This window comes from Chenopodium album, chromosome 16 (genome assembly GCF_948465745.1).
Source record: "Chenopodium album chromosome 16, dcCheAlbu1.1, whole genome shotgun sequence".
Lineage (NCBI taxonomy): Eukaryota > Viridiplantae > Streptophyta > Magnoliopsida > Caryophyllales > Amaranthaceae > Chenopodium > Chenopodium album.
Genome location: NC_137849.1, coordinates 11,606,491 through 11,678,579, shown reverse-complemented (window position 1 = coordinate 11,678,579; position 72,089 = coordinate 11,606,491). Strand labels below are relative to the sequence as shown.

The 72,089-nt window shown below is 37.5% G+C and overlaps 2 protein-coding genes, 1 long non-coding RNA gene and 1 other non-coding gene across 14 annotated transcripts; 2 read left to right on the top strand and 2 right to left on the bottom strand.

Moving 5' to 3' along the window:
• Window positions 1-2,469: 2,469 nt before the first annotated feature.
• On the bottom strand, window positions 2,470-12,603 carry LOC145584904 (protein PTST, chloroplastic-like). Of its 2 annotated transcripts, none has more exons than XM_081641685.1 (9): window positions 12,488-12,578; window positions 12,321-12,355; window positions 10,062-10,371; window positions 8,930-9,019; window positions 7,190-7,258; window positions 6,576-6,681; window positions 6,050-6,138; window positions 2,991-3,103; window positions 2,470-2,850 (listed from the first exon to the last, which is right to left on the bottom strand). In XM_081641685.1, exons 2-9 carry the CDS (start codon window positions 12,347-12,349, stop codon window positions 2,748-2,750), a joined length of 909 nt encoding a protein of 302 aa, XP_081497811.1. In that variant the 5' UTR covers window positions 12,350-12,355; window positions 12,488-12,578; the 3' UTR covers window positions 2,470-2,747. The 2 variants fall into 2 exon arrangements, with proteins under 2 accessions (XP_081497811.1, XP_081497812.1); XM_081641686.1 differs by having other exon boundaries at window positions 2,473-2,850; window positions 10,062-10,368; window positions 12,488-12,603.
• A 21,998-nt stretch (window positions 12,604-34,601) lies between these two features.
• LOC145586238 (uncharacterized) lies at window positions 34,602-40,125 on the top strand. Of its 10 annotated transcripts, none has more exons than XR_014100844.1 (8): window positions 34,602-34,974; window positions 35,106-35,278; window positions 35,834-35,948; window positions 36,225-36,399; window positions 36,519-36,589; window positions 37,058-37,228; window positions 37,519-38,768; window positions 39,177-40,125. It is a non-coding gene; the product is annotated as an uncharacterized LOC145586238 (long non-coding RNA). The 10 variants fall into 10 exon arrangements; XR_014100841.1 differs by having other exon boundaries at window positions 39,096-40,125; XR_014100843.1 differs by having other exon boundaries at window positions 37,519-38,781.
• An 8,545-nt stretch (window positions 40,126-48,670) lies between these two features.
• On the bottom strand, window positions 48,671-48,777 carry LOC145587116 (small nucleolar RNA R71). The gene has a single exon (XR_014101148.1). It is a non-coding gene; the product is annotated as a small nucleolar RNA R71 (small nucleolar RNA).
• Window positions 48,778-64,856: 16,079 nt separating this feature from the next.
• LOC145584903 (protein C2-DOMAIN ABA-RELATED 4-like) lies at window positions 64,857-68,882 on the top strand. Its single transcript, XM_081641684.1, has 3 exons — window positions 64,857-65,208; window positions 67,454-67,549; window positions 68,357-68,882. Exons 1-3 carry the CDS (start codon window positions 65,074-65,076, stop codon window positions 68,630-68,632), a joined length of 507 nt encoding a protein of 168 aa, XP_081497810.1. The 5' UTR covers window positions 64,857-65,073; the 3' UTR covers window positions 68,633-68,882.
• Window positions 68,883-72,089: the final 3,207 nt, after the last annotated feature.

Sequence of the window (72,089 nt, the reverse complement as noted above, 5' to 3'; positions counted from 1 at the left end):
GGACAGTGAATAAAGCTCTCCGCCTCTATTAACGCCTTTTGGAGAGTGAAAACCCTCTTTCGAACGAGGTCAAACTTAAAGGTTGACCCATCCTTCAGACCCTTAAAGAAGTCTATGTAGGCTACCTCTTCAGACAGCCCTTGAATCTGGATGCTCACCAGATTGAATCGTCTGACATAGGAGCGAAGTCCTTCTCTCTCTCCCTACCTAATGGTGCTCAAGTCGAGACTTGTTTTCTTGGCAGGGATATTCATCGAGAAGTTGAAGGTAAACAGGAAGGCAAGCCTCCTAAAACTATCAATGCACCCGGCTGGCAGGTTGCCGAACCATTGCTGGGCTATGCCCTTCAAGGTAGCCGGGAAACATCGGCACCACATACCATCCTCCAACCCCTGCATGTGCATAAGGTTGGAGTAGGCCATGAGGTGGTCCTCTGGAGGTACCATCATAAGCACCAACCAACACATTCTTAACCTTGGCCGGATGTGCCGCCTCGGTTATCTCCTTGGTGAACGCAGAAGTTTGTTCACCAAGTTTGAACAAACGGAACTGCTAGTCCAAATGTTGGACGTTATATGCCGTCTGTCCACCAAAGAGGGCCAGCTGCATGAAGTGAGGGGTGTATGGCCCGTATGCCATCTGAGGCACATACGGGGCATTCCTAATCATTTGAGGGCCAGAATGGACGAACTTGCCGCCTGTATGGCTCTCATGCAAGGATTGAGTATTCCTTGCAGATGTATTCTTGAAGCTGTCTGGAAAGCTTGACGTAGAAGCTGACTCAGACAGCTGCTGATTCCGATTTTGCTCGATGATATGTTGAGCATCGGTGAAGGTCTTCTTGGTGCCATCCGGCTGAACTGCACGGATGACCTTTCTTGTGCCCATCTGGGGCAGAAGGATTTTAGTCCAGTCAAGGGCAGGCGTAGTTTCTCCTTTGGATGTGGAGTAGGTTGCCTGTCTCTAACTGACTTCTTCCTCGCAGCTCGAGGAGATTTTTTGGCCGACTAACCCTTGCTAGAACCAACCGTCCTTTTTTCGATCAGGTCCTTGATCTCACCCTTAAAACTTGTCATGAATTTCATGAGCTCGTCTCGGGTTACTGGGGTCTGACCTCCTGCCGCGTGGGTATTACCAGGCGGTGCGGTGGTCCAGCAGACTTGCCGGTACCATACTCATTATTTACTCCCTCCAGCTTATCCCTGTAACGGATGTGTTTAGCAATGAGTGACCCGTCAGAGGCCACATACGTTTCGACGTCCACATCGTGGTCGTCTTCATGGTCTATAAAGACCTCCCCATCAACCGTAGGACGGCTAGGGTCTGGCGGTGGTACAGACTCTTGAACCATCTTTGAGATACTCTCCCCACAGACGGTGCCAAATGTTTTGGGTGTTTTTGTCCCTCTGGAGAGTTACAGCTCAAAGATTGGTCTGGTGACGCCTGTACCTGCAAAATAACGGAGACTCCGGGTGGTTGGAGCTCAACCTCCGACGATCAAGTTAGAACGTGTTAGAGAATGTAAAAGGTGCGGAAAGTAAAGTAGGATCTTCTCGGATTGCGAGATCAGGTGCTTTCACTGATGTGAGATAATGTAGGGTAGGTGTAATAAATGATTGAATATGTCCTGAAAATGGGAGATATCTCCCTATTCATAGGGTCGTTGGAAAATGTGTCCTTTCTTAGGTCACTCTGACCTAGATTTGGTGGGCTGCGCCGTTTTGCAGCTTTCTCGGGAATTAGGCCTTGAAGGTCGCAATTCAAGCTGATATCTGAGGCTAACACGTGTCAGCTGGTGAGTGGCCCATGTGGGCCTGTCCAGGCTTGACACGTGTCCGTCTCTGATTTGACCATGTGTCTAGGATATTTTTACCCTAAACAAATATGGATTTGCATTTGACCCAAATTCGAGCTACTAAGACATTTAGGTTCAAAACCATACAATTTGATATCCGATCTCAAATGAAGCCATTTCAAATCCAAAACAATGCTCATTTTTCCTGGCCGACCTTCAGCTGCTAGTTGCAGAAATGGAATAGTCATTTTCCTTGACTCTTGTGTACTTAATGCTAAGTGCTATAACATAACAGTCCTAGGCTCCTAGCAGTAAAACACACAATTCTCAAACGCAAATGAAATCATAATCGAGATAAACAAGAATCAAAATAAAAACCACAAACAACAATATAATTGGCAATGTATTAATGAACATAAGAAAAGAGATTTCGTCGCAGCCCACATACAACATTCAAAATTGGCTGTCCCATTCAAGAAATTACAATCGTGTACGTAGTATTACTAGCATATTGCAACTTGCAAGCCTCATCTCTAATGATTGATGAAATAGTCACCTGTACAGAATTGATCAGTTCGATTAATTTGTCATGTCCATTGTCCATAGATATAAATTGAAGACTTTTTGACAACATGGGTACGCAATTGAAGTATAATAATGAGATTCACACCTCTATAAACAAGATTTATATTTAATTACAGTATATTTTCCGATTAGTTGTGTCTTAGAACCTTGTTACATTATAGAGGAGTAGAGGACTAACAGCACATAAGTCTGTAATTACATGAAGTCGGTAACTAAGATCACTTTTGAGAGGCAGTAGCCAGTGCCGTTTTCATACATTGTTATATTTATTGAGATATACTAATCTTAATAAAGATCCTTCAGAGATGGGGGTTGGGATCAATAACTCTATAACCCTAAAAAAATCAATCATTGATGACTTGAAAATTTACTCTACAACTAACAGATTATTTTCCTGCAACCCTTCGCCAATAGTTGGGAACTCTGATGATATCTTCCACTCCCCATCGACTAAGAACTTGATCTCATACCTATTCACCATGTAAAAGAATTAGCATTATCAAGAATTTGTATCCTCTTTACTTGCCAGACTAGAATTTGGAATAACAGAACTTCATAGTCGAGATAACAGATGGGTATGAAACAACGGTAAAACAAAAAAGAACCATACCGCCCAGGTCGGAGCAACAGGTTCGTGGAAAACTTTGTATATGAGCCTGTGTACTCTGGAGATAGGTGTTCTCCTTGACTCCATCCATCAAAACTACCCATGATTTGCACACTCTGTAAACAGGGTATAGTTATAAACGCACTAGCACTCCACTATATTGGCTAGCTGAATTTTAGATAGATAAGTCGAAGCAATTGTGATTAAGATGTGACTCATGTGATTCTAATTTGCAATTGACAACAATGAACAACAAAGCAAGAACAGCAAGCAACCAACACTGATAAAAATAAACAAATAGGAAGACAAAGTCACCGTGGGAAGCCTGAGAACCAAGAGAAAAACCCACCCTTACACTATGGAATTATATTGATGATGAACAATAGATTGTCATTCGGCTCGGTCAGGTCACTCCAGGTTACGGGTCATTTCAGTCGGGTCACGGGTCGAGAAATGCTCATCCCTAACCCAAAGTTTTGGATTCGGGTCAACCCAACGGGTTTAAAACAATTTTTATTTAATTTTTTTTTTTTTTTTGGCTTTTTTTTAAAATTTCTGATTTTTAAAGCTTACTTTGCTTTTTTTTTTTCCAATTTTTTAATCGAACATTTTTACAATATTAGTTTTAGTCATTACATACTACATAATTTAAATCGTCACCATTTCACCAAAGCTCATTAATTCCTAACTAATAAAAAATGATAATAAACTTAAAAAAAAAAAACTTTTAAACATCCCAAAATTTAAGGAAGAGACAACATAATTATGTGTGGAGTATAATATCTCTTGACATAATATCAGTAGACATGTCGATCGGTGGTATGACGGTGTGGGATATACGGGTGCAATTAGTGTGGATCGATAATTGGTGTAAGAGGTGATTGGTGTGGATTTGAACAAGAGTTTTGTGAGATAGATAAATGAGAAAGAGACAAAATGAATGTCCGATAGTAGACAAACAATCAAGCTTACTCAATAAACTAATATAAATTTTCAAATAAATGTATTTATTTAAAAAAACCCCATAAAATCGGGTCGTAGGGTCAAGTTTGACCCATAAAGGCACAATTTTACGGATTAAACAGGTTTGGGTTATATCGGGTTACGAGTAAAAAAAACTTTGTTCAAGACCCAAGAAAACGGGGAAAACGGGTCGGGTTTGCGGGCTGGGTCGAAATGAACAATATATAAGGTTTACGAGCATTCAATGCTCTCTCCCGCTCGCTTAAAACCTCTCTTCAACCCTAAGAGTGTTAAATAAAGTGGATATGACATATGAGCATGTCACACAAAGTAGCTGTAAGGCACTATTTATGTTAGCGGACCAAGCTGATGGTTGAGGCTCAATACTATGTTTTATACTTTATCACGCCCCCTCACACGAGAGCCCGTTTGGGCTAGAAGTGTAGATGCAGCATGGGTCCTTCTCATACCCAGCGCTTAATATTCCACTTGAAAGTGAGGGGTGGATGAGATTTAAACCCGTGACCTTTGTGTCACGTTGGCTTTGATATCATGTTAGTGGACCATCTCAACCAAAAGTTTAAGCAGATAGTTGAGGCCCAAATATAAAACATATTCTTGAGCCGTGGCACCCGATTTCATGATGGTGTGAACAAGGTCTTTGGAGATAGTTCCATAAATCCATTGCTTCACAATAGCATCCAACCTCTTTTAGGTTGCATCATCAATCTCCGTCGGACAAGAGACGGTAGTATCAATATGAGCTAAGACATTAAAAGCACAAGCTTGAATCTGAAATAGTTCAACCCACGTTACATATTGTGCCTCTTCATGATCGAGTGTAACAAACATAAGATTTTTTATGTTTGGAACGGCAAAGGCCGGGTGGAAGGTGTTGTTTGAGGGAGGAGGGGGGGAGTGTCATCACCTGCCATGGAGGAAAGGAAGGAGAGTGATCTGCGGTAGTGGTGGTTTCACGGCAAGGCCAAGGATCGGCTAGAGTTTGAGAGATGAAAAAAAAAAAAAAAAAAAAAAAAGAGGAGGGAAACCCTAATTGGAATCTGATACCATGTAGAATATAAAACATATTCTTGGACCTCAACCAAATGGTTGAGGCCCAAGAATATGTTTTATACTCTATCAATTTATATTAAGGGTTTAATGAAGCATTAATAAAAACGGAGATTTCTTGTCACATGTTTGAAAATGGACCAACATGGATGTGTTAGGCAACACACGAGCAACAAGAAGCTAAACTCGAATTAGGAATGCTAAACCCACGTATCACTACTGACATAGATATATTGCCCCTGACATGGACATGCCATCTGAGGCATGGACGTGTCATCCTGGCTCCAGCATCCACTAGCTTTTGATCTCCCCAGGACAACCCAACATGGACATGCTACTTCAAGGCATGAATACATCCCCTCCTTTAGCCTTTTCAAGCTCACATACTTACATGCATAGCCTTCGTATGGCTCCATACACACCTTGAACCATCTCCACACACTCCCAAACCTAAAAGTGGTAACCGATGCAATGAACTATCTTAAAAATTTAGAGCTTCAACCACATTACAAAGAAAGGTTACAATGAAGCAATTAGAAAAGACCTCCTGCATTGAGTATTGTGTCCAACATAAGTGGAGATAAAAAAAAAAATGCATGGAATTGAGGAAGCATGATGATGATAGAAGAAAGGTGATGGCATAACAATGGCAGGTGGTGTTGTGGCACGAATCATGACACATTTTGCTAATTTAGTCTTGCCAAAATTACCAATTGGGATTTAAACAATAAAATAAAATAAAAAAATTACTGATTTTTATTTATAAATAGGGGGACAATTATCCCCTCCTTGTCCGCTTCTCCCTCCGCCCCTGAGCACAATACATTGTGCTCAGATACTAACTTTAGTATCAACAGATAAAAACCACAGTTACAAAAAAAAAAAATGAAAAATAAAAACGTGAATGTAAATTCTGGATGAGCACTATGATCTCAAACCTTTCAAAGTACGAACATATATTAGTCCCATCTTAAATAGACACTAAAAACGAAAAACAGCTGAGTGCAACATAACTTTTCCATTCTTACCTCAGCCATACCAATCCAAAATACTGGCACCTCCTTGGACTGTGCAGCAGCTACATCCTTTATCTGGTCCTGAAACTTCTGTTGAACAGCTGGAAAGGGGGACAATAATATTATGAATTTCTGATGTTCCAATTCTTAGTACTAGAGATGGAGAAAGTATCAAGATGTTAAAAATAACGACTTTTTGAGGTTGAAACATTTGTATTCCAGATTGCGTCTCATGATCCCCTCCAACACGACAGATAAAAATTAAGCGAATGTTACATACGGAGTGTACTAACCAAAGACTTATCTAATACCTCCCATACAAGTATGATGGTTCCATTTTACAACAATATATTACAGGCTTACAGCATAATGAGCGAAATCCTTAAAAATGAACTCAAAAAAAAAAAAAAAAAAAAAAAAAAAAAAAAAAAAACTCTCTGTACGACCAAATTGTACCAATGACATCTCACCTTCTGAGTATAGGTAGGGAGATGATAGACAGTGGATCATACCTAAAGAGAATAAAAAGTAAGTGTACCTTCTAACCGTGCAACTAGATGGGAGTGGATGTATCTTCCGTTAATCTTCCTTGAACCTTCTGGAATGCCAGCTTTTGCTATTTCATCTGCCAGAGTAACAAGTGCCTGTATATTACATATACAAATTTTTATGGTCACAAAAGCAAATTTATAAAAATAATTCATGAAAGCAACTACTCCGTGTTTTAAAACATCATTTTGTAGAGACAAATAAGAAAATCAAAATTAGCACCTATGAAATTAATTCATGAAAACAACAAGTGCTTGTTTGTTAGTGTTTATTGTTTTCAATTTCCAATTTTTTAGCAAACTAAAACAAATATATGGAAACCAAAAGTAATTTCCAATTTTATGTTGTCAGTTTTATAAAAATTAATATGATTAGTAGAAGTATGACTAAGTTAAGTTCAAAATACAACTTATATAATATCACCTTCAAAATCTAAAACTGGAAACTGGTAATGACACCGAATGAGCCTGCTAAAGAAATATAATTTTAAGATTTACTCCATCAATTAAATCTGAATAGATAATTTTATAAAGTAAAGAGAAAAAGAGAAAAAGGCATTTGCATATCCTCTTCCCAATAAGAAAGCAATTTTCAAATTGATACCTGAATTTCTAGTTCCAGGACAGCAAGTTCACTCTTGAAATTAACCAAAGCGTCTTCTCTCTCCTGTACCTATAAATCAAAACAGAATCAGCATGAACCCTAAAAAGAATTCAACTAAGCAACAGCAACACTCGCCACATTCTGAGGGAAAGACCTCCACACATTCAGATGGCTAGCTATAGTACTCCTAGAAATAATGCAAAGATCCAGGACGAGTCATATATGCTCACAAAGAATTTGGTGCAATGTTCCTCGTGATTCAACAAAGAGTAACATAGAATTCATAAATCGCTTAACACATTGCTCTGAAAGGCTAGATGATGACAAATATTCCAGAATTCAAGTTACTAAGCTCAAAGCTATAATCCTCTTAATTTTTACTCCGGAACAATTAATATAAATTCCAAGTCAGTCTTCCATCTGGAATAATGTTGTTATCCATTGTACAGGATTTTAAGAAAAGACACCCAACTTATTCTATTCAATTGATCCATTGATGTGGGTACAACAAATTTATTCATATCTATCAAAAATTTTAGAGACCTTATATAAGAGGTTATGAAAGGGTGCACCTTAATAAAGAAAATTGCTTGTTGACGTCCTGGCTTTTGTTTGCAAAATTTTAGAAACAACAGAATCAGTTGTGTTGAATCAAATGCTCATCACTTATTAGATTGTGAAGCTGTTCATAAAAGAATCCATTTTCTTATAATACAAGCTTTTGCATTTAAAAGCATTCAGTTCCCACCCTAATTTACTTCACACATTGGTTTGTAAATGAGAGAGTAATCTTCCTAGATTGAAATTAAATTTACCAAGGGTGGAAAAGATTGTCTCTGTTTGGCAAAGGAATTGCATATCTTCCATGATTTTACTAATCTACTCCATTGCTTAATAAACCACTTCTCTTCTCCCCTAAATGTCAACATAGGTAATATCTGTACACAGTGAAATCCTGTATAATCAAATTTCCTGCGAACCAAATCCAGCCTATTGTAAACCTAACTCCACCTATACATCTCATCAACCATACATTAAAGAGGTAGCAGTACACCCTAGACTCCTAGAGCATACAACTTTCCTCCAATCCATATACTACATCAAACACTCTCAGATCAATAACTACCTCACAGGCTCACAGCAGTCTATACTCTAAGTCACTCCTAAATATACAAGATTAGTATCTATTACAACTTTACTAATTCCCCAATAATCTAGTTTCCAAATATGCATTACAGCTAGGGTGGCTATATTGATGTTAAAAAAAGGGGCTTGACAAAAATAATACTCACAGAAAAATCTATTTTGATAAAATCGTGAAGCACTTTGGAACCTATTTGAGAATCCAACATTATAACCTCTGAATTCACATCATTCGTATTTCATAGTCTGCACATCTGAAGTTATACACTTTAAGTCCCCTAGATACGTGCTTTATTCGTATTGCATAGTCTGCACATCTGAAGTTATACACTTTAAGTCCCCTAGATACGTGCTTTTAGTTTTAAGAATAAATTTTCTACAACTAATAGTTGACTTTACTTCATTTATTATTCTCTACAACTAATTAATAGTTGACTTTACTTCATTTACTAGCGCTTTCAAATAATTAATCATTTGGAACATATAGAAATTTAATCACCATAATGAAGTCTATGAAACAACAAGAACTATATTGCTACAACATAATTTTGGAAATAGTAATTAAAGGAGTGAAGATAAATCAATCGAAGTGAAAACCTGCCGTTTCAGAAAGCGGTTATGTTGATTGGCTTCACTCAACTTTTTAACCAGTTTTGATCTCTCAGAATCCGCAAGCAATGACTTCAACTGCAAAAATACATAAAAAAATATGAATATAATATATTATATGCAATCTTTTGTAGAAACTTCAATGCTCCCATAGGTTTTTAACAACTTAATCTAGATAACCAGTATAAACTTAATAGATCTCATTTGCCTTTTGCATATGTTTTTAGGAAGGAGAATAAAAAATAAAAGTCGGGATCAATTGATCAAAAGTTAATAAGGTTGGTTGATTAAAGGTGAATAAAAGAATAGATAAAAGTGAAGTGAGACTTTTATTTAGGAACAAGGTTTTGGCTAAAAATGAGGCATTTATTTGGAGGTAAAGAGTGTACTTGATGTTCTTTTGGGTCTGTATTCCTTATGTGCATCATCATTCCCAACACCCACCCACCCTCCCAGCCCAGGAAGTAAAGGGAATTGAATTGAAGCATTGGATCATGTTACTTTTTTTAGAAAGCAACATACATGAATAACATATAAAATTTACTTGAGGAGAATTCCCAAACTTGAAGGTACACAAGAAAAGCTTTATTGATCATCTACCAATTTGTTCAAAACAAATTAATAAAAAAAAATAAAAAATAAAAAAAATAATCATCTACCAATGCACTCTTTGACTTTCTAATATGCAAATATTCTCCATTATACTCCCTCCATCCCACAAAACCTTACTCGTCATTTTTTGGGCACATAGATCTGTAAATGATGGGACTTTGTTGAGAAAAAGTACAGATTCTAAATTACATTAGTGGGTATTCTTAGTAATATTATAAATCGTGGGTAAGTAAAACAATAGCCAATCCACATAAGAAATTGGGTAAGGTAATTGTTACAAACAAAGGTTTGTGGGACGAAAGAAGTACATTATATAGTTACTTTATAATGGTCTAACTTTTGTGTCAGCAAAGATTGTGAGCTTTATCAATGTAGTCCAGCCGACATAATCTTACATATATAATCAACTTAACAAATGAAAAAAAATACGAGTAGTATTAAATTTTGTTATCTCTAGTGACAATGTTTTTTCCCTTTTTCTATGCACCCTGACAATATTCAAGCTTACCTCATTGCTACTAGGTGGCTTAGCAAGTCTCTCTTTGGCAGGATCTGCAGAAACTGTTTCATCATCATGGAATCCTGAAGTTCCTGATGAGGACTGCTCTTCCAAGCCAACTGGTGTAGAATAAGTCCGCCACATGCTTTGAAGGGGTGAATATTTCTCACTTATAATTTGATGAACGCCGGTTAAGTTGTGAAAACGAGCTCCTAAAGTTTTTGATGCCACATTACAGCGAACGCGATGAAAATTGTTAAAATTTGATTTAACTTTATTCCGGGATAGGCACAGCAGTGGCTCATCTGGGCAATACCTATTTTGCATGTGTGAGTAGAAAATTACAAACTTTTTGATTGTGAACAGAAACAGAAATGATTTAAGAGACTTCAGCATCACCAATCATCAACATTTCAAAATTATCAAAGTTTTCCCTTTTCCTAACACCATTTCTTCTTTCTGCCAAAGCTAAAAATTTTAATTCTGAAATCTAAACAGGAATTTTGAACAAATAACAGATGCACTTCCTAGATAGATATATTTTTTTAGTTGAATCAATAGGTTTCAAGGATCACACCAAATATTTCTGATCAGCCCCATTTTCAACCACAGGGTGAAGTATATTGATAATACATAGATCAAAGGGGAAAGCTACCACTCCAAGCTAAAAAAGATCATGCTACTATATATATATATCAACGTCACTTGCAATTGTCCAATTCAAGATAAGGTTCCATGGTGTATGTTGTTTGCGGATGATATCATCTTGGTGGATGAAACTAAAGATGGGGTTAATGCCAAATTGGAGCAAGCAAAAGGTTGGAATCTAGAGGGTTTAAGCTAAGTCGGAGTATGACTGAATACTTGGTATGTCGCTTTGGTACTCAAAGGGGGACAAGCGATGATGTGGTGAGTTTGGATGGAAAGGACTTGACCATGAGTGAATATTTTAAATATCTTGGGTCCATCATATAGAAAAATGGTGAGATTGATCAAGACGTGACCCATAGGATTAAGTCGAGGTGGCTTAATTAAGTGGAGAGCGGCCACAGGAATGTTATGTGACCGAAGACCAGTATTGCTTCTATGGTACAGAATGTTAAGCTTCTAAGAAGAAGCACATTAAAAACATGGAGGTTACGAAAATGTGCATATTAAGGTGGACGTGCGAGAACATTCTAAGAGATAAAATAAAAAATGAGGTTATTCGCAAGAAAGTAGGGATAGCAGGCATTGTAGACAACCAACCTAAGGGAAAATCGTCTGCTTTGGTTCAGAAATGTAAGACGGAGACCCGAGGATGCACCGGTACGAAGAGTGGAAGAGTGAGACCATGGAGGGGTTAAACGAGGGAGAGGGAGACCGAAAATGACTTGGTTGGAAGGAGTTAGGAAAGATATGAAGCATATGGATTTGCATGAGGATGAGGCATTGGATCGTTAGGGATGGAAGAGGAAGGTTTTTATTGATGATTACATGAAATAATCACTTTTAGTTCATGTAGCGACCCACTTATGGGATTAAGGATTTGATTGATTGATTTGTAAAGCATGGCTCAACATCCCCACACTTCTTAGTTAGTCAAGCACTTAATTGTGAGCCTAAAACCCCAAACTCCAACACTAGTTGGGGCCAAAGCCTAGACCTTAACCGAAACATATGGGAATCCTGAGCTAGGTCCAAACTCATATATCTATTTTCTCCTTCTAGGAGTATCTCAACATAAGCAAGGCAATGCCTACCGATTACCTACTTAAAGTCACACATCACTTCAAACTATAACAAACCTTACTAACTACTTTACATTACATAGATACTGAATAATTATACCCTACAATCCAGCCACCGAAATTCATGTTCGAGCATTTGTTTATCAATAAATCAAACTATGGCCAAAAGAAATGGCACATACGCGAGCGCACACACTATGATCCAAATTTCACTCTACTGTCCTCAAATTCACTAGACAGACACCTATTAGTCCAAACATTAGCAAATTTGATTGATTAATTTGCTTCTTTTCACATAATATAAGCTCCATGCATTAAAGAACAGATCAATAAGTATAAATTTCTACAAGCAATTACCAAGCTAAATGACTAACATGGTCGGATTATAATTTATTACAAAATTAAGCATAGACAAATACAATACTAGTGCCAAAACAATTGTAGCATCAATTTGATTATAAATATAACTAGTTCTTCAAAATATATAAGAAAATTATCCCAAAAAAACAAAAATCCTTCCAAATAAATTTATGTTTACCTCACAATTCCAATGGTGTGGCACCCCATGAAGTCCTGAAAACAGATTAATCAAAATTGAGGAAAAAAAACAATATCAGACTATTAGTTGCCAAATTAGTTGGAATAATTAGTTAATAATGCAATTAGAAACTAAAATTGTGAGTAGCTTGAGCAAGAGAAATACACCTGAAAATTACAGAGCGGAAATAGAGAGAAAAAAGTGTAAAGAAGAAATTGAATCAGATATTACGATGAGTGTGAGAATGAGAGTGTGAGAGTGAGAGATGACGAAGCAAGAGCCGTGAATTAAAAACGTGAAACACCCTCTACCAATGGGTCCCGCGCGTTGCCGGTTTTTTTTAGGAAATATTTGTTACGGAGTAATTACCACTAGAGGTGTCAAAACCGAACCGATTCGAAAAAAACTATCTGTTTCAAACTATTACCAATCCGATTTGATTCGAGAATTTCAACACTCGATCCGAACTTGACCCGATTTGAACTTAACCCAGCACCGATTTGATCCGATCTGAACTCAACCCGAATTCGATTTGACCCGACCTAAACTTAAACCGAACAGATTTGATCCGACCCGAGCTCAACCCAATCTGAAATTGACCCGGCAAAGAATTGATCTAATCCAATCTATTTTGACCCGAACTGATATTAACCCGACCCGATTTTAACTCGATTTGATTTTTACCCGATCCGAATTTAACCCGACCATAATTAATTATTGACCTTTTTATTCAAGTTCTTACACTACTCCCTCCGTTCCACAATGTTGTTCCTGTTTGGAATCTTTGACTTTTTAAAGATAACAGAGAATCTTCTAAATTTCTCTCAATCTATAAGAACAAATATAGTCATGTGCGATCTAGTTTGATTCGTCTTGATGAGCATATTATTAATATCTAACTGTTATAATGTTTACTAATGTGATACTAAGATATTTGCGCAGATATGTTAAAATTTGCATCGATTTACGTTAATAGGGACATCATTATGAAACGGATGGATTGCTATATTTACTACTCCTTCCTTCCCTTTATTAGAGTCCCCTTTCTAACATTCATTACTCACATAATAAAACGAAAGGGGATTCTAATAAAGAGACAGAGGGAGTAATTATTAATAAGTTAACGTTTTTTACTACAAAGAAATAATCTGGAGTAACAAGTTTACTTCGTGCATATACCAATTATATAAAATTACTTTCTAAGCTTTATATTCGTCTCATATAAAATTTGCTACAAATAATTTGTAATACTTGAATATTAAAACCTCTTCTTTCAACTCAATAAAAAATATGATACATGACTTGATATTGACCCAATAATAAGGTAAAAACTCAATAATAACTCAAGTTCCCTCTAGGTTTTCCTTGGGAGGGTTTGTTCTAGTTCTCGACTAGGGTTTTCCTTTTTTAAGGATTTTTCTTGAATTTTTCGAGTTTTCTTCTTGATTTAATTTTGTTTTCTTCAATTCTGGTGTGTTTTTGCGATGACGAAAACTGAAAAATTAATTCCATTATCATTATCATCTGTGGAGAAGAGTAGTAATGATGAAGAGCCAAAGGAGGAAAACCTTGACGAGGCAATCGAATGGGATGATAATGGAGAGGAAGATGAGGATGCTAGGCTTGAATTGGCTCTTGTAGGGAAAATATGGACGAACAGGAATGTTAACAGCAATGCTTTTATCACGACAATGCAAGGAGTTTGGCAACCGAGGCATGGTGTAGAAATTACAAACATTGGAAAGAACATGTTCATGTTCCAATTTCAACATTGGAAGGATAAATATAGGGTTACCGAGGAACAACCGTGGCATTTTGATAGACATGTTGTGCTTCTTGGGGATATAACTGACTCGATTAAACCCTCTGACACTCAACTTCATCACCTTCCAATGTGGATTAGGGTTTATAACCTTCCTCTCAAGGGAAGATTGAACCTAGGTAATGTAGAAAAAATTGGTAACAAGCTGGGAATTTTTGTAAAGATGGACAATGCTGCACAAGTAGGGATTGATAAATCAATTCGACTCCGTGTTCTAATTGATGTGCGAAGACCTCTTGTGAGGTCAGTCAAGCTGAAGATGCGTGGAGGTGTGGAGGAAAACTTTGAAGTAAAGTATGAGAAACCCCCTGTTTTTTGCTTCTTCTGCGGTAAGATTGGACATGGAGTAAAAGATTGTGAAGATTGTAGAGATATGGAGGATCCTGCAGTGCCTTATGGGAATTGGATGAAGGCGTCCCCGTGGAAATACAATACAAAGTATAGGAGGGTAGATGAGGGAGGTGAAGAAGGGAGTTGTGCTAGACCTCTTTTTGTTACGAAGCCAAAAAATGTTTCTGGAAAAAAATCAATTGCTGAAGTGAGGGAGGTTGTTGATAAGTTGGGGGATGTTGATTTAAGCAGGACCGAGGGGGATACTAATTCACCTGGTGGATTAGTTGTGGTTAATAGTGGCGAAAATAATGTTGTAAATCTGGTAGAGAGTGAAGGAGAAGCGTGTAAGGAGAGTGGTGGAAAAAAAGGAATGTGTAAGCAATGGAAGAGACTTAATAGGGATGGGGACCATAGCATGGGAAATAATGTGAACATTACTGGAGAAAAAAAGAAGGGAGAGCGAAGGAGGGAAGGAGGTAGTCGTATTGGGCAGGAGTGGTGAAGAACCGAGCAACAAACGTAGAACCATTGAAGCTGTAACTGATCAAGTGGCGAGCCCCACTCAATGGGCTCTCGGTGACAAATGAGTTACATTCTCTCATGGAATTGTAGAGGGTTGGGGAGCACCTCTGCAGTGAGTGCGTTGAAGCGCATTGTGTGTCTTGAGAGTCCCCATTTGGTGTTCCTTTCGGAAACGAGATTGAAAAAACATGAAGTAGAAAAAATAAAAAATAAAATAAATTTCAGCAATGTGTTTGTTGTTGAATGTGCAGGGGAAGGTAGGCGTAGGAGTGGTGGATTGGCGATGTTATGGAAGGGTAGTATGGATGTGACTGTGAAGTCTTTTTCCCTCAATCATATTGATGTGTGGGTAACGGCTGATGGGCATGATGCTTGGAGGTTTACTGGTTTCTATGGGCACCCGAAAGAGGAAAATAAACACTTGACAGGTGCATTAATGAAGACTCTGATGGGTGAGCGTATGCAGCCTTGGTTATGTGGAGGGGATTTTAACCTTATGTTAACGTCAAATGAGAAGCAAGGGGGTGTATTTTGATAATGGGGAAGTAGAAATCTTGCGTGAGGCTGTGAATTTTTGTGAGTTAGTCGACATGGGTTTTATTGGACATGATTTTACTTGGACTAATAATCGTGGAGGAAAGGAGAATGTACAAGAAAGGCTAGATAGATACTTTGCTAATCTAGCTTGGAAAGAATGCTTCTCGGGTTCTTTTGTCATGCATTTATCTAAAAGAAGATCTGATCATATCCCTATTCTATTGTGCATTAAGGATGCGTTGAATTTCCCGAAGAAGAAGAAGAAGAAGGTTAAGCTCTATCGCTTTGAAGAAATGTGGTTGCGGGATGAGATGTGTGCTAATGTTGTCTCTGAGGCGTGGGACTATGGAGGTGATTTGTGCTCAAAAATCGCTTTTACCTCTACAAGATTGAGTGCTTGGAGTAGAGATAAATTTGGGGACTTTGTTAAGGAAATGAAAGACTGTAGAGCGAGAATGGATAGCCTTATGAAGGAAACAAAATCGGATGAGGTGATAGATCAAATGAGGGCCCTTGATGATCGTATGGATGAGTTGGAGCGTAGAGAAGAGATGTATTGGAAGCAACGAAGCCGTCAAGAGTGGTTAAAAAATGGCGACAAAAATTCCACCTTCTTCCATATGAAGGCAAAGCAGCGTTCGGAACGAAATAACATCAAAAAAATAAAAAATGCGGCTGGTGAAGTTTTTGATGATGAAGATCAGATTTTCAAAATTTTTGTTGACTATTTTGAGAGTCTCTTTGCTTCGAACAGTCAAGTGGAGGTCGAGCCGGTCACTGATAAAGTTGAGGAGATTGTCACTAATAGACAAAGGAGTACGATTGCTAGCCCTTATACTGCGGATGAAGTAGGCGTCGCTCTTTTCCAGATGCACCCCACGAAAGCCCCCGGCCCGGATGGTATGTCAGCTATTTTCTTTCAAAATTTTTGGGAAATAGTTGGTATTGATGTGGTTGCAAAAGTGCTTGATATTCTGAATAATAATGGTGACATAGGTGCTATTAATCAGACTCACATTGTGCTAATCCCGAAACAAAAAATTTGTGAGTCTCCTGTTGATTACAGACCTATTAGTTTGTGTAATGTGTTGTATAAAATTGTCACCAAAGTGCTTGCTAATCGATTGAAAGTAGTGCTTCCCTATATGATTCATGAGTCACAGAGTGGTTTTGTTCCGGGTAGATTGATCACGGATAATGTGTTAGTTGCATGTGAATGTTTTCATTACCTCCGGAAAAAAAAAGAAGGGAAAAAATGCTACTTGGGGCTTAAATTGGATATGAGCAAAGCATATGACCGAGTGGAGTGGTGTTTCTTGGAAAAAATGATGTTAAAATTGGGTTTGCCGGAAAATTTTGTAGTATTGGTGATGAAGTGTGTTAGTTCGGCCTCTTTTGATGTACTTGTAAATGGGCAGCCGTCCCGTACTTTTAAGCCTAGTCGAGGGCTCAAACAAGGTGATCCGCTTTCCCCTTTTCTGTTAATCATGTGTGCCGAAGGTTTGTCTGCGTTGCTTAGAGATGCTGAAAATAGACGTCTCATCCATGGAATTAAAATTGGCCGAAATGTGAGTCCAATCTCTCACTTATTTTTTGCGGATGATAGTCTATTGTTTGTGAGGGCTAATGAAGATGAGATCGACAATGTGCTTAGTATTCTTTCTACTTATGAAGTTGCCTCCGGACAGAAACTGAACATGGATAAATCTGAGGTGTCCTTTAGCCGAAACATAGAGCAAGAACGGAAAAACATTCTTCAGATGAAGTTATCTTTTAAGGCTGTCGAAGGACATGAAAAATATTTAGGGCTCCCAACGTATATTGGTAGCTCTAAGAAACAGGTTTTCCAGAATATTCAGGATAGGGTTTGGAAAAAACTAAAGGGGTGGAAAGAAAAATATTTGTCTCAAGCGGGCCGGGAAGTGTTGATTAAGTCAATTGCTCAAGCAATCCCGACGTATACAATGCAATGTTTCTCAATTCCGACAAACATTCTAATTGAAGTTGAGAAGTTATGTCGAAATTTCTTTTGGGGACAAAAAGGTGATGAGAGAAAGATGAATTGGGTAGCTTAGGAAAAAATGTACATTCCGAAGAAAAATGGTGGCTTTGGATTTCGAAACATGAGAAATTTTAATAGAGCCTTATTAGCAAAACAAGCATGGCAGATTGTTACAAAAGAGGACTCCTTGATGGCACGTGTGCTTAAAGGAAAGTACTTTCCTAAGTCTTTGTTTTTGGAGGCCACGGTTGCTTCGAAGTCTAGCTTCACTTGGAGGTCAATTCTGGGTGCCAAGGATGTTCTTCTAAAGGGACTCCGAAATATTGTGGGGAATGGTGCGTCAATTGACATATGGAAGGACCCGTGGATCCCAAATGTTCCTGATTTTCGCATTGCAGATTCGGAGGTACAAAATGAGGGGGGTGCTCAGGTGGTTCGCGATCTGTGGGTTGGTAGAAATTGGGATGTGTCGACACTTAATACTCTCTTCTCATCACTTGAAGTGCAAGAAATTTGTAATATTCCAATTCCCCAATTTGATAGCCCTGATCTTTGGACTTGGCAGCACACTAAGGATGGGCACTTCTCTGTTAAAAGTGCATACAACCTGATTACCATGCAGCAGGCTCGTGATGAGGCTACAACATCTCTGACCTTGTCTGATTTTGATTGGCATTTAATTTGGAAAGCTGAGGTGCCTCCTAAGATCAAGAATTTTAGCTGGAGAGCGGTGAAGGGTGTTGTTGCAGCTCGTGTTGCTCTTGTAAATAGAGGTATGAATGTTGATACGGTTTGTCCAATGTGTGGTGAGCTACAAGAGACTATACTCCATATGCTTGTGTATTGTAGTGAGGTGAGAATGATCTGGTATCTATCCCCTTTGAGAGTGCAAGTGGAGAACTACGATGGGAACAACTTCATGGAGTGGTGTTGCGGGGTGAGGGCCGTTCATAAAGAGCCCTCTTGGTGGAATATTTTTTGGAGCATTGTTTGGGGCATATGGTTACGTAGGAACTGCTAGATTTATGAGAAAAAAAAGAAGGATCCGATCGACACCATCCATAAGGCAGTGGGGATAGTTGGAGAATATGAGCATGCTCGTGAACCTGCTCAGTCCACCAGTGCTGCTGAACCCTTGAGAAACCAATGGTGCGCTCCTCCTCTTGCTACCATCAAGGTAAACTCTGATGCTGCTTTGTTCAATACCAATTATGTGGGCTTTGGGGGAGTAATGAGAGATAATGTTGGGATGTTGTGGCTGCCACTTGCTTGCAAATTGCAGGAAGGTTTGATGTGGATGTGGCTGAGGCTATGGCTATGAGGCACGCTCTGACGATTGCTATGGAGTCTGGTTTTGTGAGACTTTGTTTAGAGACTGATAATCTCAAGCTGCACACTCACTTGAAGAAGAGCAAGGTTGATCAGACGACCTTTGGCATTGTGGTGAAAGATATTTTGATGCTTTCTAGCTCCTGCCAATTGTGTATGCTCGAGTATGTGAAGCGCGATGGTAATAGAGTGGCGCATTGCTTAGCTAAACTTAGTAGTACTTTTGATAGTTTGAGAGTATGGTTGGAGGAGTACCCAAGTGAAATTTATGATCTTGTAATGGCTGACAGTAGCCTTTCTTCTACTTAATAATTGTTGATTTTGTTTCCTGTCAAAAAAAAAAAGGGGAAATTCTATTTGGTAAACTCGAACTTTTTAATTTTCTCAGTAGTAAACGTTAAAAAAACTTATTATCAATGGTAAACCCTAATTACCTATAATAGTCAAATGGTGACATTAATGATGTTTATATGCAATTATAAGCCTAACCATAGTCAAATAAAGCCTAACCATGGTTAATTAATTATTTTTTAATAGTAAAATTATATTTAAGAAAATCAATCCCCTTTTCTTGCCTTGATTTCTGGGTACGGGTTCCCGGTGAGGACCACCCCTCTTCCCCCAACCAACTACCTGGCACCACCCCTTCCCTTCTGCCGGCGCTCAGCGGCGACCTCACCCCTCACCTCCGGCGCTGCTCCACCCATCCTTCCCACAGTCGTCCTTTATTCCCTCACCCAAACACTCACAATAAAAAACTGACAAAAACAATCCAATCAAACCAATTCACAAAACTTCAGACCCTTTGAAATTTCCACCATTATCAAGCTGTTAAAATGAAGAAAAAAAAAAGCAAAAAAGAAAGCCAATAAGAATCTGAATCTTGTTATATATCGAGAAATGCGAGGCCCTTATAATTACTTCAGTGGTCAATTTGCACGAGTTGTTCCTCTTGGAAGTTAGGATCTTTCGACATCATAGTCGCCGACGCATTTCGGGTGGTTATGGATTTTCAGATGAGGATTTTGGGGTTGAGGGTTGCGTTTTGGGGTGGGGAAGGAGAGGGGATCTAATCGATGCAGGTAAAAGGGAGGGGGTAGTGAGGCTTGGGGTATCGGGATAAATCTCGCCGGCGGGGGGATGAGTCGGCGACCATCAGGGGAGCGTGTGCAAAGGGGATGGGGGCTGCCGGCTGGGGGGATGAAGGCCGTCGGCAGTAGCTGGTGGCAGGGAAGTTGGGTTTTTTATTTTTTTTTAATTTTTTTTTTATAAAAGGCTAACCATGGTTAAGGAATCAGTTAATTATTTCATAAATTTTACCAATGAATTATCAAAGGTAATTAGGGTTTACCATTGATAATAAGTTTTTTTAACGTTTACCACTAAGAAAATTAAAAAGTTCGAGTTTACCAAAGAGAATTTCCCAAAAAAAAAACTCAATAATAACTCTAGTTTAAAAATAACCTTATTTGGATATGAATTGGGTCAACTTGATTAAAATCCAGCCAAACACAGAAAGGAATTGAATTGAAATTGACCAATTAATGAATCAACGGACCAACCTTATCTTAATCAAACTGAACTTAACCGAACTGAAATCAACCAACCCAAATTCATCCGATCCGAATTAACCCGGTTAAACCCGTTTTGAACCCGACCTGAATTTATCCGAACCGAACATGAACCGATCTGGAGTTGACACGACCCATATCCGACCTGGACTTGATAGACCATAACCCGAATTTGATCCGACCCAACCCAATCTGAATTAAAAGAATTATTTTGACCCGACTAGACCCGACCCAAATACACCCCACCCAATCTCCATCTAGTTATCCGAATTGACACCACTAATTACGACCACCGAAAATACTCATATTGTGAATTACAACTATTTAAGTTTTTTTTGCACATTATAACAAAAAAAAAGTCGTCCAATATTTTAAACTATCAGAAATTCTTGGTCTCAACTAAAAGTTGAATCCACTTTGGACTCAACTAAGGGTGAAAAAGAAAATTAAAAAGGCTCAATAAAAACAAAATAATTGAAAAAGTGAACAAAATAACTGAAAAAGTGAACAAAATAACACTCAGCAAGACAACAACCTCTTTGTACCATGAGATTCCCTCCCCAAAATTTCATGAGCAACAACAATTAACCATGGCGGGAAAAATTACCCCAACTTTTTCCCCAAATTTTTCCCTCTCAAATTTTCGTGAAATAATTAATGGAGTTCCCTCCCTTATGCTCAAGAGGACAAGACGCCCCCACAAAGCCTACCACGATTAACTACATTCTGGGGAAGGTGGCCATTTCATCAACCCTAGCTATGTTCTCACCACGACCATACAGCATACGCAAACTCATATGCATATTCCTCATTCTAATTTTTCAATAAAAAATAATTGATTAATGGCTTAATTAGGATGATGTATTAATTTTATTTTACATGCTGTTAGTATTGACATATTGTAGTTCTAAACCATTTACAGCTTGGATAGTATGCAATATAAATACCTAGTGTTGGGTGGTATGTTATTTGGATGGCCTGGGTTGTTTGCACTAAAATTAGCTTTCATTATGGATTCCCTGAGCCTTCATCATTAACTATGGATTAATTTGAAGTAACAGGCTCAATATAAATACCAACGTGCGAGGAGTTGGATGGTATGCAATATGGGGTTGGATGGTATGTAATATGGAAACCATCCTATTGGTGGATGGTATTCATTTGGGGTACGTGGCATTTAACATGAAGACCAATCCGAGTTTGAACCCGGCCTGTTACTGTAAGACAATGTTAATCTCATTATTACTTCTTTAGTATACCAACTACCTAGCAATAACATGAAGACCAATCCGAGTTTGAACCCGCCTATTTTTTTTTTTTTTAGGCAGTGGTTACATAGATAAGCTTAGTAATCAAAAGCCATCCATATCTTCTGCAGCTTACAACAAGATTATGGGCCTCTTTGACTAAAAGCCTATCCACCTTAATACATACAACAAAGTCTCTCTTATAGGCATTCTCTCTTATATCTCTAATAATATGTCTTTCCTCCTCTTCCGCATTACTTAGATCCTGCAGCGGTTGAATTACTTGCTGGGAGTCTGTCCTTATGATCATGTTCCCGAACGTTTCCGGGATTTCTCTGAGTGCATTGTGAGTAGCCATAGCTTTAGCTTGATCCGGAGTGCTTGCAAAGACTCTTTTCATCCCCTGCATTTGACTGGACTAAACCGGGGCAAATATCCAAGCCGTTGCCGCAGTCCATGAGCTATTGTTCGCCTGAGTTTGCTTCTTCCATGTTGCATCGACACATACTACAATGATGCTTCTATTGGAAACTTTCCCTGTACACCATATCATGGGCTTAGGATGATGCATGACAGTGTCTTGTATTTGCCTAGAGGTAATAGACTTTAGATTCTTAGCAGCATTCCAACGCCGCGCGTGCACCTATGCCATTTCCAAAATTTCCTGGGATTCACACTCACGCTTCTAAAGATGACCTCATTTCGGTGTGTCCATATGGACCATAGGATAGCTACAAACTCAACCAGGGTGGAGTTGTTGTATTGAACTGTCCCATAATATAACTAATTAAGTTACTCACCCAATCCCTGCAAGACAAATGAGAGGGTTTAGTAGAATAAATTCCAAGAAGGAATGAAGCCCATACCCTCTTGGAAATATACAGAAGCGGAATAAGTGGTTCATGCTCTCTTGTTCTTCATTGCAGAGGGAACAGAGTTGAGCATCTACGACTCCTGTTTTTGCAAGATTATCAGTAGTTGGCAGAATGTATTGTGCTATCTTCCAGATGAAGAATTTCCACATTGGTATGAGATCTGACTTTCATAAGTTTTTTAGGAAATTTATAGCTGCAGGCTTCCAAATGCAAGAATTCTTCTTCTGTACAGAGTGCCAGTTGCCTGATTTGAACGTAAACATCACGTTCTTATTCAGAGTCCAAGTAAACTCATCTTGTGTAGGTTGTTCAGGTAGGTGGATTGCCTAAATATCCTTTGCTGCATTGGGATCAAACCTATTCCAGATAAGTCTGGCATTCCATTGTCTATCTGATGTGATTAGATCATATACCTTCCGTGGATTCTCTACCCCTTCTACTTTCCTGATATTTACTCTCTTCCTTCTAACCCATAAGTCTTGCTCTATAAGAGTGTCCTTTCCATCCCAAATTCTCTTGCCTATAGCATCCTTGTACCCTTCCACCGCTCTAACAAGACTTTTAGCTGCCCATGAACTCTTTAGTAATCTTCTTCCTGTCATTCTCTTGGAAATAGGGTCCGCTCCATATCTTGCTTTGAAAATTTTGCTTGCTAACAGTTCGGGATTGGAATACATTCTCCAACTCTGTTTCATCAACAAGCTTGAGTTCACTGCAGTTATATTTTTGAACCCTATTCCACCATCATGTTTATGCTGAAATAGTACTTCTTTCCTTCTCCAACAAATGCCTTTCTTGGAGGTAAATGATATGTCTACTTTATATGGTGTTTTACCCCCATCCCTTGGTCGTAATTAGTAGTTTTTTTTGGCTCGTTAGAGCCACTTTTATTACTAATTGGTGTTTTCTAGTGTTTTCGTAGTTTCGGTTGAGTTTTGTAGGGAATTGCATCTTTGGAGCTTTTTCCCCGAGATTATTGCGGTACAACTACGAGCATTTGAAGGCATGACCGATTGCTTTTGGACACCGAGTATTCAAGACCCAAAGTGGAGATTCGAATTGGGTCAAGAATGGAGCCCAATCCAAGTCCAGCATATAACCGGGCCCGATCGGGCAAGCTTTAGCCCGATCGGGCGGATGCCCAGAACAAGAGGGCGAAGAGAAAAGGCGACCCGATCGGGCGGCCCTACACCCGATCGGGCGCGTGTTTCTGGGGAGGCTTCTTCGATGATTACTTAGTTTCTATTTAGGAGTAATTTCGGGTTATTGTATAAATACGATTTTAATGCTTTTGCTTAGTACCTCTTCTCTTAGACTTTCTCTCTCTACTTAACTTTAGATTAGTATCTCTCTCTACAACATTGTTCTCCATTTTTGTTCTTAATTCAACTCCTTAATTCCGATTACTTTGGTAACGATTTCTTCTACTTTAATCTCATTTATTTTACTTTATTTCTTTCATCATGTTTCCTTTCATTGCTTTGTTTGGTTTATGTTCAATTATGTCTGAGTAGTTTTCTTTCTAGGGTTTATGGGGATCCATAATTAATGTGAAGGGGTAAATTATTATTGTTATTTATCAATGCTTGATTAATTTCCTATTGATTGATTTAATGCTATGCAATTAGATTAGACCTGGTTTAATTGTATGAGTTTAGCAATATTGATTCGAGATTCGAGAGATGAGAATTGATGTTTAGGCTTATTTTCAATAGGCGGACTAATTTATAAATGGTTAAGTCGAGATTCGAGAGATGAGATTTAATACCGGTAAATTAACTCTGCGATTGTAATACGTAGCGAAAGCCCTTTATGATCTGATTAATTGATGCATTGATGATTGATTGTTATGTTTTACCTTGGAATATTGTTTATTGGTGAACCTATGCCCTAGGCTTTTATTTCATTGATTTTCCTCCTACTTTTATTCCTTCCCACTTATACTCTTAGTAGTTTAGTTCCCTTTTATAATAACAAATTGGTTACTTGATAATTTAGATTATATTGATTAATTAGGAATAAATTAACTCGTTTCCCTGTGGTTCGACCCTTCTTCCCTATCTGCATAGTTAGTGGATTTAGGTATTATTTTTGATTGGGTGACTACGACTTTAGCCTGTCAGTAAACTCAGAAGACCACCAGAATCTGCACAAGGCCGATTGTATTTTGTTTGTGATCGATTTGGGGCACCAATATAGGGATAGGATATGGTATTCTAGTGCCACCAACACCCCATTTATCAACAGAAGTTTACCAAGTAAAGACAGATGAGAGAATTTCCAAGAAGTAATCTTGTTATGAATCTTTTCAAGTAAGGATTTGAATTTGGTGCTTGATCGGCCATCAACATCCATTGGGCACCCTAAATAGGTCCCCAACTCATTGGTGCTTGATACCTTCAATGGTTGTCTCAATGGACGTACAAACCTTGAAGGAGTATTGGGGAAAAATAAGATCGAGGATTTTTTTCTCATTAATCACTTCTCCCGAGATCAAGCAAAACTCATCCAACACTTTCTTCACTAATCTGCAAGATGAGGGGGTAGCTTTGAAGCATAAGAGAGCATCGTCCACGAAGAATAGATGATTAATGGGGGGGGCTGATCTAGAAAGCTTAATACCTTTTAACTCTCCTTCTGATTGCAGTGAAGTAAGTTTCCTTGAAAGGACTTCCATCACCAAAATGAAGAGGTATGGTGATAGAGGGTCACCTTGTCTTAAACCAGCCTTTGGTGAGAACAAGGGAGTTGGTTCCCCATTGACAAGGACCGCATATAAGATCGTGGAAATACACTGTAGTATCCATCCCTTCCAAGTCTCCGGAAACTCCATCTTTTCTAGAATTTTCTCAACAAAACCCCAAATGACTCTATCATAGGCCTTACGAAGGTCTATCTTGAGTATACCTTCAAAACGTCCTCCTTTCCTTCAATTCTTAACCTTTGATAGGATTTCATGTGCAATGAAACAATTATCCACCATCAGTCGGCCTGGAATGAAAGCATTTTGGAATTCACCTATAAGTTCTGGTAGAATAGTTTTCAATCTATTCACCATACACTTAGAGATGACCTTGTATATCGAGTTACAAAGGCTAATTGGCCTAAATTCACCCACTTTCCTTGGCTGTTTAGTTTTTGGAATTAGGGTGATGAAGGTCCTATTCATCTCCTTCAGCATCTGACCTGTAGAAAAGAAATGCTTGACACCTTTGATAACGTCCCTTTGGATAAACTTCCAATGTTGCTGAAGAAAACATAGGGGCGTTCCGTCTGGGCCCCGGGATTTAGGGGATGAGATGCGAAGACAGCCTTTTTTATTTCTTCATCAGAAATGGGCCGGTCCAAAAAGTCCTTATGATCATCCGAGAGTTTTGGCAGCCCATTAGTCCAGTCTTCCAAAATTGAAGTTAGGTCTTGGGCTTGGGCCACATTTGTCGGGCTTCCATTAAACAAATCAGAGTAGAACTTTAAAAATTGGGCCTTAAGCTCTTTCTGAGCAGTGATCCAACTACCATCATCCAATTCTAGAGCCCTACCTTCCGCCCTCAAATTTCTTTGCTTGACACTTTATAGAAAAACGCTGTTGACTTATCTCCAAATGCATCCCATTTTGACTTTACGCTTTGCTTCCAATACCACGATCTAGCTTCCTCTTTAATTTTCTTTCTATGATCGATCTCGCACCTATAAAGAAGGGATGACTCAGTTTCTTTTGTTCTTGTTGTCCTCCAACTCAGCTGTGATTTGTTGCCAATTTATCCCAAAGTCTTTAGATCGTCTTTCCAGGCACCAACCTCGGATTTCCTTTACACTTCATTTTATCTTTCTTTGTAACACAAACGTAAGGGAGCCCTTCTAATTTGAGTTCCAAATTTTCCTTATAATATCTCCTACTTCCTGATGAGATAGGCACCAAGCTTCAAGCTTATAGGGAGTGCATTTCTTTATAGTGCGTGGCTGAGTTTCCAAAATCAATGGGGCATGATCCGAAAACATGATTAGGAGATTCCAAACTCTAGCATTCGGGTAAATAAACTTCCATCTATCGTTTGCATAAGCCCTATCTAATTGTTCATAAATTCGATCAAGAGCTCTGTTATTACACCACGTAAATTTTGATCTTATGGTTTTCACATTAGATAGGTTGTTCATTATTTTCCAGTTGATGAAAGCGTCCACACCAGGGATATATTCGTTCCCTCCCAGCTTTTGGTCACTAGATTCCAATTGGTTGAAGTCTCCAATCAGAATGTAGTTCTCTTTGCGATTATTCATAATGTCATGGAGTTTATCCCAGATTTCAGCCCTTAGTGATAGGTAAGGGCTACCAACACACATGCAAAATAATAAGCAACACCACCTACTAAGTTTATATTACTGTAAGGAGGGGGTTCCCATCGTAAGGGGTCCTCTCCTTAAATGCCCATGGCCCTTTAAAAGCCTAGGACTTTACACTTGTTAGGGTGCATTAGGATTTGAATTCCTGACTGTTTGGAGGACCTTGAATTAGAAATGATTCTATCATTACGCTTTTTTGTAAGAAACAAGTAGGGAGTCGCCAATAAGTTTTAGGAAAAACTCATAAACCTCGTTCATGCCTTTCTTCCATGTGGAGTTCATGGAATAATTAGCACGAATCATAAGTTTACCCATGTCCAAATTGGTCTATAAACCAGAAATGAGTTCGGGAGCGAGGGTACTAAAATAACGTTCCCTTTAGAGGGGAATCGTTATCCTAGCCCTAGTGCGGCCTCTACTAGCTCTTCCTTTTTTACAATTTCATCACCAAACAATATATGCAACGCGATACCTAAAACTATGTTAGTTGATTTTATTTACACGTACCAATTCACGTAGGAATTACATCGTAATGTCGTTATTCTTTATTTAATCAAATTTTTGAAAAGGACAAGAAAATAAACAATATTCCCCTTGGCTTAAGTGATCAACCAACAATTATTTAATTCAATTCTAATCTTTATTTAACGCAAGATACTATGTGGAATTGATTAATTAATTATTTTAAAGGTGATCAAGCAATACTAATTAATTAATTAAGGTTCTTTTAAACAAGAAAATAAATGTGATTTAACTAAGTGCTCGGGAATTTACCACTTCTCTTTGCTAGATCTCCGTTTAGAATACTTATGGACTCGTTCTTGTTGGAGAACCTCCACCGTAGTAACAAAATATCAAAAGGGGTGAGTGTTTAGAACAAGAGGGGCTAGGTTGCACAAGTTCACAAGTATTTCGCCAGAGTTTTTAGGTTATTTTCCGTCCCTTTAAGCCTCGGTTTAAGCTCTTATTTATAGGGAATGATTAGGTTTAGGGTTACGAGCATTCTGCCGCAGCAGGTGTCGCGCGCAACAGGATGAGTTGCGCGCGGCATCTCAGCGCAAGTGATTAGGTTGCGCTGCTATGGGCAGCGCAACTAATTGTCTTGCACGCGGCTTTATGGTAAGATTCGATTTTATATTTTCCATATAATTCTGAATCTTCCGCAGCGCAACTCTGGAGGTTGCGCTGGGTGTCGCGCGCAACTGAGTTAGCTGCGCGCGACAGCCCAACGCGACTGTTTGAGATGCTCGCGGCTTTTTCTGCGGCAGCACTAAAATTTAACCTAGGCGCTCCTAAATCCGTCATTATTGGGTTTTAAGTACGGGCTTAAACCTAATTATGATCGGGTTTAGTTAATTGGACCTTTGTTTTGGCTTTTATCTTTAATTTGGGCTAGTCTTTTGTGTTTTGTTGCCTAACCAGTTCTCCATAAGTATTCTTCACTTTGATCCAACACGAAGATGGTTTTATTTATCGTCATTGCACTTCCTGTTGGGACAGGAGGCCAAAAGTAGATGTCTACAATTACACAGAATGACAAAAGGTAGGACTTCGACTACATTAACCGAAATTCTATCTTACCAGCAAAGGAACAGTCCCTCCTTACTATCAGTAGAATCTACACCCGCACTACCTCTAAAACCCATTCTACTAAACATCGGGGTTAGAGAATTAAAACTACATTTAGTTTCCCTAAGGAAGATAAAATCTACGTTAAACTTAGCTGTTAAATATTTAATAACTGGGAAAATTGGGGAGTCTTTGTCACTGGCTCCCCTGTAGTTCCAACAAAGGGAGTTCATTTTCCTCCGGAAGGCTGTAGGCCAGCCGCGCCATAATCAGACTGACCAAAAGTTTCTTTTCTTGTGACTTCATCATCCGAGCCAATGGTGTCCTCCTTCATTCGCAATCCTTAGCACTTGAATCCTCACTGGAAACTCCTCGAACTTATCCCATAAATCATCGTCCTTGCTGATTCCATACCTCACCCTTTTGCTATATTCCTTCCTGCCCTCCATGCTAGACCGCTGCTGTTCTCCATCACCCTCCATCAATTCTCTAGAAGCAGATCTTTTTGTAGGGGCTGACCCCACCTTGGATTTTCTCAGTAGGTCCTTCTCCACACTAGAACTTCATTTTTTTCCTTCTAGGCCCCTCTTTATAAAAGCGCCTTCCCTTTCTTTTCTTAAAGAGTTTCTTCCTCTTCTCATGAGAGTAATACTGCTGTTCAAAGTCAGAAGGCTTGCCTTTATTTCGAGTTTTGTGAGTTTAAGAGGGAGTCCATTGAAGCAGAGGATATTGAGGAGGGGGCTGTGTTGAAGGAGTCCATGGAGACATGTGAGTTTGTTCACAACAGGTAAAGAAAATTTTGAGGAGCTGGATGAGGAAGCTAGCGTAGGTCCCTTAAGCTTAGGCCAGTTGTGAGCTGGGTTTTCAGAGAGAGTTTTAGGGGACTTAGAAGGGGACTTTTTCTCAGAATTAGCCATCAAGGACGCTAGCGAAATATATGAATGGGAAGCTTGGAACTCACGGTGGGTATTAAGTTCTTCTTTATTCACCATGATAGCTAGAAAGGAAAATTCAATTTCCCTTATGATGGGGTCTACCAAGATATTTCTAGGGCAAAAAGGATCTAACAGAGGGTTACGAGTGTAAACTCTGTTTGTTGGTAATAAAGACACAATGAAATCCTCTTCTTTTGCCATATTTGTAGTAAGCAAATTGTACATGAAGTTGACTGTTGGTGGTTGAACTCCAGGTGAAAAAGGAAAGTGAAAGGTGAAAGAGGAGATGGTGGGGCTTGTAAGCGAATAAAACGGGGAATAAATATAATGCAACAGAGAATAAAAGCATAAAATAAGCAAATACCCCCACAGAGTTTCCATAAATGCTAGTGTTGGGAAACCGGGTAACTCAAAGGTTTCCAAATTTAAACCTAGATGAAAGGAGCAATGAATATCGGGTGTTAATGCAAAATAGCTCAAGAGAAAATGAAGTATTTTTAAATCAGTTTTTGTGTCTCCAGGAGGCTGACGTGGCAACATATACTCCTCTCTTAACCAAAGGTCAACACTACTAGCACTCATAAGGTCAAAAAATTTCAAGGGAGTGGAAGAGCTCAATAAATAGGTAGTTAGGAGATAGGTAGGAGACTGAGTACCTGGATTGACTCCCTCTGACTTATTCAAGTTGACATCTTGACTTCTTTCAGCTAGACTTTGACTGTCAGCATTACTCTTGTCTAACTCCGTACCGTTTTGCTCTTGCGCTGTTGCTAGTGCAATGTGATTTGCAGGATGAAGCTCGCCTGAAGTCGATTGTTCATAATCTGAGTGATGGAATCGCTTGACTCTCTTTCTTTGCCTTTCGGAGCTAGAGGTTGTGGGAGGGCTTGTTCTTGTACACCAAGTGGTTGCATAACTCCTTTTATTGATTGGAAGGTTGGCCTTTCCTCTCATAGCTTGTTGCCACTGTTGTACTCTGTTTAATTTGCTTTGCAGAGCTGGAATTATGAGGTGTTAGATTGGAGGTAATCCTCTCCTATCTCTTATTGAGGGGAGTAGGTTCGAGGGGCCTGGTTTTTGTCCAAGGCCTCTCTGACATTGCATTGCTGGTTACGGCAGATCACCCTGTTTCATCCTCTTTATGTTTGGCTCCTCTGTGTCCTCTATATCATGGACTTGGTTATTGGATTCCAGTTGTCGTTTGGTAGCCTTGTTGCTTGGGCCTGAAATGCCTAAGTTGTTACCACCACTTGAACCCCCTGAACTATCCGAAGAGGAAGAAGGAGAATTAGGATCAGAGTGATGATGATTAGACTCTTGGTTTTCCGAGGAACTTTGGTGATGAGGGCTGTAAGGAGGGGTGTGCAAAGATGACTAAGAAGTTGGGCTTGGGTGAGGGTATACTCTTAGGTAACTCTTGTTGTCCTGAGTCTCTCAACATCCTCCAATCCCGTAACTTTCTTCGAATACAGCGGTGTTGGTGGGCGAGCAAGTAACAGGTCAAAGTTTAGACCACAAAGTCCTCTAACTCGATAGTTAACCTCCCTGTGGGCTAGATTGATTGGAATCTTACAGAGGGGTTACCTGTGTCCTACTTTCCCACATCCATGAAAGAAGATAAAGATTCCTTCATACCTAAGGTGTACCCACAGTGCTTGTGTGGGAGAGATTTCATAGAAGAATCCCGAAATCAAAGGCTTGTTGATAGGAATTATAACCTTTGCTCGAATCAAACTGTGAGGTCTGTCATCCCAAGATTGTTGATAAACATGGGCACGGGCCGTGCCGGGGTGGGGGCCGTGCCGTGCCTTGCCGGCTCCGCGGCGGGCCGTGCCGTGCCTGAAATTTGCACACCCCAGCCCACGGCACGGCACGACCCACGTGCCTTGCGGGCCGTGCCGTGCCGGGCCGCGGGCCAAACCGTGCCACCCTTTTTTTTTTTAATAAATGAAAAAAAAACGAATTAAACGATATATATTTTTTTTAGTACAACTTAATATATGTGATTAATTTATGTTAATGTTAATATATTTTGTTTTCATTTTTTGAACAAATTTATTTTAATTTAGGTTATATAAATTATTTATCTAATTAATAATTATGTTTAAGTTTATTTAAACAAATAAAAACAATTTTATTAATTTAGCAAAAAAACGACAATGCATATAATAAAAAAAAAATACGAGTGCGATAATCCGAAAACACAAAAAATTGAAGAATAACTTATTTTATTATATGACGGTAGCCGGTACGAATGTACGATAATTCAATAATACAAAATAAGTAATGATAATTAAAAATCGTACAATAGTGTATGAATATTGAATAACTTCATTTATTATACGGAATACGAAGTTCGATAATACAAAAAGAATACAATAGTGTATAATGTAAATATGTAATCATGTAATTATTATTGGTCGTCTTCGTCTTCGCCTTCGTCTTCATCTTCGTCTTCGTCTTCGTCTCCTAGAGGTTCAAGTTCATCCGCCAATTGAGTTGATTGAGAAGTATGAGAACTAAAAGAAGTCGACGTTCCTTCATCGTCGTCGTTTTGTGCATAAGTACGATCTTGAGAACGAGTTTCGGCATCCAACCAATCCTTGAAGCAAACACACATTTCAAGTGTTTCGGGTTTTAGTCTTGTTCTTCTATCGTCTAAAACTCGTCCCGACGCACTAAAAGCTCTTTCGGAGGCAACAGAGGAGACTTGGATAGCAAAAATATCACGAGCCATTGCCGACAAAATTGGATGTTTCACGGCTTGTGATTTCCACCAATCGAGGATGTTGAGGCCAAACTTCTCTTCATCGTCCATGCCTTTCATGAAGTCGTAACTTAAGTACATTTGCAACTCCGAAACATCGCTTTGTGTTCTCTTACTTGATGATGATTCCGTACCTGAAAACTTGGACATCATGTTAGCAGCTTGTGCAAATAAACCTTTGGCCCGTTTACTTACATTTTTGGATGTTTGAGAAGGGGCAAATCGAGACACGGTTCCATATTTACTTTCATAAACTCTATATAAAGAAAAAAACTCATCAGTCACCTTATTTTTAAAAGTTTCAACATCATCTTCAAAATTCATGTTACTATAATAAATATCAATTAATAAAAAGGTGCCATCATATTTTTGTCTAGGATCTAAAATAGAAGCAAAAATATAAATCATAGGAATATCGGTGTAATATTTACGCCATTTTTCCTCCATGGATGGAAGATATCCACGATAAACATGTTGTGATCGGTGTTCCGCAAAAAGTTGTGCAAGTAAACATGCATTGCTAAGAAAAGAATGAGAACAAGGATTATATACAGAAGAAAAACAATGTGTCATACCATAGCTGTTTATAGCTGTTGGAAAATGGCCAAAAACGGCTAGTTTTCCAACGGTCATTTGGCACGGGCCGTGCCTGGCTCGTGCCGGGACGTGCCTGGCCGTGCCACGTGCCGTGCCGGCGGGTCGTGCCAGCGTGCCGGCCCACGTGCCGGCCACCGTGCCGCCCGTCGTGCCACGTGTCGTGCCCGTGCCAAAATCCAGAAAATTGTTCACGGCCCACGGCCCATAGGTGGGCCGCCGTGCCGTGCTGTGTTGCCACCCGTGCCGTGCCGGGCCGTGCCGGAGTCGTGTCGCCCGCGTGCCGGCACGGCCCGTGCCCATGTTTAATTGTTGATCAAATCTGATTATCCTTCCCACCCTTTCCAAAATTCTTCTTGCTGTTTGTGTTTGGCATTGCTCTGTTGGGATTCCTTCCACTCTCACCCAGATGGAAGTTTCAGAGAAGTCCAAATTGTGTATGTTGGATCCCATCACCCATCCCTTAAAGATTATGAGAGCTCCTTTGTAAGCTGCGGAACCAAGTGACATTAGATTGTCTCTGTCATCCCAAGAGGTACAGAAGAAGAAGAAGAAAAGGTTTTTTGAGTGACTGACTTTTTGAATTACAATGCCTGAATTAGTTTTCTAAAAATTGTCTACCCAATTCTGTAATTGAATCTCACTGAAATTCCTATCATCAAGAACCTTAGCGACTACAACTAGGTTATATTTGTCTACATCTTCAGGGGTATCAAAAGGTTATTTTTGGACCCCTATGCCCATTCGATTGAGGATTCTATGAGAGAACCGGGATGTCATGATAAGCAGAGACAAGGCGAAAATCTGTGGAGAAAGGAGGAAGAAGAAAGTTAAGAATGTCTCTCGTGGGTTTAGAGAGAAGTAAATTAAGAAAATATCTTGTAAACAACTAGTTTTCTTTTGCATCAATAAGTGAAACTCTTCCGTGGCGCATATGAATGAGTAGCGTACATAGCCGATGTAATTCATGTGTTCACTCTTTTGAACCCGCCTATTACTGTAAGACAATGTTAATCTCATTGTTACTTCTTTGGTATACCAACTACCTAGCAATTTCCCCTGAGATGATAACTTTATTCATACCAACGTATGTTTCGTTGGTATATGATTGGAAAACCAACAAGTCATGAAATGATATTTCATGTTCATAATTAATTAAATACAATCTTCTCTGGACCTTCTCTCTTCTTTGATTTGAAAGTGTTTTGCTTTGTCTCTCTTCTCTCAATTTTTGAATTGCCCTATTTGTTTTCTCTCTCTTCCCTTTTAATTTCGAATTGCCTTTTCTATTTTATTATTATTTTTTTATTCTTTAAAATTTGCTCACAACAGACAATTTCAGAACAAGAGGCCCCACCTGTTGGCTTTTTTTTTTAAAAAAAATAAAATAAAAAAACAACTAAAAAGGTGGCTGTGATTACTTTTGTACCCTTAGTTGAGTCCAAAGAATTTCTGTTAAACTATAACCAAAATCCTATATTCAGTCACTTTTATTGGAATATAACATCATTAATCCTCTAAAAAAAAAAAGGCCCCTAGTCGTTACTAGTTTGGAATGATATAATGAAATTATATTTCGGTAATAGTGGTCTAAAATCGGATTTTAGATGTAGTTTAAATATATTGGGTTACTTTTTGTTGTAATCCATATTCATAACCTTTTAAAAGCCAAATTGGTTTGAGAAATTTTTACTTTTTGAGATTTCCTTATGAACAGTGTGCAGACGGTTATACCCTGCTCTTTTTTTTTCCGTTACTAATGAACGTTGTCCTTCCCTTTTTGCCCTTCAAATTTCCTTTGTCCACATCTTTTTTTTTTTTTTTCGTTTTTTCTCGTGAGTTACTCCCTACCACTCATTCTCTGTTTCTCTCTCTTCTCTCACCTCAATCCATACTCATCTCTCTAAAATGATGAATTGCAGTATACCCAGTACTCTCATCCTCTTGTTTTCTCTCTAATTTAATTTTTCCTTCTCATTCTATAATTCAATACGAAGTACTATCAATTTTCCCTCCAAAAAAAAAAAAAAAAAAGTATTATCAATTTAGGGTGTTGGAGATCAAGCTGCTACATTTAGATTTTTCAATGATCCATTTGTCAGCGTCCTTGGTCGGAATATCGCTCATGGATTTCCAGAATTTTAAGGCCAACTCAACGATTCCAAGCCCTTTGATGTAAAATCGAGCAACAAACCCTAAAATTGAAAAATGTAAGTTTCTTTTTTGTTCGATTTCACATTGTCAATATTTTTAATTTAGGGTTTCTTTTTAATTAGTGTTGAGTCAAGGAAAGGGGTAACATTTAAGTTATCTAAAATGGCTTCAACTTGCATTTTCCAAGATAGATAACTTGTGGGGTGTTGAGAAAAAAAATGAAGGGAGTTTGTACATCAAAGGGCTTGGAATCGTGGGATCACGGCCATTGCGGAACAGTTCTCATATGGCCGAGATTATCGCGGTGATGTTGTAGCAGTTCAAGCTGAGAAATTCTTCACTAAGGTCATCGAGAAAGAGGTATTTTCTGATCTACTGGTTCTTTTTAATTCGAATTCTATCAAATTTAATTTTGATTGTTATTAGTAGTGTTGTTTTGCTTGAATTGGGAAGAAAAATGTATGGGCTAATTTGGCTAATTTTTTTCTCTCTACAAATGGGTGTTTTCAGGTAAGCTGGTGTTTTTCTTTTTAAGGACAATTTTTATTGCTTAATTGTTGTATTAATTGAGCCAATTTTGGTTAGTCAAGTCGGGAAAGCTGGTCTTATTTCAACAATTTATTAGACAATTATTTCATGTATTGTTTGGAAAAATTATTGTGGGTTTTGGTTTCAAAAAAAATTATTGTGGGTTTTACTGTTTTAGATAACATTTATATAAGTTTATGATTTGCGGGTTTGACATTTAATTGAAATTTTGGTGACCGAACCATTAAAGCAGCGATGATGAAGTCGGGCTCTCAGTCTTTGAGCTATTGAGGTTGTCGTGTTTATTGTGAGCTAACTAAAGTACTCATTATTATTGTGAATGGTGCTCTTGAATTGCTTTTTAATTCTCTCTCTACTCCATTGAAGGCTTGAAGCACACAGTCTGAATCCTCCATTGATCCAGCTTCTGATAAGCTCTTCTGGCAAGCCGGAGAATAATTTGTTTGCTTTCTGGCCACCGTCAACCTGTTCAACAAAAAAGGTTTATTTACCCCCTTTTTTTTTGAATTTCTAATGTTATCCAATATTTTTACTGCATTTATATTCCTGAATATGATAGGAGCATGAATTTTCAGAATATTAATTTGTTTTAAATATTGTGTGTTGATTTGTGTACAATTAATGCCTTTTGAAATAACAGTTCATGAGTTTTGTTTCCAATTAGGCTGGTATATATTACTATAATGTTGGTCAATAAATTAATTTCGCACTCCTAAATTCCCACCAAACTCGGTTCTGATCTCTCTTATCTGACCAGACCGCACACCACCACAACGCGCGCCAGTCACCGCTGCACATACCTGACCGAGTATACAATTATGTATATGAATTTTGGTTTGCAGGAAGATGACGAGACTTCTCTCATGGCAGGAAGAAGGTTTTAATATCTGGTTGATGAATAACACTTTCTTGTGGATGAACAAGATGTTGATGTATTGTTCTTTGTTCTTTTCTATTGATTTTTGATGTTTTTTCTCAATCTCTCCTGATTTTAACTATTGATTGTATCTTATTTTTTGGTAAAAGATTTTTTTATGATTTGTGGTTTCAGATCAGAAGCAAAATATAAGGGACCATGCCTCACTAATCACTATCGACCTCACCCAAATCGACTAGGACTCTGTAAGATTTTAATTTTAGTTTTTTATTTTTAGTTGTTAAGTTTGTGTAAAAGTTTTATCTTCAATTTCAATAATTGTAATTGATAATTGAATTGAAGTAGTGATGATGAAGTACTAAATTTTGGATGGATTTTGATCTGGAGTTACTATGAAAGATTTATTGTGTTTTGGATACGATTTTTTCTAAGGTTGTGACTCTCTTACTATAATTACCTTTACATTTCAGGTCACTTATATTCCTTCTTATGGGTTCTACTTTAGATTTTTTTTCAAACAATTTGGATAAATTTAGAGTCTTGTTTGCTAATTTGTAAGCCTTTTTGGAATAATATTTGGTAATTTAGAGTAATTACCATTTTTTGTCATTTATAATGCTTGTGCCCATTCTGAGGTTGCCGTCAATGTCAATGGTTAGGGTTTCAAATTCCAGAATTCTAAGCTTCAATAACAGTGTTTCTTCTTGTTATAGCTAATTAGGAGATTCCTTTCTCTGCTTTGTCGGATTTTGGGGCGAAAGAGAGGGAGATTGAGAAGATTATGGAATAGGTAACTGATTTTCCAGCTCGGAGGAGACCAAACACTCCTTTCTGGGTACCTGTTCTCGTAGTTGGGCTGCATCTGCTCTTTAATATTGGAGTAGGTAATTGATTTCCTCTTAATCCTGTAGCTGGTGGTTTTACTAACATCATTTAGCTTAATCTCGCCTTTTAAATCTAGCTTACTGGAAGAACTCATTACTTGCATTACTTAAACTAAGTTACATTCTTTCACTTTTTCCAGCTTCCTTAGTAAGTGAAATTTAAGTTTCTAGATCACACGTTATTAAAATTGCCCATTAGAGTATCAAGTTTCACTTTGTAGGACTGGCTTACGAGTTTTCTTATGCTCATGTTGAAATGCAGGCTAAATCACTTTTCTTTTTACTTGCAGAGTGACACCGAGAAGATATTAGCTGTGTCCATATTCTTTGAGACCATGCCATATAGATTGGATGAGAGCACAGGTTACATAGACTATGATCAGGTACTCTCTTTTTGAGACTCATATGCTCCATGTTACAGGGGAAAAAAAAAAAAAGTTTTAGGCCTATTTGCTGTTGTGTTCCATGCTCTTCTGGTCTCTCTAAGGTAATCTTGCAATTCTTGCTATGAATTATTGTTCTATTTTTGAGTATATGATGGTGTTGATGAAAATAGTTATGTTGCTGGGAAATTCTATGGGATATTGTTTAATTGCTGAAATTGCTTGATTGGTGAAATATGATGCATATGATGGTGTTGATGAAAATGGTTATGTAATTTTGGTTTATTTTGACGGGATTAGAAATGGTTTGTAGTAATTTTGCTGAAATTTTGCAAAAAGAAATGTTGGGTAATCATAGGCTCATCTCTTCTCCATTGAAGCGACTTTTGAGCTTTCTCTAATCCTGCATTGGAGTAATTGAAGCAACATGCTAGGTAATTTATTTTAAATCATCAAATTCCCATTTCAAAATCTAGAGTTTCTTTAATTGAGTCTGTATATTCAATTTTCTATCTCCGAAATATATAATTAAACATAACTTGATGATGGGTATGAAGATAATCTCACTTTCTATACTCTATTCAAAACAAATTTAAAGCATCAACTTTCTTAAGAGGAAAGATCAATTTCTGCTTCATTTGACTGCCCTATCCTAATTTCGCCAATTCCTCAATAAATGACCAAAATTATTGATTCTGAAGTGTCAAATATGTGTGATTTTGTTTGTCTGGCAGAGATTGCCTATCTTCACATGAGTTTTTGGCCGGGTTCATAACACTTTTTTGGGTGTTTTTTTTTTGTATAAAATGAGACCATTTTATCTAGCAAGGGTTACTTTTACATGACTTACTCGTATGGCAATTGCAAGGTGCCTACCTTGCCATTTCAGTTTCCCCTAACTTTGTATTATTTCATGATCCTAGATTTGTTGATCCTTATCAATAATTATCATGTAAATAAAACAGTATGCATATTTGTATATCATAAGCTCTTTTTTTTTTTTGGTAAATATCATAAGCTCATCTATGGTATTTGTTTTGGGGCAATCTATGTAGGCAGCAAATATCAATGCTGATGCTGAAGCCCAAGAATCAATGGTAATGAATATCATCTTTTGAAGAATGAATACCCCAGCCTAGAGTGTGCCAAATATAGTGGTATTATGCTATGGTGCTATTTCTGTCTACTACTCTTTTTGTTATGTTATTATGTTCTTAAACAACATTCTCCTTCTTGCACCCTTTTTACATGGTTGTCTACAAATTCAGAAAATACTTGCTAATATGATATTCACCTGAATTATGTATTAGTTGATCAACTTATTTTTGAGCATTGTGAATCATGCGTTTCATTCTAGACTTTTCCATTGTCTCTTTATTTTTATTTTTTTTTTAGTTAGGGGTTGGATGGACTGGTAGAGAGTCAAAGAAATTGATTGTATTTTCTGAAAATAATTTCTTATTTTATTTCATCCATTTTTGCAGATGCTTATATTTTGTAAAAATAATGTCCACTTTTGGTTTATATTAGTTCTTAAAATTTGATGCTGCAATGTTGTCCCATAGATGAACTTAGATGAGATGTACTGTTTGAATTGAAAGGCCAGGTTGCTAAACATGTACTTGAGGAACTTGCAAAGGTAATTATTTCTAACTTGGGTATCTCTTGTCACCCTTAAGCTTAACTTGGATTCCTCCTTTTTTTTTTAATTTTTTGTCTCTTATAAACTTTTGCATTTATGATCTTAGAGTTACTCTTGAATCTTGATTCTTCCAAGAAAACAAGAACATATGAACTCTAATTCACCTTATCTATTGCATCTCCCTCTATAAGCTTAGGTAATATAACACTTTGTATAAGAACAATATAAGAACATACTTGAATATCAAGGAGTGGCTTTTCCTTTCATCGAATAGTTATCAACAAATATTGATTAGAAAGGCACAAACTATGATTCAGCCTAGCTTTCTATAAATAAAATAAAATTAAAAAAAAAAAAAAAAAAAGGATTTCTTTTAGCATTTTTGGAATAGTGTGACCTTGGTTAAGTATATAATTTATATTGTTAGTCAAAAGATATTATAGCTTAGGTTGCTGCTGTGCATGACTGAAAGTGATTACTTGGTTAATTGGTCTGCTTGCTGCAGGTTTTATAGAGGATCATGAATGGAACGCAAAGATTTGGGTTCCAAAGTAAATTGTGGATTGAGTCTCCTTTGAAGGTGGTTGAGGCAACCACGTATATCAGATATTCGAGTATCGGGCACTGTTGGTGGAGAAATGGTTTCAACTATAATTAGTTTACTAGGGTAATTAGTTTGTTAAACAAGGGTGATGTAGCCTTTTGTTCGATTTTGTAGTTATAACCATTTGTGTGGTAATATGTTCTATTTTTACCTACTCATCTTAAGACCAATGTTGTAAAGGAAAATGTACATGAAAAAAAAATTCAATAGTTAACTTCTCCTAATTTTTTTTTGCAAGGGAATAAATTTACTAAATTTCAAAGAGTTACATTTTCATTAATGTAATCAATTAGTAAGAAGGATAATGCTTTGCAATGAGTTTAATTTTTTAACATTAGTAATAAGGTATTTGCAATTAGTTTAGTTTTTAAAGTTTTAAACAAGTATTATTGGATGCTTTAAAGTGTAATTTGATTTTAATTTTGATCGGGAAATGATTATGGCTTTGATTTTAATCTGATATTTAAAATGTAAGTGTAACCCATTGTGAAAATACTTTTCCTTGGGAAATGATTATGGCTTTTTTATGAAAGGGGGGTAGCCTATAATCAAAGTCATTGGTTTTAGATGAAAGGATAGTCTATCATCCAATGTATGAGTTTTGAGTAAAGATAACCTATTAACCATCAATTTATAAGCTTTGTTCATTCAGTTATGTGTCTTTTATATTTTTGGTAAGAAAAGTGATGAACAAACTATTTTATTAGTGACGTAATTTGTATATGATTTTAAGAATGAGAAATTCTTTAGCTGAGCAAACTATTTAGGAGTGATAATTTATTTAAAGGTGAGGTTTGATTAGGGGTTTTTTTAAGAACTTCGGCTAGGGGTTACTTGAGAGTTTAGTCAAGGGTTACTCAATCAGTGGTTACTTGAGGGGAGGGGTTACTCGGTTAGGGGTTACTCGAGGGATTCAGTTATGGATTACCCGAGAGGTTACTCGATCAGGGATTACTTGAGGGGTTATTCGATATGGAGTAACTTAAGTCGTAACCCCTGACCAAGTAACTTGAGTAACCTCAGCAACTCGAGTAACCCCTGATAGATAAACTCGAGTAACCCCGGCACTTGAGTAATCCCATACCAAGAAACTTGAGTAATCCTTGCTGCACGGTAGAACAGGCTGCATACAAAAATTTGTGATTTTATAAAATAAAGTATAGTTAGTGGGCTATATTTATTTGTTCATAGGAGAGAGAAATAATAAAAAAAAAAACAAAAAATGTAAATGGGGTTGGTAAGAGAGAAATAATAAAATAGTTGTGGACTCTTACCAAAGAAAGTAATGTTGCAATTATTATGAAACGAACTGTGGCAGGGGTTAAATGAGGTATTTTGTTTGGGGTTACCCGAGTTATTCAGTCAGAGGATACTCGAGTTATTCGGTAAGGGGTTACTTGAGGGGTTGGGACAAGGGTTACTCGAAGGGGTTACTTGAGGGGTTCAGACAGGGGTTACTCGAGGGGTTCGCTTGGTCAGGGGTTACTCGAGGGGTTCGCTTGGTCAAGGGTTACTTGAGGGGTTACTCAGTCAAGGGTTACTCGAGGGATTATTCGGTCATGGGTTACTCGAGCTACTCGGTCAGTGGTTACTTGAGTTACTCGGTTAGGGGTTATTTAAGGAGTTAGGCCATGGTTTACTTGAGGGCTCAGTTAGGGGTTACTTGAAGGGTTACTTAATCAGGGGTTACTTGAGGGGGAGGGGTTACTTGAGGGGTTCAGTCATGGATTACTCGAGGGGTTACTCGGTCAGAGGTTACTCGATAACTTGAGTAACCTCAGAAACTCGAGTAACCCCTGACCGAGTAACTTGAGTAACCCCAGCAACTCAAGTAACCCATGACCGAGAAACTCGAGTAATCCCATTCTTAGAAACTCGAGTAACCCTTGCTGCACGGTACAATAGGCAGCATACAAAAATTTGTGATTTTATAATATGAAGTATAGTTGATGGATTATATTTTTTTGTTCGTAGGAGAGAGAAATAATAATAATAAAAAAAAAGTATAAATGAGGTTGGTCAAAGAGAAATAATCAAATAGTTGTGGACTTTTACTAAAGAAAGTACTGTTGCAATTATTATGAAACGAACTGTGGTAGGGGTTAAATGAGTTATTTCGGTAGGGGTTACCTGAGTTATTCAGTCATGGATTACTCGATTTACTCGGTCAATGGTTAGTTGAGGGGTTGAGACAAGGGTTACTCAAGGGGTTCACTCGGTCAAGGGTTATTTGAGGGGTTACTCGATCAGGGTTACTTGAGGGTTTTGGACATGGGTTATTCGAGGGGTTCACTTAGTCAAGGGTTACTTGAGGGGTTACTCGGTCAGGGTACTCGAGTTACTCGGTCAGGGGTTATTTAAGGAGTTTGGTCAGGGGTTATTTGAGGGTTCAGACAAGGGTTACTTGAGGGGTTACTCAATCAGGGTTTACTTGAGGGGGAGGGGTTACTCGATTAGGGGTTACTCGAGGAGTCGAGGGGTTCAATCGTGGATTACTCAGTCAGGGGTTACTTAAGGAGTTACTCGATAAGGAGTAACTCGAGTAACCCCTGACCGAGTAACTTGAGTAACCGCAACAACTCCAGTAACCCCTGACACATAAATAATTAACACTAAGCAAGACAAAGCTCAAATATGTGATCCAATCCAAGCAATAATATTAACTTTTCTAATTTTCTATACTCCATATCAACATAAGTGTCAATGCTTATCAATTGTTTGTGATATAAATAATTGCTAACATATATATATTTCGATATGAAATAAGTATATCTTGCACACTCATTCCAATAATTTATATTCCATACAACTACGAATTCATGAACAAAATAACAAAAACTTTACCAAATAGATTATATTCACTAATAGCTTCTAAATTTAGATTAACAAAATGGTGTTGAATTCAAGCACAAAATAATAATAACTAATCCAAATATATTTATTTAGTACTTCACTAATGACATCCTAATTTGGATTAACAAAACGGTGCGCGGGCAATGCGCGCGTGCACAAAAACTAGTTTGCAAAAAATCTACTTTAATGGTTGTAACCCGTAAAGTGGGTACTTTTAACGGTTGTAATTGACAAATTACTTAGGAGATAATTCATTTCGTGACCTAGATGATCATATCTTTATATTGAAAATCTTTTCCTTAAGGCAATACTCGTAAGAAAGAAAACATTTTGTATATTTTTTTGTTTCCTAAAATAAAACCATAATAATATTCTAAGATATACTTCGTATGTGTAATAATATATCTCCTAAATAGAAATAACATGATCTTTCTTAGTTGGTAAATATTTCCTTTGCTAAAATATGTTAAGGACATAATCCTCAACTTTTGAAAATATGGAACATTTACCGACTAATGAACCTATTTCGATAAACAACCATTAGCATTTTGTATCTTGAACCGGTAGTGTCCTAGTACTAGTTCAACTATTCCTGATTCCTACAACACTTTTTACTTTTAAACTGAAAACATTTCGCCACTTAACTAAACCATTCATACAAACTTAGAACAAGCAGGGCCGGCTATTGGGATGTGCAAACAGCCTAACAGTACATAGCCTTATAATACTTGGGGCCCCAAAATCCTAAATATAGATAAAGTATAAATAATGTTACTTAATGAGCTTATATGTTGAACGACAGGTTTTGTGTTCGATTTCCCTCCCCATATGATACTGCAGTTTTTTTCGGTACCCTGATAATTTTCACCTTTAGCCTTAGTTCATATAGTATTTATTTTGTTTCAAAAAAAGCGTAGTATCTATTTTGTTTTTTTTTTCCCCTTTATACCCTAATTTTTACAATTATTTTAATTTGTTTAATTTTTGTTTATATCTTTTGGATAATTTTCACCTTATTGTTATTTTTTGTTCCCTCTATACCTTTTTTTTTTTAATAGAATCTTAATTTGTTTTATTTCGTTTATATCCTTGATAATTTTCACCTTTTCTTCGTATGTATCATTTTATAATTTCACTTTTTATTTGTATTATTTATTATGAAAAAAAAATGCAAAGTGTTTGTGATACACAAGTAGCAAGCAAAGATTCATATGTAAATTTTTTTTAATAACACGGGACCCCTAAAATGTTTAAGACGATTCTGACAACAACAAGACTAAAAAAAATGGAAGTCTTATTCTAGAGATCTTCATGTTTTTGAGGTCATGAACTTCCTTGGATCAACTCATTAATTTCACCATTAGTTGTCGCTTGTTTTGGTATGATCAATAGTTCCCCCTGTAGTCTTGGTACTTGAAAATCAATAGCCTTCTCGAATAAAAATAATGGTTCAATGTTAACAACTAGCTAAGCATACACTTTTTTTTATTCATCATTAGGATAAAAAGGTTTCTCTCTCTAGGTTGAGAGCGTTCTCTCACAAAGTGAGCTTTAACCCTAAAACTAGAGCTTTTAAACTCCAGGCTTTAGGTTACTAGGGTTTGTAGAAGATCTTCATGTTTAATCTATACTCTGAGTATTTTGTGCTTGGGTGATTAGTGGAACTATTGCGTGTGTCTTCAGAAAGATTGGATAATCTTTTACCTATTAGGGAAAGATTGTTGTTTCTATCTAGAGCAGACTTTTGAGTTCCTCGAGGACATAAAGGAACATACCTAGCTTTTTTTTTCAAGGTTTGAGATATTTATTACTGCAGCACGCTTACTGCATGCATTAAAGAGCTACTACCTAATTTCTCTAGCTTGAAGTTTTCAAGAAGTGCAAATCGATCCATATCCCAACTTCAGAAGGAAGAAGAAGCGTTTGTATTATAAGTTTTGTGCCAAGTGGAGTGCATGCAGAAGGGTTCCATTGATATATAACAGTAGATCTATTATAGCAGTCGGCTCATCAAGCTTCCTTCTTTCTCTTTGCTAAGTACATTAATTTCTTCTCAATATGTAAGATGACAGTCATAAAAATGGCCAGAATCATTCTCCAAGGAGAAATGGGATAGGGCGTACTCCTAATTATAGATCAGGAACACTTATTATTTTCTCCCCAAGATTCTCCTGCTGCAACCATCATTAATTTCAATAGATCTGCTATTGGTATGTTTATGGGAGCATACCCACCACCTGTGGAATACGTACAACATATAGTCAACTCGAGATGGGTTCGCTGGGACCACATCCAAGTGCACAAATCAGGAATATACTTCCTGTTTGAGTGCAGAAACGACCAAGATTTGGAAGGCATTATCAGGTATCACACTGCTTTCTTTAATGGTCAAATAATTAATTTTAGAAGGTACCATGTGTCGTACATTCCCAATCAGATCCGCTTTAATACTACAAGACTATGGGTAAGGGTTTTTGGCTTGCCTTTAGCCATGCTAACACCTGCATGGGCAAACCAAATTTTTCAACATGTGGGTTACATTTGTCAGCTGAAACATACAGGGCCTGGCCTTCCAAACTCCTCACAGTTAAGGGCACAACTCCTAATTGATATCTCCTAACCACCAGTACATGGATGTTACATACCAATCCAAGGTGATAGAGTGGCTTGGGTCTATTTCAGATCTGAAGGGGTGTTTAGATTCCGCAAGATCCGTGGGTGTGTCGGCCACATCACATCAAGATGCCATATGAGCAGGGAAACAACTGCTAGAAGGCTGAGACGTAGGTTGGAAGAAGTGGAAGAGCAAGGTTTGAGAGTCCTCTATGGACCTGGAAATTACCCTTTCTATACGAATTTTATAGAAGGGTTACCAGACACATACAGGTATAGAAACTCGAGTGTTAACCTGAGAATCTATGACGAACCTGAAGATATGCCAATATGGGAACAAAGGCAAATGTGGGAAAGAGACAGGGGATATGTTATGTCTTCAGATAGCAACTCTGAACAATTCTTCTCAGGGAGAACAAACTCACACAAGTAACTATGTTCCGGTTCTCAGGCTTTCTCCTGGTAGACGAATGGGCTTACCAGGGGATCCATATGCCGAGTAATATCCACCAAGATAGAGAAGATCGAAAATTCTAATGGATCAGGAGATGGAATAGGTGACCCAGCCAATGCACTCTACTGCAAACTCGAGTTTCTCTGGTGCTGGATTAATAGATCGAGGTATGCAACCAGCCTCATCTAATTTTATTTTTAGCTATGGTGATAGAGAACAATTTGGGGTTATTGGTTGTATGTTGGGAGCTAGAACAGGGACTCTTACCTGAGAAAGAGGCAACATGCCTTCTGGTAATTGAATTGCTAAGATGAGCAACGAGAGAACCAATCTTTCTTTGGGTCTTAATGTGCAAAATTCTACCTATGAAGTTGGTGAATCTTCTCGAGGAATTAGAGAAACACCAACTACTCTCTTTGAATCATTAGGTATTGTCGATTAGGCAGCCACACCTTTCCAAGAACTGGTTGAGGTGAATCACGGAAGGTCTGGGCTGCTGCAAGATGTTACAGCCCAACGAGCTTCAAGGGAGAGCATGATCGAAACATAAGAAATGCTCTGTTTCTACCACTACACTAATTACTAGAGCTGTCAATTCAGGTAAACATATAGGGTTGGGGTTGGCTAAATATGGGTCAAGTCAACCCGGGTCGAGTCGGGTCAATTTGGGATAATGTCGTAACCTATGCGGGTCAGGTTCGGTTGGGTCATGCTTGAGTTGAGTCACGTCAAGGTCATATATCTTATTAGGTTTGGGTCGAGTTTAGGTCGATTGGGTCAATAACAGGTCGGGTTACATTCGGGTCGGGTGAATGATGTGTTCATTTTATATATATATTTACCCCCGTCCCTTGGTCGTAATTAGTAGTGTTTTTTGGCTCCTACGAGTCACTTTTACTACTAATTTGTGTTTTCCAGTGCTTTGGTAGTTTTGCTTGAGTTTTGTAGGAATTTGCGTACTTGGAGCATTTTCCCGGGTTTTCAAGGAGCATCTACAAGTGTTGGAAGACCGCGACCACGTTCGATAGCCCAAGACCGATCGGAGGTATCAATCGGTGACTAAGGGCTCAGTTTGATGGCACTTGGGCCAAGTTCGGAGGCCCAAAGGTAGAAGCTCGAGGCCCAAAAGCCTCGCCCAAACCACCAGGCTTCGCCCGAAGGCGCGCCCGGCCGGGCGGGGCGAAGCAATGCAAAAGGAAGCCCGCGCCCGGAGACGCGCCCGGCCGGGCGCGAGAAAGCTTCACGAGGGAAAAGGAGGGGCCCGGTCGGGCGAGCCACTGCCCGACCGGGCGCGAGTATTGCTTAGGAGTCGTTACTTTCCGTTCAGCTTTGTTTAGCGATTAGTGCTTGCTTAATGTGATTTTATTAGGCAAGATGAGATACTTCTTTTTCACTTCTCTTACTCTTTTCCTTTCACTTTCTCTCTCTACTTAATATTTTCTCTCTCTAGATTATTCTCTCTTGTTCCTTAACTCCATTATAATTCCGCCGTCTTGGTACGATTTCTCTCTTAATTTATCTCAGTATTTTATTCATTCAATTTCTTCATGTCTTGTTTAATTATTATGTTCTGTTTAGTTTTAATTATGTCTGAGTAGTTTAATTCTAGGGTTTATGGGGTTCCATAATTAATATGAAGGGATAATTTGTTATTATTGATTATTGATGTTGCATGATGACTTCTTATTGAATTGTTTTAATTCTTTGCAATTAGATTATGAATCGAGCAGATGTAATTTGATTGTGAATGTTTAGCAATATTGAATTGATGAATCGAGCAGATGTTAATTTAATATTAAAGGCTATTTTCAATAAGAACTTAGATCTAGTAAATTGCGAGAGCCTGTTAGATCTATGTTGGTTAATAAATTGCGAGAGCCTGTTAATCATGTTATTTGTGCAATGTTAATTATTGATTGTTATGTTTTATCTTGGAACATTAATTATTGGTGAACCTGCGACCCTAGGCCTTCTTATTATCGACTTTCTCTCTAAACTCAATCTTCGTAGTATAATTTCATATTAAAAACAACAATTTGGTTACTTTAATAATTTAGATTATATTAATTAATTAGGAGTAGAAAGACCAGTTTCCCTGTGGATTCGACCCTACTTCCCTATCTACTTTAGTTAGAGGATTTAGGTAATACTTTTGATTAGGTGATACGACTTTAGCCTGTCAAAATTTGGCGCCGTTGCCGGGGAAACGGTTTTATTTTTATTTCTAATTGTTTTTGTAGTCTAGATTATTTTTCTTTTGCCTCAAAGGACATTAGTTCTTTGAGGTAGTTCTAATATCTGTCTTTTTAGTTCTTTGTTTATGCCCAGGTGTTCCAGATCAGGTTACATTCCATTCGATCCTGAGATCGAGCGCTCGTTTCATAGACAAAAGAATTTTTATAGGCAAATCCTGGCAGGTTCTGGGAGTAACGATATTCCTAGAAACCTATTACCTAATTCTAGTGATTCGGAACACTCTTCTGACGCAGAACTAGAAATGGGTACACCACCACCACCTCCACCGCGCAAGCTTAGCGATTATTCGCAGCCATCCCTGACGGATTTTCCACATCTTTCTCCTACACCTGATCTCGAGGGAGTCCAGTTCGAGATCAAGCCCCAGTTCATAACGATGATAGAAAGAAAGCAGTTCAGTGGAGCTAAGGGTGAATATCCTAATCTTCACATTGCAGACTTCTGTCAATATTGCAATACTATTAGGCAGAATGGGGTAACGCAGGACCAAATCAGGGAGATTCTTTTTCCCTTTTCTTTATGTGGAAAAGCTAAATTATGGTTTAATGGTTTGAATAGAGCTGCACTTGGTATTAATAACTGGGAGACTCTTGCTTTAAATTTTTATAATAAATATTACCCTGCAAAGAAAACAGCTTTATTGAGAAGTGCCATTCAGAATTTTGCCCAGGAGACAGATGAAGCATTATATGAAGCTTGGGAAAGATTCAAGGATCTGCAGAGGGAGTGTCCCCACCACAACTTGGCAAAGTGGCAGCTAATTCAAGCTTTTTACAATGGATTAGGAAATGCATCTAGGACAATTTTAGACTCCGTAGCTAGCGGTAGATTTATGAATTTAAATGTTGATGATGCAGGTCAGGTTATTGAAGATATGGCGATCCATAATTCCCAATATGGGAATACTAGAGGTTATGCTAATAAGGGCAAACATCATGTTGATTCAGTAACCCTTATGCAAGCTCAGCTTACTTCTATTTGTCAGAAATTAGATAGCCTTACTACTAACAATCCTAATTCTGTTGCTAATGTTTCTGCTGTTTCTAATAATGCTAATGATGCTTTCTGTGAAAATTGTGGAAGTGTAGGTCATTATGAACAAGATTGCAGGAGTTCAATGGAGCAAGTTAATGCTTTCCAAACTTATAAGCAAAATAACCCATACTCCAATTCCTACAATCCTGGCTACCGGAACCATCCCTACCTATCTTACCGTAGCACTAATGTTCAAAATCCTCCACCTCCACAACAAGCACCCCCTCCACAGCAAAAATATTACCACCCTCATGCTAACCAGAAACCCCCATCACAAGTCCCTACTACATCTTCTGACCTTGCTTTATCAGAAATTAGGGCAATGCTGACTAGTATGCAAAAACATATGGAGAGTAGAGACCAACAGATTGACTCTATTATAGCCCATAATAAAGTCATGGACACCCAAATTGCCCAATTGTCCTCTACCCTTCAGTCTCGTCAGGAGGGAGCTCTACCAGCGCAGGGAATTCAACCTACGGATCATGCGAATGCAATTACCCTAAGGAGTGGTTCACACTACGATGGGCCCCAAATGCCCAAAGAGGATGAACCTGATTTAATTAATATTGCTAATCCTGATTCCGTTGTACCAAGTGCCCCTGCAGGGCTCCAGGGTAAAATTATTGATACTAATATTTCTGATGATTCATTGCAGGGTACAACCTCAGGGAAGGATGCACCCCAGGAGAAGAGTAGGGAAGCACCACCAGTTATCAAGCTACCTTTCCCCAACCGTCACTTGAAGACTAAGTTGGATAAGCAGTTTGGTAAGTTTTTGGAGGTAGTAAAAAATTTGCAGGTAACAGTTCCTTTCACAGAACTTATTACTCAGGTTCCTGCATATGCTAAATTCATGAAAGACATATTGACTAGGAAAAGGGCCTTTAATGAAGTAGAAACTGTAGCATTCACTGAGAAATGTAGTGCACTATTACAAAATAAATCCCCTCCTAAATTAAAGGATCCCGGTAGTTTTTCTATCCCTTGTCATATTGGAAATGTTTTCATTGATAAAGCATTATGTGATCTAGGTGCTTCTGTTAGTGTGATGCCATCGTCTGTATGTGCTAAATTAAATATGGTTGATTTAAAAGTTACTAATATAACTTTGCAAATGACAGATCGTTCTGTTAAATACCCCTTAGGTATTTTAGAGGATGTACCTGTTAGAGTTGGTAAATTTTTTATCCCTGTTGATTTTGTTGTTTTAGACATGGCTGAGGACACGCAAATTCCCATTATATTAGGTAGACCTTTTCTCCATACTGCAGGAGCCATTATTGATATCAAAAATGGTAAACTAACCCTTTCTGTTGGCGATGATAATATCACTTTTAACTTAGGAAAAGTTTTAAAAGGTCCTATGCTTGAAGAAAACTGTTATTTAATTGATGTGCTTGATGTAATGGATGATATTTGTGAGGAGAGCTTACCACAGGTGCTTGCAAGGGACCCCTTGGAGGAAATTCTTTGTGGAAATTTGTCTACAGGTGACATGAGCATATGGAGCAAGGAGGTGGATGACATAGAAAGAGCTCTTGCCACCGAGGAATTTGATGCTAATGATTGTATGAAGGTAGTAAATTTGTTTCAGGAATCAAAACCTGCAGAGGTGAAGAAACCTGAACTAAAACCTCTCCCTTCTTATTTAAAATATGTTTTCCTTGATGAGCAGGAATTGTACCATGTGATCATTAGTACTGCACTGGATGATCCACAAACTTCCCAACTTCTAGAGGTTCTAAGAACCCACAAAAGGGCAATAGGGTACAGTATTGATGATCTCAAGGGTATAAGCCCTGATTTTTGTATGCACAGGATACACTTAGAGGATAACTACAAACCCTGTATTCAACCCCAGAGGAGGTTGAATCCTAATATGCAAGAGGTAGTTAAGAAAGAGGTTATGAAATTACTTGATGCAGGTATTATATATCCTATTTCTGACTCCAAATGGGTAAGTCCTGTACAGGTGGTTCCTAAGAAGGGTGGGATGACTGTGATTAAAAATGATAAAAATGAATTAATTCCCACTAGAACTGTTACAGGGTGGCGTATGTCTATTGACTATCGTAGATTAAATGTTGCAACTAAAAAGGACCATTTCCCTCTCCCCTTTATTGATCAAATGCTTGAGAGGTTAGCTAATCACAAGTTCTTTTTCTATTTGGATGGGTATTCGGGATTTTTCCAAATTCCGATCCACCCTGAAGATCAGGAAAAGACTACATTTACATGCCCTTATGGCACTTTTGCATATCGTAGAATGCCTTTTGGTTTATGTGATGCACCTGCTACTTTTCAACGTTGCATGATGAGCATATTTTCTGATTTCATAGAGTCTATTATGGAAGTCTTTATGGATGATTTTAGTGTTTATGGTTCTTCATTTGATGCATGCTTATCTAACCTTGCTAAAATCTTGAAAAGATGTGAAGAATGCAACTTGGTTTTAAATTGGGAGAAGTGTCACTTTATGGTGACAGAGGGAGTAGTCCTGGGTCACATAGTATCTGATAAGGGCATACAGGTAGACAAAGCTAATATTTCAGTGATTGAGCAATTACCTCCCCCAGTTAATGTTAAGGGAGTTAGGAGTTTCTTGGGTCATGCGGGGTTTTATCGCCGTTTTATCAAAGATTTTTCTAAAATTGCTAAACCACTAACTCAACTTTTGCTTAAGGATGCCCCTTTTGTTTTTACTGACGAGTGTCTTGAGGCTTTTGACAGGATTAAGCAGGCTTTGATATCGGCACCCATCATATGTGCACCCGATTGGAACCTTCCATTCGAGATCATGTGTGATGCAAGTGACTTTGCTCTAGGAGCCGTGCTTGGACAAAGGAAGGATAAAGTTTTGCATGCTATTTATTATGCAAGCAAAACTTTAGATGAGGCCCAAGTTAACTATGCCACCACGGAAAAGGAGTTTCTTGCTGTTATATATGCTTTAGAAAAATTTAGATCATATCTTGTTGGTTCTAAAGTCATTGTTTTTACTGACCATGCAGCTTTGAAATATCTAATAGCTAAGGCGGAATCCAAGCCAAGGCTACTCCGGTGGGTTCTTTTGCTCCAAGACTTCAATATCGAGATAAGAGATAAAAAGGGAGCAGAGAACGTAGTGGCAGACCACTTGTCACGTATCAGGTATGATGAGGGTAAGGATTCTCTTCCTATAGATGATTCGTTCCCTGATGACAACCTGTATGCAGTAGTAGAGAATCACCCTTGGTATGCGGACTTTGCTAATTATTTAGTGGGTGGTACTCTACCTCCTGACTTGTCCTACCAACAGAAAAAAAAAATTCCTTTCTGATGTTAAACATTATTTTTGGGATGATCCTTTTTTGTTTCGTGAGTGTGCAGATGGATTATTTCGCATGTGTGTTCCTGAATGGGAGGTTCACGGCGTCCTTACAAGTTGCCACACTTCACCCTATGGTGGACATCATGGCCCCACTAAAACGGTGGCTAAGATTAACGAGTCAGGCTTCTTTTGGCCTACCATGTTTAAAGATGCTAACACTTTTGTGCAGGCTTGTGACCCTTGCCAGAGGACTGGCAACATTTCGCGGAGGCATGAGATGCCCCAAACTGGGATTCTAGAAGTTGAAATATTTGATGTTTGGGGTATCGATTATATGGGGCCATTCCCATCTTCCAATGGGAATTGTTACATACTTGTAGCCGTAGACTATGTGTCCAAGTGGGTAGAAGCCATAGCCTCACCAACAAATGACTCTAAGGTAGTCATCAAGTTATTCAAGAAGATCATATTTCCCAGGTTTGGTGTTCCACGAGCTATTATTAGTGATGGGGGTACCCACTTCCATGAGAGACAATTGGACAACTTACTTAGGAAGTATGGTGTGTATCATAGAACCGGGCTTAGTTACCATCCCCAAACTAGCGGTCAAGTTGAGGTCTCTAATAGGGAAATCAAGGCGATCTTAGAGAAGGTAGTAGCCAAGTCTATAAAGGATTGGAGTATGAAGCTTGATGACACACTTTGGGCATACCGAACAGCATTTAAGACACCGATTGGTACTTCACCTTATAGACTAGTTTATGGTAAGGCATGTCATCTTCCCGTAGAGTTGGAGTACAAAGCTTTTTGGGCAATCAAGGAGCTTAATATGGATTCTAAGGCCGCGGGTAAGAAGAGACTTCTCCAACTCAATGAATTGGATGAGTTTAGATTGTCAGCATATGATAGTGAAAGGATCTACAAGGAGAAGACTAAGAAGTGGCATGACAAGAGGATCCTACCAAAAGAGTTTGCACCAGGTAATAAGGTTCTTCTCTTTAACTCTAGATTAAAGATTTTTCCAGGAAAGTTGAAATCTAGGTGGTCCGGTCCCTTCACTGTCACAAAGGTGAACAAGTTTGGTTCGGTGGAGTTAGTGAATGACAAGGGTGAAGAGTTCAAGGTAAATGGCCAAAGGTTGAAAGTGTATCATGAAGGTGCTACCATTAGAGATGTGGAGGAGACTCTCTTAACTCCACTTCCAAAATGAGCTCAAAGATGGTAAGAAGGTCGTGCGGGACCTAGATAAACCAGCGCTTTGCGGGAGGCAACCCGTATTTTACTTGCTTTTATTTTTGTTTTTTCTTCCTTTTTTATTATGAGAGGAGAGAGGAGGGAATTTAATGAGTTTTACGAGTTTTTGGTACAGATTAGAGGAAAAGAGTTAGCCAAAATTTGAAGAAAGTCGAGTCGTCCAACTTTACTCTCGGGCCCGACCGGGCGGAGCTTCGCCCGACCGGGCGCGAGAGTTGACGTATACGGACATTTACTTGGCCCGACCGGGCGGAGGAACGCCCGACCGGGCGCGAGAAAAGGAACTCGAAATTGAAGAAAATCGCCCGACCGGGCGGTGAGGCGCCCGATCGGGCGCGAGAGAAGACTCCTGGAAGTAGAAGATCGCCCGATCGGGCGTTGTAGGCGCCCGACCGGGCGCGAGAAAGAGATCAGAAGTTTCATTCAAATTGCCCGATCGGGCGGAGCCTCGCCCGATCGGGCGGAGCCTCGCCCGACCGGGCGCGACCAAGCTGTCTTCTTCTTCTTTCTTTTCTTTCTTCTTCTTTTCTTCTTCTTTCCTTCTTCTTCCATTCTTTTCTCCGCCATTTTCTCTCTCTAAAATTCATATTTTCCTCTAACTTCTCTCTAAGTTCTCTCCTTCATTTCTCACCCAAATCCAAAACTTTTTACATATTTATACTCCTATCTTCATCCTCTACATTCCTATATTAAAAATTTTCATTTTCCACAAAAATTAATTTTCGACCACCACTTCCAATGGCGGCAAAGAGGGCCAGAAACTTGCTCGGGGGTAGTTCAAGCGGGTCATCTCAACAATATGACCCGGCTCTTCAACTTGCTCAATGGCCAACGATCAAGATCGCGACGCCAGAGCAACGGGAAAAGCTTGAGTTACTCTACTGACGCGAGGTAATCCCTTCACGGTGGTTACACCACCCTACTTTAGAAGCTTTAGGTATTTATGGCTTTGTTAGGAGATTTTTAAATGATATTGGTATGCGTAAATTTGTAGATATGCATTATTCGACATACCGTGAATTAACTTGTGAATTCTTATCTTCTCTAGTTATTCAAAGTCATAAAAGTGGTCCGAAATTAATTTTTAGGCTTAATAATAGAAACATCACTCTTTCTTTTGTGGAATTCTGTAAATTGTTTGAATTGGAACCTGATTTGGATAGGCAATGGAATGCTGAGTTTAAAATGGATGATGTTTATTTTGCTTTGACTGGTATTCCACATGTTTCTGCACAACATGCTAGTGCTAGGCCCATCCACCACCCCGTCCCTAAAATGGGCAAAGATTTGCCGGTGTCTGTTTCCTAGGTAGGAACGAACCCCATAACTGTCAGACCAATGAATTAGCAGTAATTGGCAATTATATGTTTGGGTTCGGGAAATTGAACATAGCTCGATATATCATCCACCACCTAGGTAGGCACGCTACGGCCAGCGACCAGGCCACTACCCCCATCTGTCTTGGTGGCATTATCACTAGGATAGCCATCAAGAAGGCCGATTTTGTAGAGAGTGGACCCCACCGCATGACTAACATGGGACCCGACACCTACATTACCTCTAGGTACCTTGAGGAGCTTGGGTGGTTGAGGGTAGACGGGAGCCAGGTCACCCATTGGTGCATTAGGACAGGGACTGAACAACCCTTACCCATTTTTCCTTTGCTCAACCCCGACCTGACCGCCTTTCCCCCAGGGCAAGAGTCTTACACTTATGCCTTGTTAGTTTCTCATGCTATGGGTCAGGATCCACAGCAGGCCCAGGCCCAGCCCCAGCCAGTAGTTGAGCCTATCCCACATCCACCTTCACCACCCCAACAGTCCTATTCCGTCCCTCACGGTGACTCTGACCCAGTTTGGGACTTGCAGAGTATAGGTCAGGCCACAGGTCGCATAGAGCACAACCAGACCGAGATGAGACAGATGCTTGGTTCTGTCGACCATAGGCTAGGTTACCTAGAGCGGAACCAGGGTTGGGGACTCTACCCCATTTATGATGATTATGCTCGTCGGGGCAACATTCCCGACGATGCTGTTTACCCAGACTGGTTCCAGCCACCACCTCAGGGATACGATAGGGATCCCACTGCCCATAGTATTTACACAGACTATTCTTCGTTCCATGGGTACGGCCAGGACATTCCTTTTGGGGGACCGGCGGGGGGGAGTTTTCATGCTAACTATTTTGGTGGTAGCTCCTTTGGTGCAGATGGTGCAGGTTTCCTGTGGTGGAGCAGGTGGGTCCACACGGATGGACCAGGATGAGGATGAGTAGCCAGCTAGGCTAGCTTCGAGCCAATGAGGACATTGTCTGATCTTGGCTTGGGGGAGATTTTTGGATTTGGTATATATTTCTTCTTCCTTTTTCTTTATTTTTTGTTTTTTTTTTTGGTGTGTTTTGTTAGTTTAGATTTATTGCTTTTTAGATTAGTTTATTGTTTTCCTTATATGAAAAATACAAAAAAATTGAAAAATCAAAAAAATAAAAATACGAACCAATGAACTGTAAATCATGCTTCCCTGTGCCCCATACTTGAGAAAAAATTGTTTTGGTTCTTGGTATTTGATTTTGAGCATTGTGGATTTGTTGATCATGATTTGAAGTTTAATTACTTGGATTCCTAAACATTCGTCAATTTTGCCCTAACTACATGTGAATATAGTGCTTGACTAGTTGATTTGGTTAGGAATGTGTGATTAGTTCCTGGTATGTCAATGAATTTGAGTATTGATTTGCAACGATGAGTAGTGTTTCATAACTCACTATTATGCACATGTGGAGGACGAAGGCATTTGTTCTTTTAGGTAGCCTTCAGATTTATTTAGATACATTTGTTCCCTTCTTGCTACCCATGTTGTTGCTTGTGCCCTTTTATTGTTTTTAGCCACATTACAAGCCATGTTTGCCCTATTGGTTACTAGTCCCAAGCTTGGCTTGGGGGAGCTATTAGTGAGTGAGGTGAGAGAGTTTGTAGTGTGCACATTATTTGCACAGTTTGGGTGGGTTTGAGAAGATATTTGTTCTTGATCATATTTTTTGTTTTGATGAGTTTTATTGTGTATATATTTGAAAAATAAAAGTGTTAAGAAAAAAAAAAGAGAAAAGAAGTTCAAAGGAAAAAAAGTGAGAAAATAAAAAAAAAGTGAACTTCTAGAAAAAAAAAGAGCAAAAAGAAAAAAAAGTGTTTCATGTTCAAATTATCTAAGTGAAGGTTTATCAAAAGAAAAGAAAGAAAAGAAATTGAGTTTCATTGTAAAATATTTGAGTTTAGAGTTTGTTTATTCACTCTAGTTTATATCATCATATTTTTATGAGTGAAATTTTGTAAGTATTGGGTTGGTTTTTATGATTGGAATATATTTGGTGGATTTGTGTTGGAGTTAGTTTTGTTGGAGATGTGTATGATCATTATATTTGATCATGGGTTTATTAGGATATGGCTCCCTTTTAGCAAGGCTTTTCTCTCACATATTCCCAAATTTATCCTACCCTTTCACCCTAGCCTTACATTACAAGCTTTAAAAGACCTTTTGACCTTGTGCATAGAGTTGTGTAAATGTGAAAGTGTTGTTTATCAATGCAAGTTATGACTTGACATATTCCGAGTCGACTATTAGGTTGAGTGTATGTCTTTTAAACACACGAGTGTGTGAGTTTGGGAGGGCATTGTTCACATTAAAGGGGTTGGGATGGAGAGCGATCGAGTACATCTTTTACTCGCCACATAAATGAGAGTTGAGTGTGTGAGCACTAGTCTTGAATTCTATATGCTCTTGTGGTTTGCTCTACTTGACAACTGTTGGGGAGGAAGGGTGATTAGATGAATAAGATTGGTTGATTTTGAAGCATGTTCACTTGATTTGCCTTGAATCGTTTGTTCTTGATTTTTATATTGGGGTGAGGCGTGTTTTATTGTTCATTGAGGAACTCTTTGCTTAGGGACAAGCAAAGGTTTGGCTTGGGGGAGTTTTATGTGTTCATTTTATATATATATTTACCCCCGTCCCTTGGTCGTAATTAGTAGTGTTTTTTGGCTCCTACGAGTCACTTTTACTACTAATTTGTGTTTTCCAGTGCTTTGGTAGTTTTGCTTGAGTTTTGTAGGAATTTGCGTACTTGGAGCATTTTCCCGGGTTTTCAAGGAGCATCTACAAGTGTTGGAAGACCCCGACCACGTTCGATAGCCCAAGACCGATCGGAGGTATCGATCGGTGACTAAGGGCTCAGTTTGATGGCACTTGGGCCAAGTTCGGAGGCCCAAAGGTAGAAGCTCGAGGCCCAAAAGCCTCGCCCAAACCACCAGGCTTCGCCCGAAGGCGCGCCCGGCCGGGCGGGGCGAAGCAATGCAAGAGGAAGCCCGCGCCCGGAGACGCGCCCGGCCGGGCGCGAGAAAGCTTCACGAGGAAAAAGGACGGGCCCGGTCGGGCGAAACACTGCTCGACCGGGCGCGAGTATTGCTTAGGAGTCGTTACTTTCCGTTCAGCTTTGTTTAGCGATTAGTGCTTGCTTAGTATTAATGTGATTTTATTAGGCAAGATGAGATACTTCTTTTTCACTTCTCTTACTCTTTTCCTTTCACTTTCTCTCTCTACTTAATATTTTCTCTCTCTAGATTATTCTCTCTTGTTCCTTAACTCCATTGTAATTCCGCCGTCTTGGTACGATTTCTCTCTTAATTAATCTCAGTATTTTATTCATTCAATTTCTTCATGTCTTGTTTAATTATTATGTTCTGTTTAGTTTTAATTATGTCTGAGTAGTTTAATTCTAGGGTTTATGGGGATCCATAATTAATATGAAGGGATAATTTGTTATTATTGATTATTGATGTTGCATGATGACTTCTTATTGAATTGTTTTAATTCTTTGCAATTAGATTATGAATCGAGCAGATGTAATTTGATTGTGAATGTTTAGCAATATTGAATTAATGAATTGAGCAGATGTTAATTTAATATTAAAGGCTATTTTCAATAAGAACTTAGATCTAGTAAATTGCGAGAGCCTGTTAGATCTATGTTGGTTAATAAATTGCGAGAGCCAGTTAATCATGTTATTCGTGCAATGTTAATTATTGATTGTTATGTTTTATCTCGGAACATTAATTATTGGTGAACCTGCGACCCTAGGCCTTCTTATTATCGACTTTCTCTCTAAACTCAATCTTCGTAGTATAATTTCATATTAAAAACAACAATTTGGTTACTTTAATAATTTAGATTATATTAATTAATTAGGAGTAGAAAGACCAGTTTCCCTGTGGATTCGACCCTACTTCCCTATCTAATTTAGTTAGAGGATTTAGGTAATACTTTTGATTAGGTGATACGACTTTAGCCTGTCAGTGAATAATAGGTCGGGTTTGATTCGGTTTTTCACGTGTTAAAACGAGCGAGTTAGGGTCATTCTCGGGTTCGAGTCGGGTTCGGTTCAAGTCAATAATTTGCGGGTTATAATCAGGCCGGGTCATCCTTGGGTTCAACTCGGGTTTGGTTCAAGTCAATAATTTACGGGTTATAATCAGATCGGGTGATTTCCAAGTCGAGTCATTCTCGGGTTCAAGTCTAGAGGTGGGCATGGGCCGTGCCGGCCCGCGGTCGGCACGGGCCCGGCACGAGATTAGCCCGGCACGGCACGACACGGTGACCGAGGAGTGGGTCGTGGGCCGTGTCGTGAACACGATTTTAAGAATCCGGCACGAACCCGCGGGCGATACGGTAGTTTGGCCCGCCAGCACGGCACGCCAAGCACGGCCATAAAATAACATAAATAATAATATAGAACTATAATAATAAAAAAGAACAACAATGGTATAATAATAAAAAAAACATAAACATAAATTAATAAAATTATTTAAATAGCATATCCATTTTCAATGTTGTTTAAAAAAAATTAAAAATATTATGGGCAGTCCGGTGCCCTGCACGGCACGGCACGCCAGGCACGTGGGCCGTGCCCTGCCGTGGGCTGGGATGTGCTAAATGGTGGTCCGGCACAGCACGACACGCCAAGATGTATATAGGCACGGCACGAGCCACGACGAGGCACGGCCCGCAGTGGCACGTTGCCCACCTCTAGGTTCAAGTCGGGTTCAGTTCAAATCAATAATTTGCGAATTATAATCAGGTCGGGTCAATTCCAAGTCGAGTCATGTTCGGATTCGGGTCTCAAATGTTGGGTTAATCTGGGTTTCAGGTTGATTCTAGGTCGGGTCATATCGGATTCAGGTACATATGTTGGGTCGGTTTGTTAACACTTCATGTAATGACGTTCATGTTTAATCATTATCAACTAGTGTGTGCGGCCCGGGCGATGCCCCCGGGTTGCTAGTTTGTGCTTGTTTAATTTGTTAATCGAATTCGATTGTTTAGATAGTAAGACTTGTTGGTTTCGAGTTTAACTATTGCTATAAATATTTTGTATAGTAGTTGCCAAATTCAATCATTACATAATGGAAACAAATATTATAATACGACACAAATTAACTTATTTAAGTTAACAATAATTTTGTTGGATAAAAACACATTATTAATAAATGGCTAAGATGGTAAGATTCTTAACTTAAGACTTGTTGGTCTTGAGTTCAAGTCTTGTTATAAGCATTTTTAAGATGCAAACATAATACATGTGAAAGTGACATGTCATGTTTATAGTGACATGTGGCACATATTGCTGACATGTCGAACTTAAAAAAGGTGACATGTGGAACATATTACTCCATCTGTCCCCTTTTGATAGTCCCTTATGGACAAATTTTAGTCTCAAAATATTCACCCCATTTGCTATTTTTAACAACCATTAGTATTAAATTTTTACCAAAATTCCCTCCAATTTACAACAATATTTGTGCAAATTTAACTTTCCCATGTAAATTTTGTTTTCCCATGTACTTTTATTACTTTCTCTCTCTACTTTTTTGCATACCCAATATCAATTTACTTTTTCAATGTACTTTAACTATTCTTATTTGTGTTTATTAATTCTCGTGTAAAATGCCCATAAGGGATTATTAAAAGAGGACGGAGGGAGTATGTTTTAGGAACGATTTTTAATATATAAGTATAGATTTCTTCATTTATTGTAAGAGAAATAATTTCACATTAAATTCGAGCTAATTAGTTCAATTTAGTTTAGATAAGATATAGCTGAGCTTGGCAACGCAAGCTTGTGAACCAAGTGGGGGCATTAAAGTGGTGGAACAAATGGAAGTTTAAGAGCGTCTGTGTTAGGTAAGGGCAAGAGCTCATTCAACATATGAATGAAACTTAGCTGCTGGCTAACACTTGCAGTGTCGTAAGGCAGATCACCCAATCTTCCATACTATGCTTTGATCAATATTAATAAGGTGGTCTAAATTGAATTTAAGGTGATTGAAATTGAGTCAGGTCAATAATAGGTTAGGTTGAGTTCAAAATGGGTCAGGAACAATTCGGGTTGAATTTGGGTCGGATCAATAACAAGCCGTGTTCATTTCGGGTCGGGTTAGTAACAGATTGGGTTGAATTTCAGGTCGGGTTGAATTTGGGTCGATTAAATAACAGATCGGGTTAAAATTCAAGTCGGGTTAGTAACAAGTCGGTTTAAATTCGGGTTTTGACGGGTTAATATGGATTTGGGTCAATCTTGGTTTAGGTCGGGTTTGATTCAGATAAATAATTTACGGGTTATATTCAGGAAGTAAAATAGGTTTGAAAATAGAGTTGTCAAAGCTGAAAAAGTCAGCTGAATCATTTGCAACTAAATTTATAAATTAGTCAGTTGAATCATTTGCAATTTTAGTCAACTACGGAGTACCATTTACAAGTCAGCTACGGAGTACCATTTACAAGTCAAAATCACAAGTAAAAAACTGTACTTACCTTAAATCATCAAACCGCTACTCACTTCGTCTACAAATAATACGTACAATAACCGTGTAGGTTTTTTAGTTTCTACTGCCTAACGCTCTTATTTGAGGACAAATTCAAATGTACAATTCTGACTTTCATTCTCCTCATCAAATTTTAGTCTACCTAAATTTGTCTTGACTGTCAAACAAACCACAACAACCCAAAAAACAAATGTTCCGTTGTTTTTTGGTGTTTGAAAATAATTTAGCCGGTTGGACTCACATTTAAAAATATGGAACTTATTTTATATGGATAATGGCCTGCAATAAAGAATTATAATAAATCATATAAGTATATTTTTGGGGGTTGATAACCTCAACTCCATTTAAATTAAAACTAGATTAGGTCTCGTGCCTTGTTCGGTCATGTCACTAAATTTAATTAATAAAAGAAAAAAAAATTATATTAAAAAATAGCATAGATAAAATACATCTATAACATATTTATTATTTTCTTATTTTTTGTATATAATGAAATGAAAGATGAAATAACGAAAGAGTCAGTTAGACAAATGAGTATATTAATACTACATCTACATGTTAGACCATATAACTGTTTTAAAAATTCAATGATAAATTAATATAAAATTTTCTTCTTATTAATCAAATAAGTATTTAGAATTATGTATTACATTTAATGGGCAGGAATGATAACCCCGTTTTGATATTTAGTCAATTATTTCCCTAAATTATTATGGTACTATATGAAAGTATTGGAGATACAAATACAAAGAACTTAATCAAATTATCTTACATGATTACATGTATAGATAAAATGCTTATAATGTTATGTTATGTTGCTAAAATCCCAATTAAAGTATATATATATATATATATATATATATATATATATATATATATATATATATATATATATATATATATATATATATATATATATATATATATATATATATATATAAAGCACAATCAAAATTCCCATTTAATAATTTGTGTAGTACAAATCTATTATTTAATAGATTCATCATTTCAAAATTATATTAAACAATTGAATGAAAAAAAATATGATGGTATTAAAGATTTGTCATACTGAGTAATATTTATGAAAAACAGAGTAATAACTAAAAGGAATATATTTACTATAAAAGATACAAATAAAATATTTGAAATAATATAATATGATAGTTAATTAGTTATATAATACCAAACTTCTCAAAAAGAAGATTTTAGCAAAAAGGGATGGGTTTTTTTGGAGGGAAAAAACTACACCAAGAATTGATACATGCATGACATTTCTGGTGTCTGTTTTAGTCTTATGTTATTGATTGATTGATTGCATTACCTAGATATTCATTTAAGGCCCTGTTCACTTCACCTTAAAAAAATAATATTCAGTAAAAATAATTTCAGTTCAGTAAAAAATAATTTTAGTCCAGTAAAGATAAGTTCATTTCAGTAAAAATAATTTCAGTTCAGTAAAAATCAGTACTTTTAAGAAGAAAATATAACAGAGTATCAGTAAAAATAATTTCAATTCAGCAAAAATAATTTCAGTTCAGTAAAAATAATTTAATTTCAGCAAAAATAATTTCAGTTCAGTAAAAATAATTTCAATTCAGTAAAAATAAGGTGAAGTGAACGGGGTCTAATTGAAAGTGTGTTTAGTTATTTTAAGCTATGTGATTTATAATACCCGTAGGATATTTTACACAACAATAGGTCATTTGTTAACCATTTAGATCAGATTTTGGAACTAGAAACTACAACTTAAGCCCTGTTCACCTCACCTTAAAAAAACAATATTAAATAAAAATAATTTTAGTTTAGTAAAAATAATTTAATTAAGTTCAGTAAAATTCAGTAACTATAAAGAAGAAATGTAATAGAAAATCAGTAAAAATATTTTCAGATCAGGAAAATTAATTTCAGTTCAATAAAAATAATTTCAGTTCATCAAAAATAATTTCAGCTCAGTAAAACTAATTTCAGTTCAGCAAAAATAAGGTGAACTGAACGGGGCCGTGTTCTAGGTTACTACACCTAAGCTAGACTATAAAATCTAATTAAGAATAAGAATATCAACGCCGTTATGGAAGTATTGCGTTCGTCCCTTTGTAAAGCCTAATAATATATTGTCATATTCTAGTGATTAAGGCTATTGGGTCTAAGACTGTTTGTTTGTGTTTATTCTTTCTTAGGGTCTGTTCTCTTCAGTTTATTTTCAGTTCATTTCTTAATTTCCTTTTCTCATAAAATATTCAGTTTAGTTCAGTTCAGCTCCTATAAATTTAGTTCAGTTCACTTCAACTCAGTTCAGTTAATCAGAACAGGCCCTTAGTGAACGAAGGCCGAAAGATGTACAGCCATAATCCCAATGCAACTAGCACCCTAAGCAAGTAAGCAACGGGGTGTCATACTGCTTGATTTGTTTTTGTCTAGAACCCAACACGATGACTATGAATGCACAAAACATAACTAAGGTAATTAGTCATTTAACCCAATATTCTATGTGTTTACAAATGAGTTATTGGCGTATATTTTCGCTAAAACTTTAATTAATATGCACTTATTTTAATCTGCCTCACAAATAAGCATTTGTGATTAATATGCTCCAACCTGAGGAGTATATATATTGATGTTGAATATTAGAGAGCTATAATCTATTATTACCGAGTATAACTTATAGAGTTGTCAATTCTTAACTCGACCCGAACATAACATGAAGTTATTGAGAGAGAAACTAAACCTCATCTGGCCCAAACACCCTAAAATCAACCTTTTTTTGACCCATTTATCATTTTTTGTAATGATATTATGTTCTTACATTATTTGAGATTTTTTTAGCACAACATGAAATCTAATTCAAATCCGACCCTTTGACACAAATTGACAAGTCTAATAACTTATAATCTTCTATTTTTTTTTTTTTTTTTTTTTTGCTGGTAAGATGAAGGGCCTTGTCGGCCCAAAACTCCTTACAGGTGAACCTGGCCCGAGTTAGCGAATTAGACCATTTGGAAGAGTGGGGGAAGGTCCTTAAATAGTCACTAGTGACGATTAAACCTCTAAGCTCATGGTTGGAAGGTGCTCTCCTTTCTACTAGATTAAGCTTAAGTTGATAACTTATGAAGCATAACGTATATAAAATTTTAAACCCAAAATTACCCCAAACGGCCAAACCCATTTAAACTCAACCCGAATACAACCCAAGATCAAATTGTACAATGAACTTTCTAGACCAAGTAAAACAAGGTACAAGTAACCAGGCATCCATCCAGCGCGTAATTAGCTGCGGTGCATATAAAGTGTGAGGCCCATTAGGTAGGACCCATCACCGTCTATATAAACAAGAAGTGCTGGTCCACTCCAATCCAATCACCTAACCATGCAATTAAATAAATTTCAGTTACAACTTCAAAACTCTCTTACAAAAACAACACAATTCACAACATAAACATAAATCCGTATTTTTCCTATTATACCCTTTCCTTAACTCTCTAACTCTCTTCTCCTCTCATTTTTGTCAACTTTACCCACTTTACACCTACATACGCTCCTCTCTCTCTTTCATTTTCTAAACAGAAGAAGAATGACGGACAAAAAGGTGAATCCGATTGGCAACGCATTGGGTGTGCTTCGTATTCGGGTTAAACGTGGTATTAATCTTGCTGTTCGTGATGTTAGCAGTAGTGATCCGTATGTTATCGTTCGTCTTGGTTATCAGGTTCGTACCCGTTATTTTATTTGAACCAGTATTGTGACAACTGATTTTCCGATTGCTAGCGCATTTGTCTATTTGTGATATAGTAGTGTCAATAGTGATATCAGTATTGGGGGTCGACTTTTTAGGTATAAAATTACTTTTTGGTCTTGAAAATGCTTCATTTGATACAATATTTTACAATTTTGTTGAGAAATTAAATTTTCATTTGTGTTAATTTTAATGTTAATTTGTACTCCGTATTTGTTTGTCTGATTAATGGGTTATGCTCCATGGAATCATGAATCCCTAAAATAAAATTTATTAAAAAAAAAAAAGCAGAAAAAAGCTACGTTGACTGCAAGATACAAGTATTAAATAAAGTAACAGAAGTCACTTTGAATTCTGCTTTAATTATCTTTTTTCAGGCTATCTTCAATCAGACAAATAATTAATTAACTTCATAAATTGATTAATTTTACGGAGTATTTAGGTTAAGCGGATGTTACGGTAACTGACTCATTAATGTATTACCTAACATTTTTTGTCTTAATTAAAGTCTTCTTAATTTTTGTGGAATTGTTAATTAAAATGCATTTACTATTCGAAAATAAAATTACTCGTATTTTTTATTGGATTTTGCTAATGAGCGCCCCGGGGCGTTAGTTAAGGAATAATTTTATTGGTTGAAAGAGTATTAAGTTAAGAATGTATGATAAAATCACGCGTTGTTCGGTGTAATTAATGTTAGTTTTACTGTAATATTTTCACTTTTAATTCTCTTATCTAACGCCCGGGGTGCTCATTAGCTTTTGCCTTTTTGAATCTTGCTTATTTTAAACCTTTATTACTTCCGTTTGTAACAATTGAGTATTTTTTGAGAAATACAAATATTCAAAATTCAATTGTTACACATAGTGTAAACAATAAACAAATACATTACTTTCATTATTTTTGAAAAATAAAAACATTGTACAAGTACATATCCGCGTTCAACATAATTACTGAGTACATTTCTCAAAAGAAAATTAAACATTGATATCAAGAATTCAAGACGAGTCTAACATAATGATGAGAGTGTCAATACTGAATAGTAAACTTTACAATGTATATGAAGTACCAGAGAAAGTATACAATTCTACTTTAACCTTCTAAAAGCTTTTTCTTTGAAAAGTTTGGTCTTACTAGAATAAAAGACTTTTCCTCTTCCAACCCTGAGCCTGAGGTCATTGAAATTTGAAAGTGGTTAATGACGTAAGCTGTTGAAATTTCACATGGATATGTGTACGTAATAAAAGTAACCTTAGAGTCCTTAATTTGAATTACTCCCTCCGTGTTTTTTTAAGTGTTACACTTTGACCGGTATATAGTTTTAGGTAATTTAATTGACTTAAATAAAATTAGAGGTAAGTTGGGTGATTAGAGTATTAAAAAATTATAAAAAGAAATATATTAGGGTTAATAGTTTATTGAAAAGTAATGAATGTGAGAGGAAAGATATAATAAAAAAGTAATGTGAGTTTGAGTGGGGACCATGAGAAGAGAGAGATATAATATTTTAATGTAGTTTTTTGCCAAAAAAGAAAGTGTAATACTTGTTAAAACATGGCCGAATTTGGTAAGTGTAACATTTATTAAAACACAGAGGGAGTAATCAACATTTAGATACGATAATATTTGATTCAACATGGATTACCTCATTCTAATTAATTTGAATAACTCGTAACCTAAATATGACCTGAACTAAAATAACTCAAAGTCAAATTCAATACAAATCGCCTTTAAGCATAATGAATTTAAAAAAATTGTTCATCGACGTTACGTACACGTTCCTCTAGTCCTCTTTTATCATGTCATTTCTACTTTGTGACATGGTTGTCATTGAATGCGATGGTTAAGCTCCCTTACCGGCTCAAAAACATTGAATTTATAATGTTAGGACAAAAAAAACAAGTATACCATGCCATGTGAAGTGAGTAAACCAAGTCAGTAAAATTGAATTTGGTAAACGCCTTATTTTGACTGAAATTTCAATAGTACCAAAATCTCGATTCTAACTAACTTCAGCCTAGCTTTTTAGAGTATTGACCACATTTTGTCCTGTGTTAGTTGCTTAACTGTCTAGACAAATTGAGGTTTGTAAAGTGAACTATTGCACCAATAAACAAAAGTGATTTTAGTTATGGTTCTGAACTTATTGATGGTTGATATTATATCTTGTTTCAATATTAAGTATTAACCCTTGTGTTTTATTTAATTTTTATGGCAGAAACTCAAAACTGGTGTCATTAGGAAGTCTCTTAATCCGGAGTGGAATGAAGATTTAACCCTCTATGTTACAGACCCAAATGAACCAATTAAACTTGTAAGTATTCCGAACTTAATTTTATCTATATTCAAATTCCTCATAATTGTTTCATACGTTACATATCTCTATATGTAATTTTTTTATACCAACAAACTCATCCACCATTTTTTTTTCCAAAAAAAAAAAAAAAGTTACTTTCTTTTCAATCTTGAATTCATTTTCTAGAGTTCTGGTTTTTCTACACAAAACCTTAATCAAAATTTTAGCTGGTGCTGAATGCTGATTATATAGTATATAATCCTGTTTAAGGAAACACATCATGTGAAGTCTCAACTACGTAAACACCTTTCTTAGCTTATGCTTAATATATTTTGTATAATTAGGACCCAACCTTTTTTTCTTTTGTCATTTAATACCTACCTTATTTCCACAAATAGATGATTTGATGACAGCTTTTGCCCTTTGTTGTATGTCACCAAGAAAGAAACTTGTAGATATTAGTAGTAATTCTCTGAATTTAATGTAAACAGAGTAGAAAGTTCTTTTTGCCCTGTAGAACAACTAAAGATAAGAATGATGTTGATGGGATTTGATATGAAATTCTTATTACTCTTGGAATACAAGATAAAAAGCTAGATCATTCAAGTGGTCTCATAAAATAAAATGACAACCCGAGATTTTTGAGGATGATTCTGTACTACAGTTTGGTGGAAGGACTTTAAGACACCGTTGGAAGAATGCACAGGGTGATGGTTACAGTTTGAAACAGATGGAATACGTTGAAAAATAACCAAAGAATTATTCATTAAGCTTTTGCACCTAATCTAATGTGACTAACTCGTGTTCTTTTCCATGTTGTTGCAGTTTGTTTATGATCATGACACATTTTCCCTGGATGACAAAATGGGAGATGCAGAGTTCGATATCAGTCCATTTTTAGAGGCAGTAAAGTTGAATGTCGAAGGTGTTCCAGACGGAACTGTCATCACAAAGGTGAGGCCAGACAGGCAGAACTGCATTGCAGAGGAGAGCTCCATTGTCTGGAAAGATGGCAAAGTTACTCAAAACATGTTCCTCAGACTTCGGAATGTTGAATGTGGTGAAATTGAGCTCCAGTTGCATTGGATTGATCTTCCCTAGTACTCAATCTCTGTAATTCCCGTAATATGATCTAGTCCCGGTGATCTTTTTGTATATATAAAGTACAATGCCTTGGCATGTTTGGGCAATTGAATCTCATGTATGAGAATGTTCTGAATCTAGTACTATACTCTATATCTAGCTGATTAAGTTTTGTATGTAAGAATTTGAAATTATGTGATAAGTCATAAAATTAGAACAATTAGTGAATTTTGATGTTGAGATGTTGAAACCTCTCAACTAATCTTTATTCTCATATACTCTCTCCGTTTTTTTTTTATTTGCATCACTTCTATATATAGTAATTTTACGAGTTAAGCTAAAATACGGTCCCTCAACTTTACCATTAGTTGCACATTTGGTCCCTCATCTCTCAAATGAAGCAAATTGGTCCCTTTACCACCCTTGCCCCACTATTTCTGGTGGAGGAATTTTCTAGTTAGCAAAGTTTAGGGGTCTCAAAGCCAACTAAGCCAAAGTTTAGGGACTTCTTGCACTTAGTCGGCCAATGTTAGGGACTACACATATTTTCTGCTAAAGATTAGGGGTCTGCATGCTTACATGGACAATTTCAGTTGCAACAAAATGGCAGCTTGAAGTTTAGGGGGTTTGCATTTAATTCCGAAGGAATGTAACAGCCTAAAAAAAAAAAAAGCCTTAAACATTTCAAAAGTGGCTATATAAAATGCTCTTTGTAGCCATTAAAAGTTTAAAACCATCAGAAAACTAAGCAAAAATCCTTTTTAAAAAAAAAAGTACAACTGCAGCAGTGAAGAAGGAAGTTCCTGCCAAGATATTTGCAATGAAATTATGAATTAAGGTAATTAGTAGTTGTTCAATTTTAGAAGATTTAAACAATAATAATATATTTGTTGATGACAGGAAATGTCTAGACTTACCAGTGGATCTAGTAGAAGTGGTCAAAGGTGTCATTGTGAGTTTCGCCATCTTCGCCTTCTTCTGCTCCAAGGATTCACCAAATTTCTAGCCAGACATCAGTAAAAATGGAGTAATTGAGTTTGAATTGTGGGTTTTTTTTTATGGTAACCTAGATATTATATATGTAGTAGTGTCCCTCTAATTATCCCACCAAAGAACTCACTCGTATTTAGGAAATGGAGAACCCCAAACACTTCATTTTGATTATGTGGTTATTCGTTGCGCCACATGTCCCTCTCAATCCCTAAACTTTAATATGTAATCATGACATACGCCACCTAAATCTAGTAGTCCCTAAGCTATCTTTCTCTATTAATTAAATGCCAACTCATACCCAAAAGATCCCTGAACTTTGTAAAAAAAATTATATAAATTTTTGCCACATGGGCAATTTAGTCCCTAAGCTATAGTGACTCATCTTTTTCTCACTGAAAAAGTCAGATAAGGGTGATAGTGGGACCAATTTGTTTCATTTGAAAGATGAGAGACCAAATTGCTCCAAATACTAAAGTTAAGAGACCGTATTTTAGCTTAACTCGTAATTTTATACTATATTTTATTATTCCCCATTCAAATTAATTTATCATTTCTCTCTCTTATGGTTCTCACCATTCTCACATATTTTCACTTTCATGGTTCTCACATTACTTTTACCATAAAAAATTATTCATCCACTCACATTATTAATTCATTCTCCTAAAACTTCGCGTATTTACAAGTGATTCAAATAAAAAAAAAGATTAATAAATAAAATAAATAAATAAATAAAAAACGGAGTGAGTACCATCATTTTCGACATTATGTTGCCTTTTGGTGCGCATGTATGTTTTATATTTATTATACGATGGCATAGTGGAAGGCATGTTGGTGACCTATTAAAAAAAAGTTGAGGTGACGTTATTGAGTTTTATTCATGCTGTTTCAGAGCATCATTAGTGTTGGGGATACTTATATCCTTTTCCGGTTTCTCTCTCCTTTCCTACACTTGACACATCACTTTCTCTTTCCTCCACATCACTTCCCACTATTTCCATCCTTTTACTCATCCTTTCCCTTAAAAATTTCCAACATCAATGAGTATCCTTTCCCACTTTCTCTCTCCTACTTACATATACCCCACCATTTATTCCTTTTTCAAATTACATATATTTATTAATATACTTAATTATTATTATTGTTGAAAATGTTGTTAATAATAATTAATAATAGATCGTTCTATTAACCGACACATTAATTAAACGAGACGAATTCAAAAACATAAAATTCATTGATTAAAAACATGAAATACATTGATTAAACGACACGAATAAAAAAAAACATGAATTACGTTGATAAAAATAGCAAAGAAAATAACAAACATAAGTTTAAAAATAACTGAAATGTTTAATTTTCATCGGACCTCATAGACTATGCCCATAAATGCTCGATCAAGTCGTTCTTCAAAGCCATATGGACGTCTCTATCACGAATTTCCCCTCTTGAAGCTATCAATCTACCGAAATTATCTGGATCATACTGTCCGGGAGTTACGGTGCATGTTGTTGCATTCCTAGTTGAGGACGACCCCGGCATATTCTCAGGTTGTTCATCGGCAAACTCGAGTGGATCCTTATAATTTAAATATGTATCACGCTCGTCTTCAACAATCATGTTGTGGATAATGATGCAAGTCATCATAATTTTCCACAACAGATCTACACTCCATGCCAAAGCATGCTTCTTGATTATTGCGAAACGAGCTTGTAACACACCAAAAGCACGCTCAACATCCTTTCTCGCACTCTCTTGACGTTCAGTAAATAACGTATCCTTAGCTGTTTGAGGGGCAGTAACCGCATCTATAAATGTCGACCACTTTGGATAAATCCCATCGGTGAGATAAAATCCTTTTGTGTAAGTGTTTCCATTAACTGTGAACAGAACTTGTGGAGCACGATTATTTATTATATCATCAAACACAGGAGAACGTTGTAGTACATTAATATCGTTGCACGACCCAGGAGTCCCAAAGAAGGCGTGCCAAATCCATAAATCCCTAGATGCAACCGCTTCCAAGATAACAGTGGCCGTTTTAGATCGGCCTTGATACATTCCTTTCCATCCAGCTGGACAATTTTTCCATACCCAATGCATGCAATCAATGCTTCCTAGCATGCCGGGGAAGTTTCTATCCTCCCCTTCTCTTAGAAGACGCTGGATATCTTCCATTGTTGGCTTGCGGAGGTACTCAGTTGCAAACTGAGCAATAACTCCATCGACAAATTGTGAAAGACATTCTCTAGCAGTACTTTCACCAAGCTTTAGATATTCATCTACTTGATCAGCTGAATAACCATAAGCTAACATACGTATAGCCGCGGTGCATTTTTGAAGGGGTGAAGCACCAAGACGCATGGTAGCATCGGGACGTTGTTGGAAATAGTGATTACTTGCACTTAATGTGTCCACAATGCGAAGGAACAGGGGTCTCCTCATACGAAACCTCCTTCGAAATACGGTATCATTGTATACCGGTTGA

What these genes read in the sequence shown, in the direction of transcription:
- LOC145584904 (XM_081641685.1), bottom strand. Translation starts at nt 12,349, where the DNA reads ATGGGGTGCCACACCATTGGAATTGTGAG. An exon ending in CACACCATTGGAATTGTGAG is followed by an intron (nt 10,372 to 12,320) that starts GTAAACATAAAT and finishes ACACATGCAAAA; the next exon opens with TAGGTATTGCCCAGATGAGC. An exon ending in AGCCACCTAGTAGCAATGAG is followed by an intron (nt 9,020 to 10,061) that starts GTAAGCTTGAAT and finishes GTATTTTTGCAG; the next exon opens with TTGAAGTCATTGCTTGCGGA.
- LOC145584903 (XM_081641684.1), top strand. Translation starts at nt 65,074, where the DNA reads ATGACGGACAAAAAGGTGAATCCGATTGGCAACGCATTGGGTGTGCTT. An exon ending in TCGTTCGTCTTGGTTATCAG is followed by an intron (nt 65,209 to 67,453) that starts GTTCGTACCCGT and finishes TTTTTATGGCAG; the next exon opens with AAACTCAAAACTGGTGTCAT. An exon ending in CAAATGAACCAATTAAACTT is followed by an intron (nt 67,550 to 68,356) that starts GTAAGTATTCCG and finishes ATGTTGTTGCAG; the next exon opens with TTTGTTTATGATCATGACAC.